Source organism: Lactuca serriola, chromosome 4, assembly GCF_051521515.1.
Source record: "Lactuca serriola cultivar US96UC23 chromosome 4, Lser_US96UC23_V15, whole genome shotgun sequence".
Classification (NCBI taxonomy): domain Eukaryota; kingdom Viridiplantae; phylum Streptophyta; class Magnoliopsida; order Asterales; family Asteraceae; genus Lactuca; species Lactuca serriola.
Window position 1 is genome coordinate 392,279,021 of NC_136411.1, and position 72,089 is coordinate 392,351,109.

The window sequence follows — 72,089 nt, forward strand, 5'->3', positions numbered from 1 at the left end:
TCTTCAGGCTTCAGGACTTGCTTCGGGTCTCGGGGTTGATACTGGTGTTTCAGGATATTTTTCTTGAACGTAAATCGAGGTAAAACGGGAGAGAGAGAGAGAGAAGAGAAAATAGCAACCCTAAACGGTTGGCCCTTCAAATCTATAGGGCAAAATTGGCCCTTGCCACGTCGTGGCACCTTTTTCCACGTTGTGGGCTTGATCGTCACTGCATGTGTCATCGCAAGTTGCGTCTGGGGGACTCCCGGAGGTGTTAGAAGACTGGCCACGTCGTGGCACTGCTTGCCACGTTGTGGTATCTGACAGTTTTGGGGTTTCGCGCCCCGAACTTCAGAAATTCATAACTTTCGCATACGAACTCCGTTTTCGACGTTCTTTATATCGACGCGAAGGTGAGATTATGCTCTACAACTCTCATTTAGACTCCATTGGCTAATTTTGACTTTAGTTTTAATATATTATAATTATATTACTTATATTATTTTTAGTAGGCCGGGACAAGAAAACTCCATTATAAACTCATAACTCCTTCGTCTGACGTCCGTTTTCGTCCGTCTTTCCATCGTTGTACTACTATCAATGAGATCTTCAATTCTCATTTAGATTGTTTTGGATAAATATCGCTCTAACGTAAATTCACTATTTACGTCGCGTTGTGTCGTGCCGGTTCTGTCGCGAAACTTCGACAGGTCATAACTTCTTCGTTATAACTCGGATTTCAACGTTCTTTATGTTGGATTAGTGTCTAAGTCCATAACTATTTTGGTATGTACTTGACCCGATGGTGCATGGTCCTTTTGGGTTGCCTTCACCAAAGCAACTTGATAGGATGAATTATAGAGAGAAAGGATTAATTATGATTTATTAATATATTATGAGAATAATATATTAAAGGAGAAATCATATTGTTTGATTAATATTAGTCAATAATTAATTAGGAATTAATTTTGTGGCTAAAAGACATTAATTAAACTTAAGGGACTAGAACTGTCAATTGTATGATAGTTGAATATTGAGCTAATGGACTCCATATTAGAGGGGTGGACGAATTGGGAAAACCCATTAGAAATCGTCCTAGGCCTTTAAGGAAGGAGTCCATGGGTTGCTTAGGGCTTAAGCATCCAAATTAGGGTTTCCTTTTTAGATAACCCTAATAGCCTCACTATTTAAAGGGCCCTTGAGACTCAAAAACGTGGTGAACTTGTTCTTTAGGGTTTCCACACTTGGGCAGCCTCCCCTCTCCTTATTCTTCATCCTCTTGCTCTTGGTGTTTGTGAACCATTAGAGGAGTGACACTTGTGACTCTAAGCTTTCTAAAATCATTACAAGGAGGATTTGAGATTGTTATTACTACATAACAATCAAGGTAAGATCTAAAAACCCTTTTACAAGTTAATATGATTAATTGTATGCTAGATCTAGGGTTTAAAGTCTTGGATGAATTGCATTAACAATAGAGAAACCTAGATCCAAGCATTAGGGTTTGCATGAGCACATAGGATGTTCTTATGGCTAAAACCCATCACTTTATATATTCGGAAACCTCGTAACATAAACTACATCTTAGTTAAGATTACTCCTTCTAAATAATCTTTCCTAAAAAAGTCATGTTTGACGCTTATCGTCTCTAAATTGACTAGCCCAGATCTACGGGCATTACACAACTCGACATAAGCACTGCCTACCACCCGCAAACGGATGGTCAAAGCGAGTGAACCATTCAAATGCTTGAAGATATGCTTCGTGCATGTGTGATAGACTTTGGAAGGTTGTGGGATACCCACTTTCCCTTAATCGAATTCTCGTACAACAACAGTTATCACTCGAACATCAAAGTTGCTCCCTTCGAGGCGTTGTATGGGCGTAAATGTAGATCGTCGTTATGTTAGGCTGAAGTAGGTGACACCCAGGTAGCAAGAGGACAGACACCAGACAATGCATTAACGGGACCATAAACCATACGCGAAACGAACGAGAAGATAATTTAGATCAGAGCCCGACTGCAAGCATCGGGAGACTTACAGAAGAGTTACGCTGGTGATTCATTTTGGAAAACAGGGAAAACTGAACCCACAATACATTGGACCTTTCGAGATTCATGCCCGAATCGGTCCAGTGGCTTATAGACTGCAACTACCCGCTGAGCTCAGCAGTGTACACCCCGTGTTCCATGTTTCCAATTTGAAAAAGTGTTTATCCGACGAAACCCTCGTCATTCCACTTGAAGAAGTCGAAATCAACGAAAATCTCCTGTTCGTCGAAGAACCAGTCGAAATCATGGACAAGGAGGTGAAGCGTACTAAGTAAAGTCGCATTCCAATTGTGAAAATTCGATGGAACGCGAAACGTGGACCAGAATTCACATGGGAACGCAAAGACCAGATGAAGCAGAAGTACCCTCACCTATTCTTGCTTTCTTGAATCTAGCTTCAAAAAGAATTTCGGGACGAAATTCCATCTAAAGGGGGGATGATGTCACAACTATGAATTTTGATACATTGTAAGCACTTAACAAAGAACGACAATGTAACTAAAACTTGAAAACAGGTATGGTGTTTGTTCAATGACAACAAAAATTCTATCAAATACTCAATACAAACATTCAAATAGTCAACAAAGGTTGGAAACCCTAAAGTAAATCCAGATTTAAGTCCATATGGACTAGGATTTCCTTATTGGGCCTAATGGACCAATATGCTTCCAATTTGACTATTTTGGGGCTTAGAACTCTTATATGGGCTCTAATTGGATCCACTTTCATGAAACTTAACCTTTTAGGGCCTTATAAGCCTAAAATGGACTAGTTTATCTTTAATGGGCCTTATTGGGCCATAACCAATCTAATTAACCTAAATGGGCCATAAAAACCATTCTTTTTGACAAATTGGGCCGTAAGCCATCAAAGGAGCCCAATATGCCGAAATAATAATTATTGGGCCTCATAAATTTCGAACCAAGATAAGAAGTGGGGCATGTTAATCTATTCCTTTCTACTTAGCCCAAGATTTCGGCCCAAGTTAAAAAAAAAAAAATGAGATTAATGGGTGATTAAGGGGGAGTGACACCTCAACATTGTATGTGGCATATCCATGCATATTTCTCACCTCCCAATACAACTATCACCTCACACTCTCTTTTCTCCCCTCTCTTTTTCTTCTTCGCCGGAGAACACAAGAGGAAACACACACACACACACCTCACAAATTCTCTCCAAACACTCTCAAAGAACACTCATGTTCCTCCATAAAAAATTTCGAGATCTAGGGCTTTTCAAGGAGGTTTTTCCACAAAAATCATCATTCTAGGTAAGTTAATGCTTAGATCCATGGTTTAGCTGTAGCGACCCGTCTCCGGTATGATGATTCCATAGTATTTAATTAGAAGTTTGCAAGAGGGACTCGGCGAGTTCATAGCCTGACTCACCGAGTAAGGATGGGATTTCGAGCACGTGTTAGTCGGCGACTCGGCGAGTCCATATTCGGGACTTGGCGAGTCTGCCTGCCTGGAAGAAACCCTAAATCCCCGGGTTGCTCACTATTTAATCCACCTTATAGCCCCCAATCTCGCCTCCTTCACCCTCAGAAAGCTGTGAGAAAACCCTAATCCATCCTTGAGTGATCCAAGTGTTCTTGTGTTAAATTTTGAAGGCTTGAAGAAGGAGAAGAAGAAAGGAGCAAGGAGAAGAGGTGTAGAGCAAAGATCCAAGGGCAAATCAGAGTTCTTTGAGGTATTCTTCGGATTCCCTCCTGTTTTATGCTTTTAACCTCCATTAGAACTCTTCTAGATATAGTTTTATGCTTTTCTCAAGCCTTATGGTTATATGGAAACCCTAATAGGTCGAGATATCCTTAGATCTGTTCATTTAGGAGTTGTAGAGCCCAGATCTATTGCCTTTTTGAAGTTACCTTGCATGAAAACCCTAGATCTAGCCTTTATTATGCTTTTTGAGCCATTTTAGCTTCATGGATGCATATGGGCACGTAAAGATAGAATCTTTACGTGCTAATCGAGTTAAGGGAGTTCAGATCTATAAGTTTTGTACACTGGATTCAAGCAGAATCGAGTTTTGAGTTGCTGCATGCAAGCGACTCGGCGAGTCGAGTCGCGAGTCCCCGTTTTCCCTTTTTGAGTGATGCCGAGTGGGACCAGTGAGTAGTAGAGTGGACTCAGCGATTTTGAGGTCAGACTCAGTAATGGAGGGAGTCGGCGAGTTGTTCATACAACTCGGCGAGTCCAAGGCAATCTTCTTAGCTCGTAGAACAACTCGTCGAGTTGTTCATACGACTCGGCGAGTCGGATGCAGATTGCCTGAAGTTTTAGATTCGAAAGGGAACTCGTCGAGTTGATGCCATACTCGACGAGTAGCAGCGAGTAGGGTTGAGAAGTGAGAATAGGGACTCGGCGAGTTGGCGGCCCAACTCGGCGAGTCAGGTCAACTATGGGTTGAATTTGACCGAGAGAGTTGACTTTGACCAAGGGTAAAAGAGTCATTTTACCCAGTGCAGTGTTTAGCAATTGATTAAGTGTGTTTATGGACTTGTAGCCGGGGAGATACCGGAGCAGTAGCAGTTAGCTTCCAGAGCCTTTCACGCAGCAGCCAGTTCACGAGGTGAGTTTCCTTTTAGTAGGAACGGGTCTACGGCCATAATGCCGACCCGTTTAATTAGCAGTAGTCCCGGACTTTGGTCCGATGCAGTAGTTAGAGTGCTTGATGTCTTTGTGATTCGAGCATGTTTGTGTTATGTGTTCCGGACTCTGTTCCGATGCAGTATGCAGTATATGTGATTATAATAGTTGATATGTGTTATGCTATGCCATGATCAGCCAGTTCTGGACTTCGGTCCGATGCAGGGGACAAGGTCCCAGTCAGTTCCGGACTTCGGTTCGACGCAGCTAGTTCCGGACTTCGGTCCGATGCAGTCAGTTCCGGACTTCGGTCCGATGCAGTTAGTTTCGGACTCTGGTCCGATGCAGGGGACAAGGTCCCAGTCAGTTCCGGACTTCGGTCCGATGCAGCTAGTTCCAGACTTCGGTCTGATGCAGTGGGAAAGGCCCAGTATGTGCTTTATATGTATTGTATGGTATGTGGTAGTTTGGGGAGCTCACTAAGCTTCGTGTTTACAGTTTCAGTTTTGGTTTCAGGTACTTCCGCAAGCAAAGGGAAGAGCTAGGGATGATGGCATCGCACACACCACAGCTTCAGTTTTTATCCTGGGAGTTGACTCAGTTTTCTTAGATATGTTTTGATACAGTTGTGACACAGTTTTCTTGTTACAGTATTTTAGTATGGTTTTGAGATACAACGCATGGTCTTATTATGATATACTCAGTTTTATGATTTTTGGTTATATTAAAAATGAAATTGTCGGGTCGTATTTTTGGGTTGTTTCATTAGCTTCTTGAAATTGTTATAAAACTCCTTCTAACTCATGAAAGTTCATGATCATGCTTCTTAGAACCTATCTAAGCCAAAGTCTTCTCAAGAAGCTTTCTAGGGTCGAAAATAGCATCTAACTTCTTCCATTTATTCTTCAAATCGAAAACAACAAGCAAAGGTGAGTTCATACCCGTCTATTTTTGGTTTTCATATGTTTTATGGGGGAGAATACAAGTAAAATGTGTAGATCTATGTGTATTTGTATGCTATGTGTGATTTCTTGTGTTATGGGGTAAATATGTGCCAAAAATAAATGATATTTCGAGATCTATAGTTCAAGGAGGAAAAACATGTGATCTAAGATGTATTACGCTTAACAAGTTAAGAAAAACTATCATCTAAGGTCATGTTAAACATATTTAACACAAAACTCATTTTTAGGCTATAATTGTCAATTAAACAAAAGTGGGGTTGAAGGTTTTCATTCACGGTTTTCTTTAGGACCGAAAAGAGTCAAAACAATTAATATATATGTTTTTATGAATACTATGCTCTTCAAAGGACTAGAAATGTAATTTGTAGCCTAATGGGCCAATATTTGGGCTTTTCGGCCCATAGGCCCAAAAATTGCAAAAAAGATGGTTTTCAAAGGATTGAAATGGTAAAATTTCTCAAAACAGGGGGTAAAAGGGTAAACAAAACTAATTCAGGGGTTAAAATGATTTTTTTTCCAAACAAGGATAAAAAAAATGTAAAGTTTTTGGATTTTGGGCCAAAATTGTAAAAGTTGCAAAAAGTTTGGACTTTAACTGAAATACTCTTTACTGGAGGGGCTGAAACTGCCAAAGAGTAAATTTTGAGCTAAAAACATCACTTAAACAAGTCTATGGGTCAAAAATGTCAAGAAAATGGTTTAAGGGCCTAAAATGTCTTTTTTTAAATAAAGGACTAAAATTGTCATTTATTAAAGAAGGGCTGAAAGGGTCAAACCAATATTTTTGAGTCAATTATTTTATTATTAAGATATTGGGTCAAAAATACCAAATTACAACTTACAAAAATAGAAAGATGCATATACATATAATTCCAAAGATCGTTATAAACAACCGACCGGCCTCGTACCGTTACAAATCTAACAATCATTAAATCAATCTTTCCGACAATGATACAATACCTAAAACAAGTAAATATTCAAATCTTTGGGCTTGAAAGTTTTAAACATACTTATTGGGCCTTCGTGACCCATTAACATGACTTTAGGGCCCAACGATAATAATAAATGTTATTAGGCCTCCTGTGACCCAATTACATGCTTAAGGGACCCTCAATGGCTTTCACATGCTATTGGGCCTCAGTGACTCATTAGCATTGCTAGTTAGGTCCAAATAAATCATATGCGAAATAGGCCAACGCGCCCTTCGTATACTCGACAGCCTTAGATAACATATGCGATTAGTAGGACCTCGTGGTCCTCTTCTCCTCGTCTGTTAGGCTTACATTCTATTCAAGTAAACAAAAATCAATTCGTTAATCAAGAGTAATCAAATTCATTTGGATTAAGTGAGTAATAACGGGCAACACCATTGAGTGTCAGTCGTAGTCTGTAGTTATAATCAAAGTCTCCTGGAGGGAGAGCGAGAGTTTGTGTATAGATCTATACGGGTGTGACTCCCCCACACCTTAGCTGTTCGCTACAGTTAGACTCGGCCAGTCTAGGGTGACAAAATCTTAAGATCAATTCCGGCATTCGCCAGAGTGCCAAGACAGACGAACTAGTCATTATCATGCATGGTTATAACGACTCACATAAATAAATCCAATACTATTCGAGTAATCAAAGCAAATCAAAATCATTCGTTGTGATGGTATAACAATTCGAAACAATTATATTATATTATGTTATCGGAAAACATCGGGTTTTCCGGGGGAGATCAACATTATTCACTTGTACTTTCAATACAAAGTTTCTCATTTATACACGTTTTGAAATCATCATGCATATATTCATGGATCTTCACACTTTTATATAAACAATTTCCGTTTCAGAAAATATCGGATTTTCTGGGTTTTACAAACTACACAAAACATTTTCCTATCAAACTTGCTTATGAACTCACCAACATTCTATATGTTGACGTTTTCAAATAACTTGTATTCTCAAGTAACAGATAAGCTGAAGAATAATACCAAGTGTGTTAGGACATTTTGTTTTGAAAGCTTTCAGAAAATTTATGTTATGGATATGTAATGTTTAAACAATGTACTTGATGTGAACAATGTCAGTTGTAATGTATTGATGCATGGTGAAGTTTATGTTATGTTTCATGTATATTCTTTGTGATGATATTCAATTTGAGTCACGCGAGCTCTCGGACGTTTCCGCTGTCTGGTTCGGGGGCGTGACGAAATTTGTTTTTGGTCGAAGGGACTTAATGGAATAATCCCTTAAAAAGAAGGAAAACATTCAACCATCGTACGTCGGGTATACATGGACGTACACCGTGCATACGCGATGGAAGCCCCGATTCTGGATCTTGAGTACGCCAAGCGTATAAGCTGAGTAAGCTGAGTACGATGGCCCTACTCAGCTGAGTAACTCGGTAGACTTTTTGACTTTTGACCTTGACCAGATTTTAATCAAGTTTGAACCTAGGGGTATTTTGGGTATTTTGAGTTATGTTTGAGTTTGGTTACTATCCGATGTATAGGCGACTTATAGAGATGATATTCGGAGCGGTGTCATATTCAACTATTTGTTGAGATTGAGAGGTGAGTTTTCCTCACTGTACTTGTTGGGTCGAAGACACCAATATCGGTCCACTGGATTATGTATTATGGTATATAGGGTGTTGCTATGTTGTAGAGATTTGTATATCTGCTTGTTTTTATGTTTACTGGATATATGTTATTTGTCCTATATATATATATTGACATTATATGGTTGGGTTGAGCCAATTTTGCTTCGTGCGAAAGCCAACAAACCGTTGAATAAGCCAGACATAAGATGTGGGCACATGAGGCAATCTAGACTTATGTTGTGGTCTTGGGAGTAAGCCATACCTGAGTTGTGGGCCGGAAGGCAAGCGAAACTCATGCTGTGGACTCAGGGGTAATCCGGTCTATTAGTTATGGACCCAATATACATGTTGTTATATGTTGTGTGGTGGTACTTTGGGGGAACTCACTAAGCCTTGACTTACAGTTTTAGTTTTATGTTTCAGGTACTTCAGATGACTGTGGGAAAACAAATGCATGATCGTGTACATCCTTTTGGTGTTGATGATACTGATTTGGGACACTCTGATATATGATTTCTACTTTTGAGAACAATGTTTTGTAAACGTTTGGTTTTGATTTGGGGTTTGTCTGAAAATAATGATTTCTCTTGATTTAAAATTGAAATTGTTATTTTGATTTTTGGGAAGTTACACTTCTGAAGGAAGAAGACGACAAGATTTTCAACTTTGGCCGATTCGGTCCCTGCAGTTGGGTCTAATAACAGATTCTATCCCAAAGTTGAAATATCTCTTCGAAATAGACTTCAAGAAATTGCACAATACCCCATGAACTTATAAAACTATTTATCTTAAATAAATCTATTTATTTCTAATTATTATTATTTATATATATATATATATATATATATATATATATATATATATATATATATATATATATTAAGGAAATGAAAGTTAGGAACAGTAAAGTTCCTAACCTTTTGACAGAAATGGTCATTTGATTATGTGATGTTGCAATTGTATCTATTTTTTTTTTTACATTTCAATTTTGCCACAATACTTTATGGCTTTGGCAAATTTCGTCCCTCTAAGAATAGTAAAGTTTTGTCCTTCAAACTTTGGCCACAATTGTTTGTGATGTTAACACTTTTGGTCCCTTATTCTTTTATGTTACACCATTTGGCTACAATACTTTCTAGGACTTGGCAATTTTGGTCCATTATTTAATATTAATTATAGTAAGCCATAATATTTTCTACAGCTTGATAGTTTTGGTCCCTTCTCTAATATTAATCTTCATTTTTCAACATATAACCACCATAATTTATATATTTTGTCAACTTTTGTCCCTTATGTATATTCTAAAAATTTGTCCATAAATAAACACGTACTATAAAATCTGAAACAAACAAGAAAACAATAAAATAATTCCCGACCCGTAGCAACGCAAGGGCACACCCTCTAGTTATTATTATTATTATTATTATTATTATTATTATTATTATTATTATTATTATTATTATTATTATCACAATGACTAAATCGATTATGATGTCAATATGTAATGACTTTATTGTAGTTTTTCCTTTATTTTTTTACTGATTTTTAATATATGTACGTTTAAAAATATGCCAAACTTACATAATTATATTTATATTAACTCATTTAAAATATAAAATTTAGTTGAAAATTTAATAAAATATAAATTAATGACCTTTACTTTATATAATAAGTAATTTTTTTTGGAAACGACCACTATATAAAGTACAAGAAACAATAACAAAAACGAACTACAGACAGTCAAAAGGAGAACTATACCATATATCCCAAATACAATTCCCCAAATTACCCCTATGCTTCAACCAAAGGAAAACAGTCGAAATGATTTCATCAGTGACCAGAGAAGCTGATTTGAGATGTTTATTGAAAATCCTGTCATTTCTAGTCTTCCAAATGATCCAAAATAGACCATAACAGATAGTCGTAAGATGTTAGGTGCATTTCATGCATCCATTTTGTAGTTTTAATTCATAAAAGTGCATTGCATTTAAGTTTAAACTCATGCATTTTGCATACTTTTCGGGATTTTTCATGATGCAATTCCATTCACACACTTTAGTGATATTTCACAGACTTTTGAAGGAATAATATTTGTTGAGATGATGAATAAAAGAGGTGGATGAAGTTTCGGGACCACTGGAGCATCGAGGAGGAAGTTAAGAAGAAAATGAAGATTTTGACTTTACAAAGATTTACACGGCCGCGTAAATGAAAGCTTTGAGTTTACACGGGCTGTGTAAACGTATACTCATGAGCAATTTACTTCTTGTATTTACACGGCCGTGTAAATGGTCAGTTATAATTTACACGGGCCGTGTATACGTGTCGCCAGTTTTAAAACAGTTGAATCATTTGTAAAAAGGGACAGCCAGTTGTAGAAGAAGTTAGGTCGTATTTTGGGAGAGAAGAAGGCGATTTTGGGAGATTTTGGAAGTGGATTAACATTTGGAAACACTTTAATTTGCACTTTGTAAGTTAAATTAAGGATTAAACTTGTTGAATTGTAGTTTAACTTAGACATGTATGGCTGATTTCTATTTCATTTCTGATTCTGAATTCTTAAGTATGTGTTTTTAGGTTGTAATTTACATTTGACTTATGTTTAATATCTAGTAATCTTTGATTTGATCTTAATTATGTGTTTGATGGATTCTCTTTTTCACTTGATCAATGAACTAGGGTTCCATTCAATCTAGTTAATCCAATTATGAAATTCGTATATGTTTTATGATTTGATGTTAGTAACATACACTTGATTGGTTGAATTTAAATCAAAATAAGTGTAATCAAAGGTTAAATGTTCATAATCCCAAGCTTAAGAGGAATGTTGAACATTGTTGGTAATTCTTGCAAGAACTTAATGTCCTTCAATGATTTGATGCAAGAACTTATTTGAATTGAATCAATTAAATGAATTTTTATTTAAAGAGCATGTTTTGAATAAAATACTTTTGTCAACTTAGATATTAGAGTTTATTAATATCTAAATTACCAACCTAGATAAAACATGAGTCATAATTATATTACATCTTTTAACATAATACATATGTAGGAATTGGAATCATAAATGTATTTCTTTTACTGAATTTAGTTTTCAATCTTACTTCTTTATGAATTTTAATTCTAGTTCAAACATAATCCCCCATTTTAATATTGTTTGTATGATGTGTGAGAATATGGCTAAATAAGAAGTCTCGTATTCCCGTGGATCGACCCTGCTTACTCTATACTATCTTTAGTGTATGAAGTAGCAGTGATTTGAGTTTTATTGTTATATTTTATCCCATTATTTGTTGGTTTGACAGCCAAACATAAGATTAACATGTTTTTTTGGACATCTACCCCACAATCCCACGAACTTCAATAGACCACCAATATCCGTAATCGTATTCTGCTTAATCCCGCACCACCTCCATATACAGTCACGAACAGCCTTCGCAAAAGGACAACCAACCAAGATGTAATCAACATTTTCAACCCCAAAATCACAGTAACCGCAACTAGTAGATATGTTAGGAACCCCGCGATAAGCAAGAGCCTCAGTAGAGGGTATTCTGCCCAAGGAGGCACACCAAATAAAACAAAGAACCTTGAGAGGCACCGCCTTATACCAAACCATCAAGGAGCAAGAATCAGACAAGGGAAAATGATCAAATCTAATCCAGACTCCTCAACTATATACCTCCCATCCTTGGACAGCAAACAACACCATTTCCCCCTCCCATCATTAGAACAAGATAACCTGAAAATGCTATGAAAATCAAGATTTATCAAATTTATTATCAAAATAAAGAACAATAAATATCTTGTTATCTTTGCAAGAGACAAATACATTTAAAAGGACCTTGAAAGGGCCGATATGCGTGCTCTAATTCATTAAACATGAGTATAGATTACTCCAATGTTTGAGTATAAGAAAATATTAAATTGTTTATCCCGTTTAATTTCGAACTATCTTTTTAAATTCGACATGCTAAGTTTTTGTTAATGGAAATGACGTTTAATGTATGTTTGTGCTTTTACAGTAAAAGGAAAAAAAGCATCAAATATATTATTATATCTTTAATTTAATGTATAAGAACTATGTTTCGAAATGTTATACGTTATTGGAAAATATTTTTTAGTACGAATGAAACCAAAAAAATATGTAAAATTGGCGTAATAATGTGCTCGTATGCATTGTGGTTTGGTCGTGGTCCTCGACATTTATCAAGTAATTTGTTTCTCCTTGAGTATTGTACTCTAACATGAAAATTTAGGACATTATCAAATGGTGTATGATACTGGAAGATAAAAAAAAGATTCTCGAAATTTATTAAAAAAAACATGAAAACAATTGATTAAGATAACATCAAAAACAGTTAAACAATTAACATGGAAAACATACACTTTGTTATGTTAAGTATGATTTTAATATTGATGTGAATTAAAAGTCGGATAATAGGTTAATAATCTCAACGTCATAATGTGAAATTTCTTGTTGCTTTAGATTTCATGTGGATTTAGAAAATTTTGACATAATCACCCAATTTCACTAAACTTTACATGCATATAACTAATCACTAGGTTTCCGACGAAGATTTTTTTTTTGGATTTGCCACTAAGTAAATGACTTTGAGAATCGTACGATTTATTAGGAGATGAATCTCGACAAAATAATGGAGGACATATATGTAATAGATGAAAATAGTGAAGATAGTGATAAAAAGGGCCAATAATGAGGATAGTGACTTCATTGTTGATGAGGATAATGCAATATATGATGTTTAAGTAGCCATGATAGACTTTGGTTTAAATGTTGGCTTAGACTATCTCTGTGTGTGTGTCAGTGTGTGTATGTGGGTGGGGGGGGGGGGGGGGGGTTGTACATCATGATGTTCTAATTGAGAATTTAGAGTATTTTGAGGTTGTTTGATTACCTTTAAATGGAACTATTCATATGTAATATTTGAATAGCCCAACATTCAAGATGTTTGATTCAACTTCTAAACGGATCAAAATCTTTTGAATGACTTATGAATGTTAAGGAACACTATCTTCTCCTAACCATCAAGAGATTGGAATCATTCAACATTAAATGGTTCAGTTTTATCAAACATTCCCTTATTGGAGGGATTTTGGTAACACAAGTTCATAAGATCGTGGTATTGAAAGGAAAATGAACTAGAGTACTAGGAACTAAAGAATCGAAATAATGGGTTATTTGATGGTTTAGGACCAAATCAAACCTGATCGAGTCAAGATCTGATTGAGTCAACATGGGTTATGTTTAGAACTGAATCAAAGGCTTCTAATTGTTAGATGCACCCTCACAATCCACCTTTACTTGTACTTTATTATATTTCCACTATATACTAATTCATCTTAGTTCTATATGAAAGTGACAGCAAGAACTTGGGATGTTATATATAGATGGATGGATGTTGATCTCCCCCAAAGGAAGGTGCTAGCATGAACAACAACCCCTTTTGCTTAAACATTATTCTAGAAAATCAAAAGACATAAAAAGACTATGTTATAAATCATGATATTAGAACTAGGATGGATTTTTTCTGAACAACTGGAATATTTTACGCAAGAAACTAAAAGTCTTGCACATTACATAATAAATTTGGGTTTGAATCCAAAACACCCAACCAATTTCTAATTTTCTATCTTTCTAAAAAAACACATTACATAATAAATTTGGGCTTGAATCCAAAACACCCAATTAATTTCTAATTTTCTATCTTTCAAAAAAAAAAAAAAAAACTATCTTTCTTTCCCAGTTTGAGCCCAATTTATTTTGCCAACGAGGCCCAAGGCTCTCATCCAAAACGTGCCACGTCACTGACAGAAAGAGTCGTTCAGTTAAATCAGAAATGCGCGGGGGAGGGTTCAGAAGTTCATGGCTTCCCAACGAACTCCTTACTTTGTCTGATCGATCAACCTGTTCAGAAAGAAATGTTTATCAGAAACCCTATACGAATTTCTGAAGAGAGAAAGCGAAATTAATTTGTGAGAAACTAAAAAATGGGTGGTTTATTGTCGCTGACCAAAGGGCCTCCACCGCCTATGGTGTTGGTTCCGCCGCTCTTCGATTTCCCTCCGCTCGCTGCTCGTACCAGGTCTTCTCTATGTTTTCTCCCTTCAATTGGTTCAATTACAGTATAGATTCATGATTTTTTGGTGTGTTGATTTGATTTTAAAATTTCGAAAATTTAAAGCATGTTTCGTTGTAATCAGGGTTAGTGATTTGAATAATGCATTATGTTATGTAACTTATACTCGTGGTTTAAAGAATTTGGAACCGGCGTGGGAGGTTGGCACGTCAGATACTTCGTAACAAACCCTAGAGAATCACATTTTCTGAGGAAAAATGACATATTTTATCAATACCTTATATGATTCTTAATCAAGCACACTACTATTTTTTGGAATCTTCTGCCAAACATCAAAGTCTAAATATCCTAATCATGTATAAAATATTGAAATTCGTGCTTTAAAATAATATGTGATTGGAGGAACACCAGGGTTTCATGTTATCCACATTAGGGAAATTTGAAATTAGGGCATCAAACGATGGATTTTGATTTTTGAGCCAATGGAGGGCCAAAGGCTTTCTTGTACCCATAGCTCCATGTGATGAAATGTTATGGCCTTTTGAAGTGGCATGCTTTTCTCATTCCCACTGTTTCATCTATGAATTGACCTACTGATTTATGTATTCTGTATCAACTATCAAGAAGTTCATCTTTGGAAGATGGAAGTATTGATCTTCATAGTTAGTTGCTTTATTTACACATCTGCTTTTGTAGGATATCAACTATATATTTGGTTTTGATTATAATCACTTCATTTTGAAGTGATGCAGGATGTTGGAGCCATCATATAATCTGCTATTTGGAAAGCTCGCCTTAAAAAGTCTCTTTGAAGATTACTTTGATGCAGCAAATCATTTTAGTACTATTTTTATGTTGAAGCCAGTTGATGATCGTCATGTCGATTTAGTAGCAACTGTATCCATCAAAACTGTTAATTACTTACAATCTTTCCAAAGATTCTTCTAATCCATTTATTTATGTATATTGTCTTTTATCTTTCATTTGGAGTTTGAGTCAACTTTTATGCCAAATGTGAATGAAAAGTTCCTTAGCCCTCATTCAGGTTTCAGGTCCTCTTGATAACAAGCCTGATGATCCAATTGTTGGTAATGCACTATTTCGTTGGCAAAGGTATTGTAAAGAGTTATTTACCCTCATTTTTTCAACATTTTCTTTTTTTGGCTTTCTTTTTAAAGGAAATTCTTTATGTTCTTACAGTGATGTTGATGATCCTCACACATTCACAGATCTATATGTATCAAGTTCTGATCCGTAAGTATCTAGAGTGAGCTTTTATTTTTATTACTAATTTACTATCCTATCCTCCTCTTATGTTCTTACATGTCTGCTGTATCTTTCAGGATTTTACTCATGAGAGCATGTGCATACTACCCGAAATATGGTTTTGGAGCATTTGGCATTTTTCCAGTGCTTAAAAAACAGAGGTTTATTCATCTTGTTTTTTTTATTTTAATTCCATTATGATTTCTTATTTATGGTTTTCTAATTTCTACTCACTTTGCATACAGAGTATCTCCAGAAGACTATGGAACAATGGGTTTGAGATATGGCTCATCAAGGTTATCATTTGGAGCCACACTTTTGCCATATTCATGTATGTTACATGCATTGACAAAAAATAAAAAATAAATACTTTATTTTTTTTCTGAGTTAAAAAAAAAAAATACTATTTCTTGAATGTAGTGGGGGATGATGTCCCGAAATCTGCATGGCTGGTGAGCAAGATAGGGAGATTAACTGCTGGGGTGCAATATGATCCTCAATGTAAGATTCTTTCTTAACCTTAAATATATATTTTTTATAATACTATTTATTGTATTCTTTTTATGCAAAATTATAAATTGAGATGTTGTCATGGTTATTGTGTTTGAATAGTTGAAAAGAAGGATGGTGCAAAGTATAAAAATTTGAAGAATTGGAATTTTGCAATTGGATATGGACTTGGATCAGGCAGCCCATTGAGTCCTTCATTCAATTTTGGTCTTGAATATGCTCAAAATTCCCAGGTTTATCTGTGTTTATGATTCTTGCATTTTTTTTTTCCTTTATACTATTTCTATTTTCATTTTTCAGATTCAATTTTATTTCTGTTTCTTTATATGTCAAAATTTATTTTTAGTGTTCTACTTGAATGCCTCTCTGATAACACATGTTTCTGGTCTGTGATTGGATACTTCTCTATTCATATGAAAATTATTATTATTGTGTTAATTGCAAAACTGTGCAATATACTTTCACCATTTTATTAATATATGCAACATATATACATTTTTCTGACCATTTAATATAACAAACTTACCATTTTTACAATTTTACGAGTTTATGTAACTTTTTTTTTTTTACCTTTTTATTCGACGTTATACAGAAAATACTGAAAACATTGTTAAGTTTAGTACATCGAATGGGTAATTAAAAACTATAATTGCATTTTTTTTTTTGTAGTTAACCCTTTATTATTTGGCTGTGATAATTACTCCATCAAAACTTAAAGTACTTATGTTTATTTATAAACACTTTAATTGCAGTTCATAGCCTCTTTCTATCAGCATGTGGTGGTCCAACGAAGGGTATGCTCTTCTCTCTCTCTCTCTCTCTCTCTCTCTCTATATATATATATATATATATATATATATATATATATATATATATATATATATATGTGTGTGTGTGTGCACGTGAATCTTCTGTTTTACATTAATAGAGAAGGAATTACATAGAATAATTTGGTACATAAGCATTCCTACATACCTAGTGTTTGTAATTTGTAAAAGTGTCCCATTTAGTTAAAAACAGTTTTGATTTTTTGAGTCATTTCATCAACATCTTAATTTAATTTAATACTGCTACACCATTTGCAAAGTATATTAGTTATAAAGGGCAAATGTCAGAAATATACAACCTACTATAAGCCAATAACCTGAAAAACCCCAGTTTGATAGAATCAAGAAGTCTGAAATTTGAATTAATTTTTTTTTTAATTATGTAGGTGAAGAATCCACTTGAAGAGAATGAAATAATCGGAATCACTAATTACATAGACTTTGGATTCGAGTTGCAAACAAGGTAAATTTAGATGTGAAATCTATCCACATAAACAATATACTCTCTGTGACTTAAAGAAGTCCTTATATTTGTTAACAAACACAGGGTGGATGATCAAAAGTCATCAAACAATTCCACCTTTAATATTGCTGCATCTTGGCAAGCCAATAAAAACATTTTGCTCAAGGTACCTTTTTATTTAATTTTATATCCTAGTTATTGTTTAATTTATACCTATTAATTCACCAATATATCTTCCAGGGAAAAGTGGGCCCTCTTTGTTCATCTCTGTCTTTAGCTTTTAAGTCATGGTGGAAACCTGCATTCAGTTTCAATGTCACAGGTAACTTTACTAGCTATAAATTATATATAGACTTTTGAAGAATGATTGAGTTTTAAATAACATGATTTCCGTTATTAAGAAAAACTTCCAATTGATGTTTTATATTTTTGATCCCAAATACCCCAATCAAAGATCGAATATTTCACATATTTGAAGATTAATTAATCAAAGATGTAAGAATTTATGATTTATATTTATAGTTTATAATTGTTAATCATTTAAAAAGTTACTATTTTATTGTCGTAATAATCACTAAAGGAGGATCATATAAGAAATATATAATAATATTCAAAATTTTAATCTTGTGACGTTAAAAAAATCCTTGGATCAAATTCGTCAGACGACCGTGATTTATAGGGGCCCACCGATGAATTTGATCCGAGGGCTGTGATCGAGTTCTCATTTGAACTTGACTCGAGTATGTTTTAATAAATCCAAAAGGTTATATATGTAAAAATATAAGTAAAACATGTGATTTAATTAATATGATGACATGGCAGCTACACGAGATCGTGCAATAGGAAAGACATGTTTTGGAGTTGGTCTTCGTGTGGATAATGTAAGAGAAGCAAGTTACCAAAGAGCGGATCCGAATTATGTAATGCTGACACCCAATAAAGAACATTTAGCGGATGGAATCCAGTGGAAATCCGGGATGAGACCCATGTTGCAATCCGATGTCAGTTCTGGCAACTTTGATAGCCTCCCCAGGGAACTCAGACCCTATGGTAGAATGTTTTGATCTTCTTTTTTCTTCAACCCTCTATACTCTATACTTATTTCCTTCACTTTTTTTTTCTTTAAATAATTCAACTTTTCTCTCAAGTAGCTCATCAAAGTGTTTTGTTTGCTATTATTATGTTTTTTGTTAACATTTTTCTTGTTTCATTCTTAATTGGTTAGTTGGGCATGTTAAATCTCTTTTAAGTCGATATAATTTTTAGATTATGATTTTTTTTATGTATTATAAGCACGGCACCATATCTGAAATGATTTTTGGAGAAAAAGAAACCCAAGCATGGTATTAATATTCCCCTAAGTTGAGAATTAACGCACTCTGGAGGATATCTAATTAATTAGACCCCAAATATGAATAGCTAAGTGGACAAGAAAATAAGATTTATTCCTGGGTCTTGATACAAGTATTGTAAGACGTGCATAAATCCTAATCCACTTCAATATCTTGTTTGCCCAAAGTATCTTTAGTGGATATTTTGTTCATACCAACACATTCCACTTGATAGGAGTCAATTTGTTCAATCGAGTTGAAGTGTCTCCCTCCTGTAACTAAAGAAGTTTTATCAATAATCTTAGTCTTGTCAAACAAACCATGTAGCCATTCATACTATCAAGCCCACACACAATTCTCAAAATACAATAATTTTTAAAATATGAATTATAGAGTATTAAATTAAAAAATGATAAATCAGAGAGTATTTTGTCGTGATCTTTGAATTGTATGGTATTCGTCTGCTTGTCGTGTTATTTTTATGGTAGGTAATCTGCTATTAAGAAGTTAAAAACTTCAACACACAAAATTGAGAGTAAAATCATTTCATAAAATTTTCGCTTTACTTTATTTCATAGAATCAACGATCTTTACACTTACTCTCATTTATAATCAAAACCAATTCAACTATTTATTAAAAAAGTAACATCTCTTTTCCACCTATACAACTCAACTTTTACACCCATTAGCAACCCAATCCAAACTAAATATTTTTTTTTTTACTTATTTATGATTAATTTTTATTATATTATACAAACTTTTATTCGATTTATAACCATTTTCTTTTATTTTTTAGATTCTATAGACAATATAAAATATTCTCGTAAAAAAATCATAAAATATATAAATATTGGTCTTTGTTCATAGATAAAACTATTTTACGTGTTTTAGTATATTTTGTTTATTTTTTTAAATAAAAGTAAAATGAAAATAATTAAAAAATAATGTTTAACTAAAAAAGAATTGTAAACAAATAAATAAAAGAAAAGGGCAATGTATGTTATATTATCTATGCCAACTATTGTTAGTGAATTACCTATGATAGACATATATCTAATTTTACATTATTACATATAGGACATGTATTTGATGTTATTATGCATTATTGAGTACATTTCATGCACACTACACAATTACTATTATATGTTTGACACAACATACACACTATTACATATAAAAATGATATATTACAATCATTATATTTTTGACAAAATATAATAATTATATCGTGTTTGAAACACCATCCATACTGTTCAGTTCTCCACGCACACACCCACCAACAACTGCCTTGCCAAACAAACAATGTAAACGGTAAGATGCTCATCTATGGAGAATTTGCTTAACCACAAGAGAATTTGTTTTATTTTTAAAGTAATTTGTGTGTGATACAGAAAGAGAAAGAAAGCCATTCAATTTGTATCTCAATTGAGTTGCTATTCGAGGTATGTTTGGCAAGCCGTAAGTTGTAGCTAAAATATATAACTTTTATATAACCAAAATGTAAATTAAAAAACTCCTAACAATTAAGTAACCATATCTTCTTTATAACCATTTATAACCATTAAAAGATTGAAATCATTAAATAAATATATCAAAGATTTTTTTCTTTGATAAAGGAGGGGTTAGATGATAACTTTTCATTAATGTTATTTTATTTTATTATTATTATTTTATTTTATTTTTAGCTGTTAAATGACTAGTAGTTGAATAAATCTGAAACAATAAGAAAAGATCCAAATTAAACTAATATTGATTGAAATTGCCCAATATGCATAAAAACAAGTCATCACTCTATGCTTACGCAGTAGGAATCGCAGAAACAGGAATGGCTGCATATTCATTCCTCTCCACATACTTCTCTTCTCCGACTCTCCCTCCTCGACTTCCTTCTCCTAATCGTCTCCCAAACTCCACGCTTCCTCTTTCTAGAGACTTCTCTCATCGCAGTCTCCGTAGCACTTGCATCGTTGCCTCTCTTGGCCAAACTTATCACAGTAACCACTCGCCGGCGCCGGAGTCCACCAATTGTTGTATCCTCAACAAATTCCTAGATTCATTAGTCGTATTGATCACTTCTGCAGCACTTTCTGTCTCTATTTTTGTCACCGATGTCGATTCGGCTGCTGCTTTTGTTGTTACTCCCTCTAGGAAGTTGCAAACCGATGAGCTAGCTACCGTTCGTCTTTTCCAGGATAATACTCCTTCCGTTGTCTACATCACTAATTTAGCTGCCAGGTACTTCTATTACTACAATTTAAGTAAACATGTTTTTGTGGCTGTCATTGTGTTTGTTGAATCTGGAACGGAATTATGTGGTCAAACTAAAGGCAAAATTCTGATGATCTAGTTGATTTTGATTGAAATTTCTCAGCTGATGTTTTTTTTATCACGGATCATCGGATAAACATTTAGAAATGATTGATAAGGGATATGATGCTAACGTCAGGCATTTTTGATCTCATGAGCTCAATGGAGATACTGGACTTTTGTTAATTCATTCGTTTTCTGAGTGAAGTTATGTTGTCTAGGCAGGATGCATTTACTTTGGATGTATTGGAGGTGCCTCAGGGGTCTGGATCAGGCTTTGTTTGGGATAAAAAAGGTCACATTGTCACAAATTATCATGTTATTCGAGGTGCGTCCGATCTCAGGTTGGTCAAGTTTTGCCTCTTCTCTCATGTCATGGAATACGCAGAGTGAATATTGCTTTTTCATTTAAGACTTGCGACGAATATTGAGTTGAATGATTGGTTGTAAGTTTGATTTGACTAGTAGGCTTAATTAGAAGAGATGATAAGTTTCAGAAATGAAAACGAATAAAAGAACAACAGATAAGTGATTGATGCCTTCCCATAGTGACATATTATGATGCTTTTGGTTGTTGATTACAAGTCCTTTAAGCGATGTACTATAAGCCAAATCCGATATAATAAGAATACTGATATAACCCATGGTATAAAGACACTCAAAATCATGGAAGTACCAATTTCAACCCGTGGTAATAATAGGAGATATAGTTTGCTGATCTATCATATCTGAGAGGATCTCTCGACCTTCTAAAAATCACATGGTTTAAGTTTAACCTAATAGAGTAGGTATATATTTCCAATATCTTCAATGATCTTAGTATTTGTATTCCTTGAACACCTTGTAAAATGCATAATTCAATGAGTTGATTTATGTATAAACAGGGTAACTCTTGCTGATCAGACCACATATGATGCAAAAGTAGTTGGCTTTGACCAAGATAAGGATGTTGCTGTACTGCGTATCGATGCACCAAAAGATAAATTGAGACCAATTCCAGTTGGTGTCTCTGCTGACTTGCTTGTTGGACAAAAAGTGTTTGCTATAGGAAACCCTGTGAGTGTGCATACACACGTAAAAATACAAGCATATTTATATACATCATACATACATCTGCATATATATATGTTTTGCAAAATTGCTGCTTCAAATCAATATTTCGTGCAGTAGCTCTCCTTGTTAATCCTTGTTATTTTCATTTAAATTTCTAGCATCACAGGGCTCTGATGACTAATGTTAAAGTTCATATTTTTTTTTTTTTTTTGCAGTTTGGGCTTGATCACACACTAACAACTGGTGTCATCAGGTATGAAAACTTTTGGTTGAAGTGCAAGGGTGACATTCTATTTCTTAATCATACTCACAAACACAAATTGAAAGACAACTTTTATATTCTACACAATATTGTTTTGCATTGTATAGAATACAAGGACTATTTGTAGTTCATACTTTTCCTAATATGAGTTTGTGGACTACAAATATACATATTATGCATAGTAAAATACATGTAAAACATTTGCTAATGTATTGGTTTCCTTATTTGAAGTGGGCTAAGGAGAGAAATAAGCTCAGCTGCAACTGGGCGTCCAATCCAAGATGTTATCCAGACAGATGCTGCTATTAACCCTGGTAATAGTGGGGGCCCACTTCTTGATAGCTCAGGAAACCTTATTGGGATAAATACAGCTATATACTCTCCATCTGGTGCATCATCTGGTGTTGGATTTTCCATTCCAGTTGACACTGTAAGTTATATTACTTTACCCTCTATTTGATCTCAATTCTCATCTAGCATTGTGGGGCCTCTTAAATAATTTTCTTTTTATTTATTGAATTGTATGTTCAGGTTGGTGGAATTGTTGACCAGTTGGTGCAATTTGGGAAAGTTACAAGACCTATTTTAGGAATTAAGTTTGCACCTGATCAGTCTGTGGAACAACTTGGAGTCAGTGGAGTACTTGTCTTAGATGCCCCTCCAAATGGTCCAGCTGGAAAAGCAGTAATTCCACTTTCTATACAACTTTACCTTTTATCTCTATCATGTTTAATGGATTATTGCCACATCATCATCACACTTTCTATATCACTTTACCTTTAAACTTTAATACAGTTCAACGGACTGCCATGTCAGCATTGTAATTTTTATCATTTATTTATTTTACATACACCAATTAACCTGGACCTACAGGGTCTTCTATCAACGAAACGTGACACGTATGGAAGGCTCATATTGGGTGACATTATCACATCTGTAAATGGAAAAAAAGTCTCTAATGGAAGTGATTTATACAGAATTCTTGACCAATGTAAAGTTGGTGAAACAGTAAGTTCTTGTTTAACTATTCAAGTTATTATTTCGGAAAATTCATCTTCTTTCGATATTGAAGTTGTTTTGTGATGATTAGGTGTCTGTTGAGGTGCTTCGGGGTGACCATGTAGAGAAGATCCCTGTGATACTTGAGCCCAAAGCCGATGAGTCATGATTCCTCAAAATGTGAGGTCAGGTTGTGAATTTGTATTTACTATTTATTATGAGAAATATCTCACACTGTATTATTTGACGTATTGTTTCCTAATAGTGGCTCATGTAAATAGTCTACAACCACAATCATGTATTAACTTGAAACTATATATAGTTGTAATCCTTTCAGAATGTCATTATAGTTACTTTACTCTTGTCATGTTCATGAATATGTAGCTACCAAATATTTCTATATCTATCTTTATTTATTTAGAATTATGAATGAAGCTACATGGTTCCAATTTATTCATAGAAAATGGACTTCTACCTTCCAGTGAGGAAATTCAGACCTACATCAGCCAGATTGCATCGGGTATAATTTCCATCTATAGGTTGTTTGACCTATACGAGTTTGGTGTTTTATATTTTGATTTCCTCTGATGTTTTATGTAATGTTAATTGCAACAAACTCCAACTATAGTGACATTTATGGAATAGTAGGAACATGACAAACTGCTATGAACTCTGACTTTTCAAAATAGAATCAAAACAAGAAACGATACCCAAAAGCTTCACTAAATTGATAACACCCAAAATGAACAATAGAAAACCCTGAAGATTTTGCTAGAGATTCGAGAGGCTAGCCTCTCCCAAAGTACAAGACCTGATTTCACCAAAAAGATGATATTCTCCTCTCCCACTACTAGCTAAATACTGCTCTAACAGAAATAAAACCTAAATTGCCTGAATTACCCTTCTACTATCAAATATGCCATAATCATTTTATTGAATTTCCATAACTGCCTTTACTAGAATATCTGATGTGTAGCACAAACGTGAGGAAAAACATGCAAACTTATATTTGTAACTTTTAAACAAGCAGTTTCAGAGCCCAAGATATCAAAGCCCAAATTCCATTGTACAAGGCTCAAATTTTGATTCTCCCCAAATTCAGTGTTTTTAATAATTTCTCTTATTTAAGGGTTAATATCAATAAAAAGATCTTATATTTTTGGGGGTTTTCCAGATTAAACCTAAATTTTATTTTATTTTTCTAAAAAAGACCTTGCTTTTTTTTTTTTTTTCTGATTTGACCATTTTAGTAGGTTTACTTATAATCATCCGATTTTAGACAAAATATATTTCCGAAAAAACCCTCCATTTTTTTTTCCAAAAACTCCCTTAGATTTTTTTTTTTCAAAAAAACCCCTCATGTTTGACAATTTTGGAAAAACAAATTGATGGATTTTTTCGGAGAAAAAGTAAAAATCTGAGGGGGTTTTCGAATTTTTTTTGATGGGTTTTCTGGAAAAAATGTATAAAACCATTAGATTACCGGTAAACCTACTAAAAGGGTCAAATTGGAAAAAATGAAGAAAATGCAAGGTCTATTTTAAGAAAAAGTTAAAGTTGAGGTTTAATCCGGAAAAACCCAAAATATAAGGCGTTTTATGATATTTAACCATTTATTTAATTTGTAATGTAAATAGCATGAAATGAGATATTTCCATATGCTATCTTAGGTAGGAGATTTTAGTCATAATTTCTAAATTTTGGTTAAACTCGCCTACATTAGCAGTGTCTTATTATGCATAGAAAAATCATTCCGAAATATAATACTATACGAAATGATAGATTAAGCATATGCATACATATCAAAGACTTTATTTATTATATCAGAAGAGGTGCAAAGACCAGAATTATTACAAGTAGAGATGGTAGGTGAAATTCAAGTGGAACAAAAGAGTGAAGGGTAAAGATGGAATTATATATAAAATACAAGTGTGAATCAATCAAGCAGAAGTGGTAGGAGAAAGTCCAAAATCAAGTCCCCACAGCTCAAATGTCCCATTAACAAAGTCATAGTGTCCACCCTTAAGTGCCAGTGTTTTCTTCACTAGTCCATCTCTTACAAACGGGTAAGTCAACAGGTTTGCAAGAGACAAATTGACTGCCTCCTGAAAAGTCAACACATGATTATTAGCTCTTAACACACACACACACACACAAAAAAAAAAAAAAAAAACTATTAACCTCGTTGAAGATTAATTGTTATTTACCTTTTCACAGGTTACACATTGATCATCAAGAGATGAACTGGTATGCTCTGCTTTCACCTTTGACTTTGCAGGGAGAGCAACTTTGACCCAGTCCTCGATGAAATCACTGTCATATCAACGTGAAGGAATTGAAGATAAAAACAAGGGCAAAACGGTAATTTCAACCAGGTCCTAACTTTTTGCATATTGAAAGGGCAATAAAACTTACGTAACGTGAGGTCCTTCATCTGGAAAGGTCATTAGACCCTTGATCCCACCACAACGGCTATGTCCAATTACAACTATTTGCTCCACCTACATATCATTCAATTCCATAACTTGATTAATTTAAAAATTAAAACGAATGATTGACCTTTTTAGGAAGTCAAACAATGCTATTTTTAGATTTAATATATACTAACATGGTTACCAAAATTTGACTACGTTTATCAAAAATATTTATCTATAGTTTGCAAAATGTGTAAACTCGTATATTCTTACGACTAGTCAAAATATGTCCGGTTGACCTGTCGACACTTTTTTTATCTAGTTAATATATTAATAAGATTACAAAAACTCTTAGTAAAATAATGATCTAATCTTTTTTGAATAAGCAACTTAGGAGGTGATAAATCTTTTAGTGTTACCATTTGACCCATTATTAATAACTACAGTCCGACCCGACCCGACCCATTTTGGAATTACCTTGAGATGAAGAACTGCATACTCAACAGCAGCTCCTACTCCAGCATATTTAACCTGTTTTTGCAAGTAATCAAGAAAACCAATAATTAAGTTGTGATTCTTTAGATAATGATTATTATTATTATTCTTATTATGATTTATGATGATGATGATGATGATGATGATGATGATGATGATGATAAAGAATTAAATTTGTGATTGAACCTTGTCAAATGGAGGAACCATGTTGGCTACATTACGGACAACAAATGCCTCGCCAGGCTGGAAATCCAACACGTGTGATGGGCAAACCCGGGAGTCTGAGCATGCAAACACCATAAACTGCACACACACACACACACACACACACATATATATATATATATATATATATATATATATATATATATATATATATATCATTGGTACATGTTAAATGTTAATAGCATCCTACTTTCATTTCTTCACGTCATAGCATTCTACTTTTAAAAAATTACAAAATGATTGGATGGGATTTTAAAGCGTAAAATGATCTCCTAATAAGAAAAAAAAAAGAGCAAAAGTAGATTTTCTAAAGTAAAATGTCTTCATAAGAAAAAGAGTAAATTACATTTTTGGTCCCTGAGCATAGCTGAATTTTTCAATTTTGGTCCCAAAAAGTTTTCTCTTGCAATTTGGGTCCTTATTTGAGGTTTTGTAACGTTTTTTGAGACCAAAATTGCAAAAATCAACTCTATACTCAATGACCAAAAGTAGTCATTTTAGTTGGAACATGGATCAAAGACGTTACAAGAGCCTCAAATAAGGACCAAAATTGCAAAAGGAAACTTTTGGGGCCAATTGCAAAAATTAGCTATACTCGCAGGCTATGTTTGGCAGACTAGCTGAAAAGCTAACTGCTAGCAGATAAAAAATGACGTTTGATAAAACTAGTCGATAAGTTACTTGAATATGTAAAATGATATAAAAGGGCATGTAGAAGATTGAGTTTTTTTTTTTTTTTTTTTTTTTTTTTTTTTTTTTTTTTTTTAAATTTAATAAAGGTATATTTGAGATAATTTTAAAAAAATTCAATAAGCTCATTGAAAAGCTAGTCTGAGTAATTTTTTAAAAAGCTAGCTTATAAGCTACGTTTTGGTTTGCTAAACATGACAACCTTAAAAAACACGAAAAATAAGGTAGCTATTATGACGTGTCAAACATAGTTTTACTTTAAGAAAAAATTTGAAAGTACAGTGCCATTTCACTAATTTTTCTTTGAAATGAGTAGTATACCTTTGGGCTCTGGCCTTTTGAAAGTTCATCATACAAAGCTGGATTAGTTCTGCATATAAGTCCACCACATGAGCATTTAGTAAACCCCAAATCTATATAAAAAAAAATTATCGTAAAAAACTTACATATATTTTTCGGTCTTGAATTTGGCAAATCCAGTTTTGATCCTCTCAACAGGGTCAAATGCTGGTTTGGAGTTTGGTGTTTGAAGCTCAGCTGTGATTGCATCAATTTTTGCTGCAGCCACAGGTGCCAACTCTCCCTTCTCACTGCAAAACCATCATTAAATTAATTAATAATATTCAGAATTTATTTAATCAAATAATAAAAAGGTTGTGGGACGTTGGAAAACTAGTGTTACCTTTTAAGTGAAATTGGGAATTATTTAGATTTAATAGAACATGTGGTTTTGACAAGGGTAGAGTGTACGTAAAACGACTTTCAAAACAATTTATAATTTAGATTATATACGAACTTTAAAAAACTCAATATTTATTGGTTTTTTATGTAAATCTATATCAAAATAAAGGACCCGTTACGACATAAAGTAAAATCTATTAATATATCTTTACCTTAGAAGTTTTTTAAGTGCAGCAATGGCCTCCTCATACGATTCGTTTCCCATGTCTCCTCTCTGCAAATATATCACATTTCAGAATTCCATTCTATATATAAATATCATCTTTCAAAATTCACAAAAATAATCGTCATTTATTTATTAACAAGATTTCATCAGTTTCGACATTGTCTTTATGGCTCGTTTTAATGCTATACGTCTCTTGTGTGCTTTTTCGTGTCTCATTAAAATTAAAATTGATTGGCTAAAGCTAACTCCCATAAATGTAGCAAAACAGAAAAATGTTAAATTAAAAGAAAAAAAATTCATAAACTTAAAAGTAGTTAATTAGTCCCTATAAAATATATATACCCAAGTGGGGGTGATGATCGGAGTTGGGGCAGCAAAAACGGGCTGGTTACGGATGAGGCTTGGAGTAGAAGGAGGAGGTGCGGAGGATGATGAGGTGTTGCTCAGCCTTGCAATACAAGTGGAAACGGTGGTGGAAGGTTTCTTGAGAGATGGAGTGTTGAAATTGGGTGTAAATGCGGCGGCTGTTGCAGACATTGATCACCACAACGGCGGAAGAGGTTGATGTGATCAGTTGTCGGAGTTTTCATTGGGGTTTTATACTAATTCCATCTCTCCGGTTTTTGCATGGATAATATGAGGGATCAGGTTTGGACGTACCACAAAACTCCACGTGTCACCCCTCCATGCATATTTTTTTTATTATGTATATATATACACAACCACATCGTTTGTTCGTTATATAATATTGAGTGGGTGTTTAATTAATATACATTTTCAGAATAATTATCTCAAAGATAAAGAGTAAAATAAGGGTAATCATTAGAATGATTAAAAAAAGGACATATGTCATTAAATGATCAATTTTTAATACTTATTTAACAAAATAATTCATTTCACTAAGTGGACATTGAGAAATGTCTGAAATGACATTATACTTTTAAAAAATGATATCATCATCTCACAAACAAAAGTCGCCTTTTTTTTTTACTTGTAGGAAAAGACTTTGTGGTGGATGTTTATAAAGCAAAATTTTGTGAAGCAAAAACAGTTTGCAAAATGAATGATATTTTTGTGATAAATATTTGAAATATGGTTATTTTCTAACATGACACATCCATTTTCGGTATTTTTGTGATTAATCCATAAAATAAGGAAGCTGATTCATGCTCAGTATGAAAAAAAAAATGTCATTGACAAAAAAATTATTATGTACGAATAAGTTTTCATAAAATAATTTATTAAAGATAATTATAGTACTTTTTCAGTTTTCATAATTCTGTTTTGTTGAAACATGTTACTTGTACTTTGATATTAATAAAATCATACTGGATTTGTAAACAATAATGATTATTTTACTTTTAAGACAGGGTATTTAGATTCGTAAACAACATGTACATTCTTAAATAATTTTAAAGCATTAGATTTAATGTCTCTAAATTATTTTGAAAATATTATCTATGCTCCTGTGTCCCGCGATTTCTAAATGAAAACCCAAATAAGGTTTAATTAAATTCGTTTAACTTGTTTAAAGAAGCTAATTAGGATTATACACAAAATAATAATAGTAATAATAATAATAATAATAATAATAATAAACAATCAGTTTTATATCATGGGGTCCACGACAATCGATGCAGTCATATTATGACAAATCAAGATTCTAGTACGATTATAAGCATAATACGTAAAAATTCAACAACGTTTTAGTTAATTTGTCATGATGTATCGATCAATACGTATCATAGTTTGTATATAATATTATAAATGTTCATTAAAATATAGTTGGGAATGGAATGAGTGATAACAAAGGGGGATAAGGTGTTATCTATAGCATATGGTGGAAGGCGATGGTGATGGTGGTGTGGTTCTATCTAATTGGATTTTCCTGTGTTTCTATTCCAAAATCTATGGATCACCTTCATTTCTAGCATTATCTTTTTAGGATAATTTGAAATAAATATATAACTAATTAAATATACATTGAACTATATGATTTTTCAATTGAACTAAAGAACTAAGATCGATTTTTTTTTTTAATTACAATTTCAACAATTGAAGTTGGAATTTTAGCAACTGAAGTTGGAATTTTAATTGCATAACAACTTACATAAACTAGTGTAGTTGGTATGTCGAAGCATGTGTTGCGAAGTCTGATATTCATCATTGATTGTTTCGTTCTTTTCAGCTACCGCAGTCACACCTGTCACTGCCATTTTCTTTATAACAATTAACACCGTCTCCATGACTGTCTAATTTTCCAATGACAGTACAATTGGAGATAGTAGCATTGGAGGCGGTGGTGATCGTTATAGAGATAATGGTGGTGGTTGGTAAATCGCATGATAGCAACATTGACAAGAATACGTATGAATTCCCACATCATTACACATTGAGTTCGTGTTGGTGCTTCATGATTTGCCTCTCGTATGATGACTCCTTGAAACAAATGCAAAAAATATCAACTACAATACATAAATTTAAAGAGCTATGATCCTTGTGACAAAACGAAGTGTATCAAAGTGTACTTTTGTACTTTTGTACGATAAAATATATTTCTAATGTAAAATGGAAACTTTCAACAGTAAAAAAAACATTTCAAAGAAAAAAGTGGTACAATCGATAACAAATTTTGAAAAAAATGTAGTTATTGTATCAAAAATCTTACATCAAAGTTGTACCCAAAGTGCATCTACATATTTTGGTATAGATCGGATGCAAGTTCATGTGGGTAATGTGTTAACATGCATTGAAAAAGCCCTTATAACGTGTGTTGTGTGCCGTTTGAAATTGTAACATGTCGACATTCTTTTGTCATGCTTACAAAATTTCTTCTGTTCGTTTCATTATTTTATTATTTTATTTAATCATTATATACTAATAGAGACAATATTGATGCTTCTATTTTAAATTAAATAATTTGAGCATATGCTAGTGGGATATAAATATGATGACACTGGGCCATAAGGTATAAATTTTGATGCATGAATATGGAGGTTTGCAAAAATCCCGAAACTCTTGATTACATCCCTCGCTAGGGTAGTTTGTAAAAATACACTTAAGAAACATCTCAGAAACTAAGTTTAGTTATTTTTTTTTAAGTTGTGGAAAGTTTACGGTGTCAAAGTCAACAAAACATCTCAAAAAGTTGTAAAAGAGTGTGGTAATATTTATCATAACAATGATCAAGTGATATAATCAGTCTTCTAAAATGTATCCGCTACTTCTTGTAAGTCTCTAACACCATTAATCCGAGTACACATCAAATTCAAGTAGGCATTAAATTGTCTAGTGAGCATATCCCATGTTAATTTATTAAGAGTAAGAAGACAATAATTTATTTTATTCGAATCAAACCTCTAAAAAATTATTTAAACAAGTCAAAACATGTTGGACTTTTAATAACCCAAATCAGAATAGGGTATTATATGACCCAAGTATCAAACGTTCTCATAGGCTAAACATTAGTTTGCAAAATATCTAAACTAGCTCAACATAACAAAAAGGTAAGCAATGAATAATTCATTAAAATGGTATGTAATGCATGTTTGTATTCCCAACCCTTTTGTCAATCTCAACATCCAACTCACAAGGTAAATGGCGTATGACTCATGGGTAGTGTCCTATTGGAACTGACCCTAAGTAGTCTTCTTCTTAATATTAGGCACTCATAAGCCACCCTAAGTCACACAAGGGGTAGCTAGCCCACATGTGTACCCGTTGTGGAGAATATTTCAAACCCGATTGCTTAGGAATACCTCATACCCGATTATGTGGAATTCCTCATGTGAGTTGGCTACTTGCAATCTCTTAGTCACCACCATCCTAGCATGAATGCATCGATGCAAAAAGTAGGGTGTTTAAATTATTTTTTTCAAAATAAAGCATTTAGCTTTATGTTAAAAAAACCATTTCATAAAATATAATTTCATGAAAGCACACATAATCCACATTGCAAGTAAGTTTACATATAATATATATGAAGAAAACCAAGGAAATAAAATAATGTAAGGATGGGTACTCATGGTAAACTCACCTCAAGACCTTAGCAATGAAACAACACCATCTTCAAGTGAAAGCCCTTCAAACACCACCTATAGTTAACAACTAAATGTTACTAAATGACCAAATACCCTTACAAGGGTTCCTAACTTCTATGCTTTAATATGATGAAAATATATCTTTAATATATTTCGAGAAGGTTCAAAACATTCAATTGAAAAACGATGATTTTTGAAAAAAGTTTTACTGTAATGGCAGATGACATTACCGTATTAGTGGAGGGTTTACTATAACCTTATCGTTCCATTATGATGGAACTTGTTGTATCATGTTGGCAGAGTTCCAACTATTTTTTCTATCCATTCTTTACATCTTACGTGTCTCATAAATCAATTTGTCCCAACTTTTGTCAACTTTTAACATGAATATATTAAATTTTGAACCTTATAAACCTCTTCACTTAACTTATTAAGTTCATTAAATTCATTCCAAAGTCCTTAAGTGTAACGCCAAATTTCGGGTATGTTCCTTTTTAAGTAAATTTAATAAATTGAAGTTAAATTTATGGTGGCCACGGTATGGCTAAAGCAAGAGTTTTCGTGGCCCTTAAGTTGGCGCCACGGTGTGGCATATATCGCCATGACGTGGCCGCTATTTAATGACAAACCATAATATGGGGTTTGAGCCCCTATTTAAGGAATGGGATAGCTAGGGTTGCCCACCCTCAGCCTCAGTCATTCTCCCTCAACCTTAAAAAGGAAACCCTAGCCTCCATTACTAATCTTTGAGTTCTTGTGTGTCTTGGTGGTATTTTGAAGAAGAAGAAGGCATCTTTGAGCTTGGTTCCAACAAGCAAATCGTCTCACCAACCTTGAGCATGTTTCTGGACCATTATAAGTCCCTAAGATCCAACATTTATGTTATTTACCTTTAGATCTAGCCCTTTTTCCCTAAATCTTCTTGGTGTGAGAATTTGGATGGTTGAATGTCATAGAGTTAGAAACTTTATGGATCTATGTGATCATTCTAGTGTTAGATGTTCCAGATCTGAGGATCTATGTAGTTTTTGGTCCCATGCTTAAGTTTAAGCCTTTATTGTCATGTTTTTTTTTACCTAAAATGGAAGGGACATGCATTGGACATGCATGTCCATAAATCTACGAATTTTAGAGCTCATTTAGAGTATGGAATCATTCTGGAAACTTTGGATGTACAACTCTAGAGATTTGGTGCTTAATGGTTGTCTTTATGCTTTTGGTTACTCTTAAGGAATTAGGGTTTGGGATCTTGACTTGTTGAGGAGTCTTAATGGATAAAGTTGTAAAATTTATCCATCAAGACCATAAGGAGGACCATATATGAGTTTTGGAGCTCTTGAAGTTGTGGGAAAAATGACTTAATGGTTAAGCTGTCCAAACCAGTCCCCACGGTGTGACCTTAGGTTGCCACGCCGTGGCGACTTGGTAAGGACCCATCTGCTTTGTCATTTAGCAACCACTACGTAGCAACCTATTGGAGTAACTTTTGACATTTGACTTTGACCGTTAACCATTGACTTTAACCAAGTTTGACTTTAGGTCATTTGGGATATTTTGAGTAGTAGATTGAGGCTTGGTCCTTGGGTGTTGTATAGGTGACTCGTAGAGCCGGTAATTGGAGAAACATTCAGTTTTGCTATCTTTCTGACATTGAGGTGAGTTTTATTCACTATACTTATGGGTCGAAGGCAACCAATGTCGGCCCACTGGATTATGTATCCTGGTATATTTAATGATGTTATGCGGGTTATATGATAGACTGGTAGATCTGTATAATCACCTGTGTTTTACTGGTTATGTGTTAGACTGGTAGATTTGTATGATTACTTATACATGTTGGTTACTGATTGTTATTGTATAATTCAACATGTTATGGTTTGTTGGGTTGAGGCGATTCTGCTTCGCGCTGGAGACCAAGATATCTGGCACGGTTCGGATATAAGTTGTAGGCCCTGCGAAGTGGTCTACTCATGTTGAAGGCTCATATATGCATGTTATCTTTTTAGTTGTGTGTGGTACTTTGGGGGAAGTCACTAAGCTTTGACTTATAGTTTGAACTTGTGGTTTCAGGTACTTCATAGGACAAGGGCAAGGCGAATGCATGATTGTGCACATCATTCTGAATTTTATGAGATTATCATTTTGGGATACTCCGATTCATGTTTATAACTTTTGGAAACTATGTTTTGTAAACACTTATGGTTTTAAATTGGTTTCAAAAATGAAAAAATTTATCTTGATTTTTGGGATGTTACATTAAGCCACACACAACTCCATCTAGGAGGTTATGAATACTTTTTTTGCAAACTTGTCCATTTTGTGACCCAAATAATTAACTACATTTCATCGAATGATCAAATAGAATATTTAAAATACGTATTTCACATTCGTAATCCATTCCAAGTAAGTGTAGGTTTTACATTGCATTTATGGAATTACTAATTCTCATTCCATACAACAACAACTGGCCTCAAGAATCTCATTAGCATGTGATAGGGGGAGGTTGATGTCGACAGTCGTGCCTCCAAATAGGTAAATCGAACGTGTCACATTAATGATGTTCGACATGTGAAACCGAAAACAATTTATTTTTACTGAAAAAGTGGCAAAAACTTCATGCTCAAATTGACGGTGTTACACAATAACGTTTTATTGTTGTATTCTAAGCATGTCATTATCTAATAGGCTTATAATTATGATGTTATATGGATTTTATAGGCCATTGTAGTCAAAATTGGGATATAATCTATGGACATATTGACCATTATGGGTATAATACACATGAATGAACTGCAGATGAAATGGATATCGATTACATTCTAGATATTACCTTTCAACTGATCGTAAAGGTAAATAAGAGGTGATAGGTAGTAAAAACACTTATAAGAACAAGGATCAATCCATTAATAAGTGATATGTTTACTTGCACATAAATAAAGAAATGAATGTCTAATTTTATGTTTAATTTGCATGCATATAGGTTGAAAATACACATATTGGAAATGAGCATGCAAGCACATGGGATGAAGAAAGACTTTGATAAACATGGCCACACTTTTGATGTTTTGAGAAATATGGACAAGCTTTTGATGTTTTACGGATAAATGTTGATAATCATGGTCTAGGTTTTGATGTTTGTGGATAAAAGTGTTATTTTGTATTTATTGAATGATTATAAGCATGTTATATATGTAATACATTATAATTTTCAAAGTGTTGGATGTTTTGTGAATTGTCTTACTTTTGTTAAGATATGTTATTATCTTTTCGTATCAAACTTATGAAAATAATGGTGTTTAAATGATATTTAGCACTTTATGTAAGTTAGTAACATGTTTCAAAATCTGGTACTTTTTGTAGCATTATACTACGTGTAGCATTGTTTATAGCGTTCTACTTCATATAGGAATTAATAGTTCGTGATTGTCTCTTTGATGCCGTAATCTAATGGACTATTATAGTTTTAGAATTTTGATTAATTTGATTGGGTTTTCCTTTTTAAATATATTTCTTAATTTATGCCTTGTAGAAAAAAAAAAAGAATACAAAATTGTAAATCGGTGGGGAAAACATGGTCAAATTGATAGACTCGACTTTGAAATGCGAAGAAAGGGGGCTTTAAGGACCCCTTGTTGACAACAAAAGAGAAGGTTAATTGTTTCGTTAACCTCTGAGTGTCATCAGGGTTGACACTAAGGGTGTGCAACCATACATGGCCTCGAAAAATTTAGGACACAAAATCTGCACTGATTTATTTATTAATCTTCAAATACATGCAAGCTGTAGACTTGAACGTTTATTTAATCCACCCAGGTTCGATTCACGTTCCTTCTTTTTTTTTCGTTTTTCTTTTCTACTAAAAGTTGTATTTACGGGTTCATTTTTATTTTCCGCATATGACTTTTAAAATCAACTAAACGTCCCTGATTATCTTTTTATGTTAGAGAAAAACTATCAAGTCAGATAGAAGTGGGTTATAACGGATAAAAATGACCAAATATGAAAAAACTAGTTTATAGACTCTTGGAGAGGAAAATGAGAATGTAAAAATAGTTTCTCTTTTTATCTCAACTTTTTCCCTTACTATAAAGACAAATTTATCATTGCAAACAACAAATTGAAAATATTTAAATTTAGGTGTGGATTTTATTCTTTGATTTGAAACGTAATTAGATCTTATGAAAAGATTTCATAAATAATGATATTTTTGTGATTTTACATAATTTATAGGGAAATCTTCAAGAAAATCTTTATATTTTTACATCATAATCAATTTAGTCTTTATATTTATTTTTTTTATTCAATTAAGTCCCAAAAACTAATAATTATTTACATTTAAACCCTTTTTACCTTGTAAATCAGTCCCAATATGTGATCAAAATATAAGGGTTTTTAATATATATATATATATATATATATATATATATATATATATATATATATATATATATATATATATATATATTATCTCAGTATAATCTTAATGAAATCATTTATGTATAACACAATGTACTATCTTATTGTATTTATGTTATTATCATATAATATTCTCCTTAAATTAAACACAAGAATCTAAAAGTTACAAATAAAATTATCATTTAAAAAGAAAAACATTTTTTAAACAAATGATATCAAAGTTGTTAAAACCACGATCATGATCCTATAATCGTATTATCATGTGGGTAAAATGATCCCTATTCAAGATGTATCTTTTTTGTTTTAAAATATTTATGGTTAACTGAATAGTGAATTGATAGAATAAAATATATTTTTATGTTCTAAAATGTTTTTGGTAGGATCTTACGTTCTTGACAACCTATATAAAATCTTATATTCTTGATAACCTATATAGGATCTTACGTTCATTATTTTGCAAAGCGGTAAACAATCTTATATAAAAGAGAAAAATATCATAAGATTAGTGTAAAATAATACAATCTGTTAGACATAAATATTATACAAACGGTTAACTTTTTGAAGAAAAAAACTATTTTTATAATAGATATTCTCTATTAGACATAAATATCATAAGTACCGATTAATATAAGATAATACAATTCGTTAGACAGAGAAAAAAAAACTATGCTACTAAAATAATATTAAAAAAAATAAAAATACTATATTTTCAAGAAAAATCATTATGTTTTGATTATATCTTCGAAAAAGTTCTCATATTAACTGCTTTACCGAGTAAAATGGTTAAAATGCAAACTATTACCAATTTTATCTCTTATTAAATAAAAAAAATACAATGGCGAAATCAATCATAAGGTCAAAATATAAAGACTTCCTTCGAGAATTCTCTAATTTATATTTTAATTCTTCGGACAAATATCAAACCAAATACAAAATAAAATGTCAGCTTTTTTTTTTTTTTTTAATTTCATGCCAACCAAACATAACATATTATAATTCCTTGATATTCAAATTCATTTAGAATTCCTTCCATAAATTTCTCTCATTGTAAAAATATGTTGGGAACCAAAAGTGCCCTTGGTGTTTTAATTACATTTAAAATATAATAGTAGGCAATACTCCATTACTTTTATTGTTGAAAGCCGAAAAAACAAACTTAATTCAGACTCATTTTAAATAATAAAAAAGACATATTTTTTTTTGAACCGACAATATTATTAATAAAGAAGTTTTTCCTACTAGCAAGCAGCTAGTTAGGATGTTTGCATACAGTAATTCAAATACAAAGAAGAAGAGATAAGACCCATGAATTCTAGTCTATACTACCTCTATCTCCTCTATGTTTCACCCAAACATACATTAATGACTTGGCAGCAGCCACAATCTTCTCCGAATTCACTTCAACTTTTTTAAACACTCGATCATTCCGAGCTTCCCACAAGGACCATAAGGCTCCGAATAATATCACAGTTAGAATATCCTTCTTTTTGGGACAGTTACCCAATTGGAAGCATAATCGATGATATTCAATACTCACTGGAATTCATTCTCCGGGAGACCACACCAATGAAGAATAGATTGTAATACTGACCTCGCCATTGTGCATGAAACAAGGATATGATCACCAGTTTCGTCAGATGCTTTGCATACGTCAAAAATCGTTGACGCTAAATCAATTCCTCTATTTTTGAGTGTCACTGCTAAAGGAATTCGATTTAGCTTTGCTCTCCATACAAAACCCATAACTTTTTTTTGGGATCAAACGAAGCCATGAGAAGTTCCCGTCACAGACCGGGTAGGAAGCCCAAAAAAGACATGTTTGAAGGTCTCTAAATACCCTAAAACCAAATTAATATGGTTCAATAAAAATTGAACCTAACAAATCATACTCACCTTTACGCAAATATAACTATTCATTAAAATGACTCTTTTTACAATTATGCAAACATAGTTGCCAAATTAGTAAATCACACTCACCCTTACAGAAATATAACTATTCATTAAAATGATTATTTTTTTCAATTATGAAACATAATTGCCAAATTAGTTTCTATGTGTGTAAGGTCTTGTGATATTTTCATCGTAATCGTAAGAAAGAGTTCAACCCATTGCTAACGTATTTTTTGTGATTCAAGCTAACTATGACTTGTGAGGTCTTGAATTAAAAAAACACATACTTTGGCTTATAAGATGTTTTGGCTTACTATTTCATGTTGATCCCAAGAAATCTTCACAAATCACAAGTCAACCAACTAGCTATTGTAGAGGTGTAATCAATGTTATCCTGTACTGAAAATTTTGGTAAGCTTAAGAGATCTTGTACACAACATCAACAATAATTAATGCAATTGTTAGAAATTATATTGTCAATTAATGTAACCCAAATCCGAATGATAAAATCCAAAATCACCGAAAAAACATAAATTAAACGATACGACCCGAATCAAAGCCGTATGTTGAGAACATGATAACCGAGGCACATCCAAAACAGGTTTTCCTTATGAATGTGATAGATGTGGCGAAAGAAGGCATAGCAAGATTTAACTTTATATATATATATATATATATATATATATATATATATATATATATATATATATATATATATATATATATATATATATATATATATATATTAGGTTATAACCCATGGAAACCACGGTTGGTGATTTGTAAGATGTTGTAATAAAAATTTTAAAAAAGTAATTTCTATTTGTGTTATCCGGAAAAAGAAAAATAAAATTAAAGTACGATGTTATAGTAAACAATTAAAAGGAAGTATGTTGCTATTTTTTTGTTATAGCATTTTGCTTTTTTTTTTAATGATTACTATACGTCTTACAATGTCAAATCAAAAGTATGATACTACTTCTTGCAATTAGGATATTATAGCAAATAATGCCTAAATAAGAAAGCCCCTAAAAGTACAATGTTTAAATATGAAAAACAAAAAAACAAAATTAGGATGGTGCAACGTATAAATAAATGATAGACCGTTGCTATATATCTCTTGCTTTTTCTATTACAACATTCCACTTTTATTTCATCATATTACAACATTGTATTTTAAAATTTTACCCAATATAGAAACACCATCCAAAATACAGTAATTTTTATTGCGATAATGGGGTAGCTCTGTCAAATTACAAAAATTCTTTGAAGTAAAATAACACTAAAGTACAATGCTATAATTAACCATGCACAAGATCCATAGAGTTACCATTTCACACCATAAAGATTAACCTAATAAATACTCAACATGCTTACTTTGTAAGTTGTAATACTGGGTTAACCAAGACAACTCAAATTTGATAATTGTTTTACCAATGAGAGATTGAATACCCATTAAACTTGATCACATAGTCTTAATGCTGAAACAATACGATGTTTTGTTAGTAATTTATGTTTTTTTTTCAAAGAGAATGACATTGTAAGAAAAATTCCTAATGAGACCTACCCTAACAAACACTTTCCCAAGATGCTTGCCAACCATTTTGCTCCCAATCATTTTGCTCCCAAGATGCTAGTACTCACGCTTTGTTTTCCTAGCAACTATCATGTCAACACGCTTTTTAATATTAGCTTGAGATTTATTTACGTATATGATTTTCTACAATTTATAATAATTTTGTATATATGCATAAAAATTATAACCAATGCACTTTTCTCAAAATTGCACCATGTGCCCATATCGTAAATACTTATGGTACTATTTTTTTTTGTTTTGTTTTGGTCCAAAGGAAAATGGTTGTTTAAAAAAAATGAATAGTTGAGCATTTAGCTTAAACAACCCAATGACCAAAATTCTGAAGATAATTCAATATAATGCCCAAAATCGTATTGTGGGACTAAAACTGAATACATATTAACTTCGTGACTAAAACTATTATTCTCTTTTACCTTGATATTCCTCCCAAATACATCTAGCTCATAAGATCTAAATTTATGATTTTCTTTAAGAACTGCCATGATTTTATTAGGTCGATGACTAATATTAGTTAAAGAAATCAATGGCTACCCTTAAAATTTTGAAGGGAGACATGGTCCTATACAATAAAAAAAATTATGAAAATCGATACAATATCTTCCATCCATATATCAAATAATGATTGGTTGTAAAGAAAGACATTTTACATTGTAAAAATAGTAATAAAACACCCAAATACCTTTTTGTGTTGTTGAGCAAATAAAACCGGCGTCTGCTTCTTGGCAACTATCAGTGGTGAATATTACACGTCAGATTTTATTTTCTTACATCCTTGGCCATGAAGGTTGTTGCACTTTTAGTTGTGCAAGCCATAATAGTAAGCAATGATTGGCATATATATAACCAAAGTATAAACAAACATAACACGAAGAAGATAAATTTTACCATAAAAATACATTAATGTAATGGAGATAATTGGCTTGCATGTGACAAAAGAAAAAAAATGATTAAAAATATCGGTTGCAACTTACAATTATTTAGAATAGCTCTCCACCATTGACATATTCCAAAACTGTAAATCTTGCTTTATGAGCTAAAATAGGCATCAGAGAAAATAAATCAATGTGATAAGTTGTATGATGAATGGAGGTTCATATTTTCACATAGGCATAATGCTTGATCTCCATGTGTAATAAAACCACTTGCAAATAGAACTCCTAAGAAACTATTGTGGGTATCTTTTCTTTTCCGTATAATGAATTGTAGGTAATTAATTATTTAAATTGGGTGATTCATCAATAGGGTTCTCATGTGACTGAGAATCCATAATATTTTAGAAATTAAGTCTTAATAAGAGATACATGATAATTAGCTTTTACATGTGGAATTTCGATTATGTAAGTCGTGGAATACGTTCTTTTCTTGCTTTGTGATGCTATATTGTGTATGTTCCTAACAATAAATCAATTATTAATTTCTATTTATAATAAAACTAATAAATGACTCAATTTATGATACATCTCAGTAAAGTCTTTCTCAAGCATACTCCATTCCTTTCCAAACCAATAACCTGTGGTGACAATTTTTTTTGATTTATATGAAAATTACACAACCAATAGCTTCTTGTGATTAATCCAAAAACCAAAATCCAATTTTTTTTATTTATATGAAAAGTACACAACCAATAATTTATTGTGATTAATCCAAAAACCAAAACCCATCATCGACTATTGTCATTACAGAAAAAAAAAAATCTCCAAAATTAAAACCTAGGCATCCAGTTTTGTTCCACAAAAAATAACGAAATTAGAACTACATACACATAAAAAAATCAAAACAAAACATAAATACCTTGCATGAGGAACCATTATGGGGAGCCTACTGGAATCATGGTCTTCGTAACCAATTTTACCTTAAAAACATTTATGAAAAAACCACAACCTAGAAGAAGATGGAATAACTCAATTTTGCATATCAAGAATGACGAATTCATATCAAACTGAAATAGAAAACAATAACTAATTAATCAATGAGAAACAATAAACTTTACATTATGTAGAATAGTTATGCGGTCATTGCAGGCGAGACTTCAAATATCTTCCCCGTCTAATATGTAGTTGAAGAGGAAGATAAATGATAACGATATTAGTGGCGAAGAATAAGAGCAGCAGCGTCGTAGGAGTGGTGGTGACGAGGGAGATATTGATTTTGAATTTCAAAATCACGGATTATATTAGCAACTAGGTGTAAGACCCGTGTAATACACGGGTTTATTAAAAATAAAAATTTAATATCAATATTTAAACATTAAATTTAATATCAATATCAATTTTAGAGCTCTCATTAATTATGACATTTATTACATTATAAATATATCAATTCTTTTTCAAGGAAGCATTTATTTCTCTCAATATTATAACCGAAATAAATTATGATATGTGAACAAATCAGAAAATTACATGTGGAAATAAATAAATTCTAAAAATCTATTAAAATGCCATGTGTCCAAATCAATGAGGACATGACATGTGGCAGAAAATGGGTTTTATTTATTAGTATAGATTTGGTTTTCAAAAGAGATGGACAAAATTTTGGGAGATATTGTCGTGATTAGGGATAACCGATGAATCAAATTAAAAGAGATAATCAAGGAATCTTTTAAAATGTAACTAAATTATCTGAAATCTTTTAATTTCAATTTCAATTATAAATTATAAATTATAAATATATTAATACGGAAATTAATTATTAATTAATTGCCAAATATATCTTTAAAATTGTTTTGGGCGGGAAAATAAAAAGAAGTTGGACTAAGAAAGTGCCATGTGGCATAACCTGAATGTAAAAAATGGACATGTGGCATGTGAGGGATTCTTTTATTATAAGAGGGGATATATATATATATATATATATATATATATATATATATATATATATATATATATATATATATATAAGATAAGATGTGAGACACGTTTATTACACAGGTTGATTTAAAAAAAGATTAAATATTAAATTAAAATGTAAATATAAAATATTTTTAATGTACAATTTTAAAATAAGAAAGGAAGAAACATATTTATTGCAATTTAATATCATATTATATGATATTTAATACTTTACATATATAAATAGATGACTTTAATTTTAAAAATTGAAACAAATAAAAATTAACAAGTAGATAATATTTATTTCAAAAATACCACAAAATGACAAGTGTTAAAACTCATGAGAGATTGACATGTGGCAAAAAAAACTTTTATTTATTAAGGAATATATATATATATATATATATATATATATATATATATATATATATATATATATATATCTTCCTATCTAATAATAGAATAGTTTTATTCTCCTTTTGACATGTGTCATCTTATTAGGTCTCTTAATTAATGTATATTTTATTCTTCTCTTGCCATGTGTCACCATATTATATCTCATAATTAATGCATGCCATTTTGTAACCTATTGATTTTCAATTTCAAATTTTAAATTTTAAATTTCTCACTTTAATTACATTAAATTAATAACATTAGAATAAATATTAAAATAAACTTAATACAAATTATAAAGTGATATAATTTCATATATTTATTTAATAATTTTTAATTTTTATTTTAAAAGTTTAATTAATTATATAATCGTGGTTTCCACGGGTTATAAACTAATATATATATATATATATATATATATATATATATATATATATATATATATATATATATATATAAAAGGAAAATTGGTCAAATTGATTAAAAGCTAGAGAAAGTGTATTTGTAATAGATGCAACTCTTAAGCTACTGATAAAAAAAGTTTTAGATATTATTATAATGTTATAATATTTTATTAAACTCACTACATGATAAAAGAAGTTGAAAAAAGTTCCTCCCGCTCCACACAACCCGACTTCACCTATACAAAAAATTATCAATGATTAATTACCCGACCCGTTTGCTGTTGGGTTAATCGGATTCAAGTCTAGTTTTAGGAAAGTTGCCTTTTATTAATTCTCAGTTTTAGATTTGGAGTCAAAGTGTTTTATTTTATTATTTTAGAAGTTTGAGTAGTTTTCAATTTCTTTAGTATAAATATAGGACGTGTCTTTTCTTAATTGTATTCAGAAATTAGTTTAGCTTATTAATAAAGCTTTCACAGCAAGTAACTTCCGTTGTTTGATTACCTTTAGTCTTACACTTGGTATCAGAGCGCGGTTTCGTTGAAGGGGGTGTGATTCGAGGTTGATTAGAAGCAACCCGGTTTCTTTTAATCGGGCTTGTGAGAGACTAACCGGAGACGCGGAGTAAACGAACGGGAAGACGTCAAAGCGGGTAGCTTTGATTCGGTTCGTTTTGCGGGTGACGGAAGACGGTAAAGGTGGTTGTGACCTTGTCTTGTTGTCCGGTGGAAGAGTGCTCTCGGAACAAGCTTGATTAAAGAAGTCGGGGTTAAGGAGAAAAGGATGTCGTTGGTTAAAGAAGGAGGTTCATTGACATATAAAGTTCCGGTTTTGACTCCAACGAATTATCCGGTGTGGGCGGTTAAAGTCAAGTCAATTATGGATGCACATGGCATATGGGAGACGGTCGAACCGAAGACGCCAGATAAAGCACCAGATCAAAAGAAGTCAAAACAAGCTCTTGCTTTTTTGTTTCAAGCGATACCCGAAGACATGGTGTTGCAAATGGCGAGTTACACCGACCCAAAACAAGTGTGGGATGGGCTAAAAACACGGTATTTGGGAGTGGATCGGGTAAGAACGGCTCGACTTGCAACCTTAAAATGGGAGCTTGAAAGTTTAAGCATGAAAGAGGATGAAACGGTTGATGATTTTGTGACAAAATTATCCGGTTTAGCGTCAAAAGTAAGGAGTCTTGGATATGAACTTGAAGAATGTGATTTGGTAAAAAGGTTACTAGATTCGATGCCTAAGTCGTTTCTTCAAATCGTGGCTTCAATTGAGCAATGTTTCGAGTTGGATTCAATGTTATTCGATGAAGCGGTTGGTAGATTAAAGGCGTACAAGGAGCGTATAAGAGGAACTGAGAAAGTGGAGGACACTCAAGGTGGGTTGTTGTTGGCTAGTGACGAAAAGTCACATGTTTGTAAGCATTGTGGCAATGGACGTTCAAATCGGGATGACTTTGGACATGGTCGGGGAAGAGGTCGGGGGTCCGGGAGAAGTCGAGATGGTAATGAACGTGTCCGGGATAAAAGTCACGTTAGATGTTACAAATATGGTGAGCTTGGTCACTATAAAAACGAGTGTCCTAAATGGGAAAAGGAAGAAGCGGGTCTAATCGAAGAGGAACCGACATTGTTTTGAACGAGTGGCTCGTATGTCAAATCCGATTAAGGGGGTGATTGTTGGGTTAATCGGATTCAAGTCTAGTTTTAGGAAAGTTGTCTTTTATTAATTCTCAGTTTTAGATTAGGAGTCAAAGTGTTTTATTTTATTATTTTAGAAGTTTGAGTAGTTTTCAATTTCTTTAGTATAAATATATATAGGACGTGTCTTTTCTTAATTGTATTCAGAAATTAGTTTAGCTTATTAATAAAGTTTTGACAGCAAGTAACTTCCGTTGTTTGATTACCTTTAGTCTTACATTTGCTATATCTATATCACCATGTTTACTATATAAATAATAAACTAAAAAAAAAAAAGTTTACTAACGTCAGCTACCAAGTCAATAATATATAGCTAGGGTAAATGGACCCTTCAAAAGATGGTGCGCCATACCCCTTTTAGTGGAAGAACAAATAAAAAATTTCCACACACGTGTTTCTCAAAACTATATCATTTATAAAAAATTTCATATACTCTTTTTTTTCCTGCTAGCTTCTTGCTAGTTTGTTAATACACTTTTTGTGCAAAAAAATATATATGTGATGTATGACACTACTATGATTGTGTTGACCGGACTAGTCATCACTTTTATATAAATCTTAGTTATAGGTAATAAAGGACTAGATATGGATGTCAAGAACCATTTTCTGAACAATATTGTTTTTTAACCAAAAAAATCGGGTTTTTAAGACAATTTCTTATTGAAAACTAAGCTAGTTATAACCGAAACCATTTTACTTAAAACTTACCCTTTTAAAACCGGTATTTGTACATTTCTAATAGGCAACGGCGGACTTCAAAGTAACAGGGTCTATTATATAAAAATGAATAAAAAGTGAATTTTAATTTTTTGGGTTTTTTTTTTTCCATGTGAGTGCTAAAGTACATAGGTAGGTACAACATATATATATATATATATATATATATATATATATATATATATATATATATATATATATATATATATATATATATTCTAATAAAAAATAGTTTTATTCTCCTTTTGATATGTGTCACTATATTAGGTCTTCATAATTAATGTATGTATATTTTATTTTTCTTTTGTTATGTGTCACCTATTATGTCTTCTAATTAATGCATGTCATTTGTCAACCTATTGATTATTCATTTCAAATTTCAAAATTTAAATTTTCAACTCTAATTACATTAAATTAGTAACATTAGAATAAAAATTAAAATTAAATTAATACAAATTATAAAGTTATAATTTTACATATTTATTTAAATCAATGATTATAATTTTATATAACTAAAAAATCTCTTAATAAATAATTTATTTAAAATAAATGATTAATAATTTTGAGTTTTTTTACTATTAAAGTTTTATTAATTTTGTAATCGTGGTTTCCACGGGTTATAAACTAGTATATATATATATATATATATATATATATACACACACACACACACACACAAGAGAGAGAGAGAGAGAATCATTCTCAGTCACACATTTATTTTGTTGCAAAACACTTATGCGTATAGGCGAAAATGAGTAATGGATACACATGTGTTTTCCAACCAAACATGTTTCCTTAAACTATTGTAACAACGTAAATTTTCAAAACAATTTTTCATTTTTAAAACATACATTTACTCATAAAATATTGTCAAAACATATTGTATCAATTGTTATCATCACAAAACATCTCCCCAGAATCTCAAACATAAACTCCATAAGTGTGTACGAATCATGCCGACGCCTTCCCACGCTCATCACTAGTACCTGAAACACATAACACAACAACTGTAAGCATAAATGCTTAGTGAGTTCCCCAAAATACCGCATACAACATATACGCCACTCGAGGCTATAATACGACCTTCCGGTCGATATGTCTCAGCGGGACCCTCCAGTCCCGTAGCTCGTTGGACCCTCTGGTCCGGTCATAGCTCGTTGGACCCTCCGGTTCGGTCTATAACATCATACACATACATATATCATATAGCACATAAACTCATACGTAACACATAAGACCCTCTGGTCAACGCATAATACCACTCTAGGCAACGTATAGTGAGAAGACTCACCTCGATGTCTCGGTAAGTATCTGACTCGGTAGAAATGTGATCTAGCCTTCGCCTAATCACATAAAGTAAATACTCTCATAAATACAACTGTACTCAACCCTAAAAGTCAACAAGGTCAACGGTTAAACTTTGACCCGACTCGTCGAGTGTACTAACACGACTCGGCGAGTCTACACGTGTCCACTGACTCTCTTAGTCCCTCTCTTGGCACGTCGAGTACTTCCCCGGACTCGACGAGTTCCACTTGACGTGAATCGCGGGGCCACCCCGACTCAACTTGCCGAGACTCAAGAACAACTCGGCGAGTTCCAACTTGAACTCAGACTCCCCTGACTCTCCCTGACTCACCAAGTTATTCCCTAACTCGGCAAGTCCACTCACTGAGTGATTAACGGGCAACCTTCATACTACTCGCCGAGTCTGTTCTTCGGACTCAGCGAGTTCATGCCATGCACAAACTCTATACAACTCCTGAGGTCAGATCTGCTCCATACAATCATAGATCTGGCCTCCCCAAGCATGATAATCACGTAAAGTTCGGACCTTGGCACTCATATAACATCTAAACGGTCCAAAATGGTGATTTAGCCCAAAAAATGGCATCCCTAGCTCATGGCTCCCAAAAGGACTCATAAAGCTCCAAGGGTTAAGGCCTCTGGACCTCTTTGGGTCCAAATCTAGAACACAGACTCGAGAAGGGACCAAATGCTCCACTTAATCAACCTCTAAAGGGGTTAGAAAACCCTAACACTAAGAATCAACACCAAAAACTAAAGAAGGTCCGAGAATAATACCTCAATACAATCTCTATGAGCTCAAAATCACCAAAATCGCACCTCCTTCAGCCTCCTCTTTCCTTGAACACTTCCTTCTTGCAGAAACACCCACAAAAGGTTCAAGAATGGCCTCTCCTTCCTCACAAACGCTCTAGATCTCTTAGGGTTGGTGGCCGCAAATGACGACCCTGAGACCCTTTAAATATGTCTCAAACCCTGGAAATTAGGGTTTCATTAAACAGTGTGGAATCGCCGAGTCCACTCATGAACTCGTCGATGCCAGCTGTGAACTTGCAAACGAATCCGCGAACATACTCGGCGAGTCTAGACGCCAATTCGCCGAGTCTCCCCTCAACACCCAAAAATAAAAGAACAAAATATAATACCTGGGAAACCAGAAGTTATAACTATGCTAATCATTACCTTAATATACACAAAAATATTTTTTTATTATATTTTTTATTTTTAGAAAGCTATTTTTATCGAAAAATTATTTTAAATATCAAAATTTATAATTCTTATTCTCTATAAATAGACATCCATATTCATATAGTTTTAAGATAAAATAATAAAAAAAAAATTATTCTTTTTAGAGTTTCAACTCTCACTATTCACAAGTAAATAAAAATGCATCAGATTTTTATTACAGTACATTCATTATTCATTTATGAATAAAACGTATGCTTAACTTTTTTATAGTTTAAGTATCGTTCATATATGAATATAACACATAATAAAGTTTTCTTACCTAAAATATGTTTTTCTACATCATCTTTTGTCACATGTTATATTTATATATGGATAAAACGTGTATTAGTTGTCGTCATATGTTATATTCATATATGAATAAAACATTTATCATATCTTTGTTACAGTTAATTTGTTATTCATATATGAATAAGCAGTATGTTAATAGATGAAGAAGTGTTTTGAAAATTTGAACTACTTATTCATATATGAATAACAAATGAACTATAACAAAATTATGATAAATATGTTCTTCGTATATGAATATAACTTGTGAAGAAAGCTAATACACGTTTTATTTATATGCGAATATAACATGTGACGAGAATTGATGTAAACTGTAAAAAGTTTATTATATGTTATATTCATATATGAATCATACTTAAACTGTAAAAAAAGTTAATCATATTTTTTATTCATAAGTGAATATCAAATATACTGTAGTAAAAATCTGATGCATTTCTATTCACTTATTAATAACGATAGCTGAAACTAATATATATATATATATATATATATATATATATATATATATATATATATATATATATATTATCTTAAACTATATCAACATGGACGTCTATTTATAGAGAATAAAAAATTATGAATTTTAATATATTTAAAAATATTTTTGATAAAAATAGCTTCTAAATTTAAAAAAAAAAACGACAAAATAACTATGTTTTTGTAAATATTAATGTAATGAATAACATAGTTTAAGTAAACATGTTTGTTGGAAAACATACGTGTATTTATCTCCCATTTATGGACGCTTTTGTGACAAAAATAAATAAGTGACTAAGAATGATTACCCTTTGTTTTCTCAATTGAACTTACCTCTTTCTGTATATATATATATATATATATATATATATATATATATATATATATATATATATATATATATATATATAGCAAGGTGAATGCTCGCGCGTTGCGCAGAAACGCCTATATAGTTGAAATCTTTACAAATATATGTTTTTTTTTAATATAACAGTAGCGTTGTTGTTAAATTTAATATAATAATTCATATACTAAATTGATATAATATATTGATTATTTTGAATTATATGATAATATATACATCTATTATAACTGCATAATCTCAACTGTTTGAGTGACTTCTACTCATGAGTTATTCATGAATAAAATTAAATATTATATATGCTTGTTGTTATTGTTAATTAATTTTTTAAAATTTATTTGTTTAGCGTTTTTATTTCTATCATTATAATTATTTAAAACATGAAAAATTGTTTTTTGATTTTAAAGGTAACAATATAATCATTTATATAGAGTTATTTTAACTATTGTTATGGTAAGTTATTTTAAACTACTTATTTGGAAACTTTTAACGATTATAAAAATATATTTAGGAAATATTTTAGTTAAATTGAAATTATAATTTAGTTTTTGTATTTAGCACTTTTAACTATACATATAATATTCATTGGGTTTTGAAGTGGAACTGAAATTTATATTTAAGTTGACACTTTAATGTTATATTTAAATTAACAATTTAAGTATTTTTTCCAAATTGCTCAAAAGTTGTTGCTTTAAATTGATAATGGTTTACTTACAACAACATATTAAATTTAATAAATTAAGTATAATATGTTAAAAGTTAAAGACATAACTTTGTAACTAGAAGTAAATATATTATTTTAATATTGAAATTTATTTTATTTATGGTTACACTTTAGGTTTGATATTTATTTTACCTTATTAACCAACTTATCATTATTGGAAAGACACTACAATTTATCACTTTTATATATTTACAAAATATTCTTTGGGTTGTTTAAGTTAAATTAAAATTTATATTTAAGTTGATCCTGTAATGTTATATTTAAATTTATAATTTAAGTATTTTATAAAAATTGTTCAAAAGTTGTAGCTTTAAAATGATAATGGTTCGCATCCAATAATATATTAAAACTAATAAATTAAGTATAATATGTTAAAAGTTAAAAAACATAAGTTTATAAGTAGAAGTAATATATTATTTTATATGACATCCCTATTTTCACGGGCAGAAAAGACCGATTTTTGTTTATGCTTTATAAAAATCAGAGTATCTCTTTCAATAAAAACGTGGTGGAATTTGTTCCCAGAAAAACATGATAATTTCATTATCAAATCATTTCCGAAGAAATGTATTTTTATTCATTTTAAAACATTTGAGATGTCATCGTTAATACAGAAACAAGCATAAACAGAACTTACATTCATTTACACTAGTGATCTATATCTACTTAATATTTCAGTGTAATGTAACTTCACATCGTCACCTGTGATACAAGTAAACTAAGTGAGTCAGGTTGGGAAACCTGGTGAGTACATAGGGTTTTCAACCCACAATAATATAATTATTATGTTTAATCATCAAATAGTTAACCCAATTACCCATCCCCATTATCTTCTTTAATCTTAAGGATCTACCCTAAGAATCAACTATTTCTCGTTCATTCATTCCTAAGGATTTTCCTAAGGAATAGGTACGAAGTCCATCGTTGTCAATGACACAGCTGTCAATCACAGCTGCTAGTTCTATCACTTAGGCGCACCTTCCATAGTTGTGACATTCTATATGAGGCGCTTCTGTCGGTATTGTCCTTTAGACGCTACTGTCAAGGTTGTAATGTTCTTTATTAGGCGTAGCTGCTGATATTATCCTTAGAGCGCAACTGCTAGGATGTTTATCGTAGATCAACAACATCTACAGGTTGTGGCGCAGCTGCTAGTGCTCATCTATAGGGTACTAGGTCCATTGCTGTCAATGTTCACCTATAGGGCACTAGGTCCATACCACTAATATTCCTCTATTTCAGCTTTCACCCCTCGTCCTTCATCTATCCATGTTTTACCCAACATATTTTGTAGATATAAAAATACGTATACAGTTTAAAACATTTAAAACATGTATAAAAATCTCTCACTCAACATAGACAACAAGTATTCAGACAATATGCACACATAGCACGTAATTTATATTAAATACTTCATATCTATGAGTAAGATGAAAGTAACTATGCACTCACTTGAGAAGGTGGTGACTCGGCACTTGGACAACACTTCGTTACTTTTAACACAATTTTCCTCGGACAAAACAACGGGTTTTCTCAAAAACCGGGCTTCGTTGGAGCAACGTTCCCGAGCCGAAAGGCTCTTTTCTCGGGGCTTTGGGAGCCTCATGGCTTCCTTTGGGTGCTAGGGGGTTTACCTAGACTTTAGGGGAGGGGGGGTGGGGCTTTAGAAAGAGAAACTAAAGAGAGAGAAGGGTTTGAAGGTGTGAGGAAGTGAGGGAACCCGACACCTCTATTTATAAGGGTGCTGACTGATGGACTCGCCGAGTAGAAGGACCTACTCGCCGAGTTTGGGCATGTGGCAGCCTTCAGGTGGTGCCACGTGTCCAATTCTGGTGGTGCCACGTCACCCCCTATCGTGTATCAGCCTTCAAATTAGAAAAGTCATAACTCTCGCATACGAGCTCCGTTTTTTACGTTCTTTTTTCAAAGCGTAGGTAAAATCAAGATCTACAACTTTTATTTAGACTCCGTTGGCTAATTCTCGAACGATCTCAAGTTTAACAGTAGGAGGCGTTTAGACTGTTAAATGACCGCGAAGAATTCGTAACTCCTTCATACGAACTCCGTTTTTATCTATCATTTTACCGTTGAGTTCCTATTAATGAGATCTTCAACTCTCATTTAGGTCGCGTAAGCCAAAAACCGCTCGAACTAAAAATCGAGTTTCGGGCCGTGTACTGCTAAGCCAAATCTTAGAAAATTCATAACTTCCTCATACGAAGTCAGATTTGGGCGTTCTCGGTTTAACATATAATACAACTTTTGTTTAGATTTCTAAGGCTAAAAGTCGCTCCATCGTTAATTTACTATTTACGCTTCCCAGTGTCGTGTCGGTTTTGCCGTAAAACTTCGACGGGCCATAACTTCTTCGTTATAACTCGGATTTCGGCGTTCTTTATATGTACGGAAACCTTGAGACATATTCTACAACTTGGTTAAGACTATTTATTATAAATAATTTTTTGACGAAAAGTCATTTTCGACACTTATTGTCTCTAAATTGACTAGCTCGGATCTGCGGGCGTTACTTTTTAATATTGAAATCTAGTTTATATATGATTACACTTTAGGTTTGATATTTATTTAATCTTATTAACCAAATTATTATTATTATTATTATTATAAAGAAATTGAAAAGTCATGGGAGTTTCAAATGAATGTGGTGAAAGGAAAAATATTTCCTTTATAAGTATAGTAGGCGAATGTCCGCGCGTTGCGCAGAAACACCTATATAATTGAAATCTATATATATATATATATATATATATATATATATATATATATATATATATATATATATATATTAATATAACAATAACATTGTTGTTAAATTTGATATAATAATTCGTATACCAAATTGATATAATATATTGATTATTTTGAATTATATGATAATATATACATCTATTATAATTGTATAATCTTAATCGTTTGAATGAATTCTAACTGTGAGTTACTCATGAATAAAATTAAATATAATATATGGCTTAATGTTATTTATAGTTATTTTTATTGTTAATTAATTTTTTAAAATTTATTTTTATAACGTTTTACTTTTTATCATTATAATTATTTAAAACATCAGACAATGTTTTTTTTTTATTTTAAACGTAACAATATAATCATTTATATAGAGTTATTTTTCACTATTGTTATTGTCTGTTATTTTAAGCTACATATTTGAAAACTTTTAACGATTATACAAATTTATTTAGGAAATATTTTAGTTAAATTGATATTATAATTTCGTTTTTGCATTTAACACTACAATTTATCACTTTTAATTATTCACAAAATACTTATTGAGTTTTTTAAATGGAACTGAAATTTATATTTAAGTTTACACTGTAATGTTATATTTAAATTAATATCTTAAGTATTTTAAAACTGTTCCAAAGTTGTAGCTTTAAATTGATAACTATTTACATACAACAACATATTAAATCTAATAAGTTAAGTATAGACAAAACTGCAAAAATGGTCCCTGTGGTATGCATTTTTTTGGGGGTTTTAGTCCAAACCAAGACTTTTTGGATTGGTGGTCCTTTTGGCCATGTTTATACATAGATTTGGTCACTCGTAAAATTGAAATGACTATAATGCCCTTCTAATATATATATATATTTTTATGTTTTTCTATTTAATTTAAATGAAAAAGAAAATAATTAATTAATTTGGGCCCACCTCTCTCTCTCTCTCTCTCCACATACCATCTTCCCCATCCTTTCTCGTTTTTCCCCTAAGTCCCAATGTAGAACATGATACCAACTCAAACTACTTCACTTCAACACCTTTTTCACCTAATCAGAAACCAAAACATCCTAAAACAAGAACTATCAAATCGGTGTCTGAAACCAAAACATCCTTTCTCGCCAAGTCCCTTCACATCCTCCAAAAAATAAAAGAATAAAATAATATACCTGGGAGTCCGGATGTTACAGGATTAGGGTTTTCTCATTCCATCACCAACTCGTCGAGTACATCTTCCGACTCTGCGAGTTGGCCACTTAACCCACGTTCAAATCCCGCTCCGACTCGATGAGTAGCATACCTACTCGTCGAGTAGCTTCCTTAATTTACACTTAATTAGCACCCTTCAACTTCTTTCTTCCGAACTTGGGATGTTACAATCCGCAACAATGGTGGAAATTTACGAGAGGATTGTGTGGTTTGACCACCTCGAGAAAATTTCATGTGTGGAAAGAGAGTCATTTTCATGGAGACTGTACAAGATGAGGACTAGGGGTATGCTTTCCTTGAGTTCAATTAGAGTGTGTCCTAGCAGGTTGTTCCAGGTGATCAGGAGAAGTGAATCGCGAACGACAACTTTCGTTGTCTATGTTATATCTTGACTATGAGGATGATGCCCATGTTTTTATGATTGTGTCTCGCGATGGCGTGAAGGCCAAAAATTCAAATGCAAAGTGTGTGGTAGTCCAATTGTTCTTCGATGGAGAATCGGTGCTATGAATGGGCTATCATATTTATTGCTTGTGAATTTGCATGGGATTCTTGATAATAGAGGAGGTTATGACTGGGAAGCTTCCAAGGTCTCCATCTGAGATTCGGAATGTCTTTGAGTTGTGGGGTATTTATCTAGGAGATTATCTTGCGTTGTGTTATACATTCCAAGAGTCAAGGATTGTTGTATCTAGCTGAGTTGGTTTGAAGTGTGGTTTGTCTGCAACATCATTTGATGAAAGTTCGAACCCAAGTGGGGGAGAACTGGGCATACTACTTTAACGATCATCGATCAATTGAGTTCACGGTTTCCAAAGAACAACTTATATGGATTTACGGTTCGGATATGTGAGGCTTTGGTTCAAGATGTGGTCAAGACGAGGTGCAAAGCATGTTAACATTTGTCATATGTGCTTTGGAATGCATGTGTTGTCTTCGCGGAAGGAAGTTGTTGGTAAGGGAGCTCGTTGTAGCCAGTGGTCTGTTTCGAGGATGACGATGAACTGGTCAATAGGTGGTTAAGTTGGTCAGGTCGAGTGTCGGTTGTTAAATAATTCGTCAGCTCAGGGTATAGATTGTTGCTATCATTGGTATGTCAATCAACTTCAAATTTTGGTATGTGTAGTTCCGCATGGGTTAGTTCAGTAGAAGATTGGATTGTTGGGTAGTTACCCGTACATCATCGATCGTTGAATGTTCCCTTTACCGTCAATGGATGGGAATGCTTCGAAGGTTTTGAGTTGTATAATTGGAGGTCTATGATCGTGACAACCTATTGTCATGTTCTATTTATTCTATATCGTGGCTTCTGGGTACGTTGCCCTGAATTGCTGGATTGTGAAATTATGGTCTATAGCATACTTGGGTTTGTTTCCGTAGTAGGTAGAACATTGAAGTGATTATTTGTCTGTTCTAATTGCGGGTCGTTTGTGTTCCATGTCATTAGCTGGGATTGTAGAAGGATGTAGAATTGTATCAAGGGAAGGTACTTTGGATACAACAATCTTTGTCGAGATTAGTAAAGTGCTTCATCTGGTTTGGGGTGTGAGCACCCAATAATGTTTAGTCATGAAATCTTAGTTCAGCAAGCTCAGTATGGTAGTAGTTGGATAGGGAAAGTGTGGAATGGTGTAACATCCGGATTCCCAGGCACATTATTTATTCTTTATTATGGAGATTTTGCAGGGACTCGGCGAGTTGATGCTTAGACTCGCCGAGTAGAGTCGCCAATTCCATCCGGGTTAATGACCGGACTCGGCGAGTCGAGTAGTGGAATTGGCGATTCTGCGCTGTTTAATGAAGCCCTAATTCCTAGGTATTGAGACCTATTTAAAGGGGCCTATAGCCACCAATTGCGACTACCAGACCCCTGAGTGAAACCCTAAGCGATCTAGAGTGTTTGTGAGGAAGAAGAGGCCATTTTTGATCCTTGTGTGGGTATTTTTGCAAGAAGAAGGTGACCAAGGCAAGAGTGAGCTGAAGAGGGTGCTATTCTGTGGATTTCAGAGCCTAAGGACTTCATATTGAGGTATATTTTCGATCCTTCTTCAGTTTTGGGTGTTAATCCTTGAGAGTTAGGGTTTCTAGCCCATTTAGAGTGTGAATAATGGTGCAATTGGTCCCTTCTTGTGTTGAGGCTTCGGATCTGGATCCAAAGAGGTCCAGAGACCTTAACTCCCTGATCTTTATGGGGTAACATGGGTAGTATGAGCTTAGGGTGACATATTGAGGCCATTTCTTCAAATAGAGCCATTGGGTCTTTGCATGCGCATCAAGATCCAGACTTTACATGTTTATATTGCTTACGGAGGCCAGATCTATGGGTTAGAGGAACGGATCTGACCTCAGGAGTTCATTTGAGCTTGAGCATGGCATGAACTCGTCGAGTCCCAAGAACAGACTCGACGAGTAGGGCTAGGGTTTCCCATAGTTCACTCAGTGAGTAACTTGACGAGTTGGGGGAATGACTCGGTGACTCAGAGGGGAATAGAGGACTGGAGTTCAAGGCAGAACTCGCTAAGTTCATAATGGGACTTGGCGTGTGGAGTCGGGGTGGCCCCGCGATTCATGCCAGGTATAACCCGTCGAGCAGGGGAAAAACTCGACGTGTCATGCGAGACTAGAGGGATAGTGGACACGTGTAGACTCGTCGAGTCGCCCAAATGTACTCGGCGAGTCGGGTCAAAGTTTGACCGTTGACTTTTGTTGACTTTGAGGGTTTGGTCAACATTGGGGTCTTTGTGTCAATAGAGGGGTAAAATGGTCTTTTACCCTTCTGAGGGTGCCAAGAGAGGGTTGAGTCTAGTCTCGAGAGTTATATTTATGAGAGTATTTACTTTATGTGATTAGGTGGAGGCTAGGCCATATTCCTACCGAGTCAGAGATTTACCGAGACATCCGAGGTGAGTCTTCTCACTATACTTGCCTAGAGTGGTAACAGAGTTATGTGCTAGTGTACTGTTGAGTTATGTGCCAGTGTATTTGTATGCTATTTATGTGTTATTGTGATATGTGATATGCATGATTCAGAGTTTCCATAGATAGGACCAGTGGGTCCATAGAGTTAGGGCTAGAGGGCCCACAGAGAGTTGGGACCGGAGGGTCCCACTAAGACACACTGACCAGAGGGTCAGCAGAGTTATAGCCTTGAGTGGCTAATATGTGTTAAAGTTTTATTTTGGGGAACTCACTAAGCTTTTATGCTTGCAGTGTTATGTGTTATGTGTTTTAGGTAGCAGTGATGATCGCAGGAAGGCGTCGACATGATCTTTATACACACCCGCGGAGTTTATTATGATTTGATCTTGGGATTTGTACTGAGATAATGTTGATACATTGTTTTCTTAAAAGTAAGTATTTATGAATTATTATTGTTTTAAAAAGTGAAAAATTGTTTTAAATTTTACGGTGTTACAAATGGCTTGGTAATCCATTGATCACGAGTTTATCAAGAATGTAGATGAATCCGATTGAGGGATGGTCACTTGGGACCGTCGGGGATAGTTCCAAGTGCGAGCTATTTTAGAATTTTTATCCATGTTAGTCATTTGGATCGATATATCTTGAGGGAGCACCAGGGTTCCTTGAGGTAGGGAAGAATCCAAGATAGGTCAGTGTAACATCCCGATCCTCGCGTATGAAATTTTAAGGATTTTGTATATTTCACAAGACCTACTCGACGAGTTGGAGACCCCAAGTCGTCGTGTAGAAGCTAAGTATGCCGCATGGATTTTGGAACCTACTCGACGAGTTAGAGGACCCCAACTCGATGAGTTGGAGCAGAATGGGAAAATCCTAATTTTTAGGGTTTGCACCCTATTTAAAGTACTTAACCCGTATTCTTTGTCCTCCCTTATCACCTCATTGCCCAGAGATGGAAACCCTAGCCATGCTTTACTACTTCCTTGTGTGTGTAAGCTTAGAAGGTCATTTTTGTGCTCTTTTGAAAGGGTTTTGAAGGTTGAAGAGGTTGGAGTAAAGGGAGAAGTAGTAGATCCGAAATCTACTTTACCTTGACCTCTTATTGCTTAGATCTTTCTTTATGCAAGAATATGGCCATTTCTAGTGCAAAATGGAGTCACTCTTAGGTTTGAGCTTGTCATGAGGAGATGGTCTCAGATCTGGACTCCTCTAGGCCCCCATGGACATAAAGTTGTCGACTTTATTTGGTCTTGGCTCTTTTACATGCTCTAAACCTCTTCCTAAGCTTAGGTTTGGGTGTTTTAGCCTCTTGAGGCCTTACATGCACATAAAGTTGGTAACTTTACGTGGTAACTACACACTAGGGGGCTAGATCTACAGTCTGGAGCTTTGGTTTTTCTTAAAAGCCTCTGAATGGAAAAGGGCTAAAAGAACTCGACGAGTTGCTTAGCCAACTCGACGAGTTGGATAAGGGTTTTCCCGCTTTCTGAGTGAACTCGGCGAGTTGGTGAGATAACTCGACGAGTTTATTAATGTTTTCCCGATCTTCTGGACACTACATGGACTCGACGAGTTGTTTGGCAACTCGGCGAGTTGACTCGAGTTTTCACGGTTTCTGAGTGCTGATGGAACTCGACGAGTTGGGTCAACATGGACTGTTGACCTCGAACGTTGACTTTGACTTTGAATTTGACCAAGGGCTGACCAAGTTTGACTTCTGAGGGTATTTTCGTAATTTGGGATTTTGATGGAATTGGTTCAATGGTGGTTGTAGGTGTTTGAGTTTGGAGTCGTATTTCGGAAGTTTGATATTTTCAGTTCAGTTCGACATTGTGAGTTGAGTTTTCCTCACTATACTTAGGGGTCGAAGGCACCAAGGTCGGCCCATTGGATCTGATATCCTAGTAGTTGTTGATATGCTGAGTATGAGTTAGTTATGCATGCTAGTTTGCTATACTAGTCTCATAGATCTGTAGGACTACCTGTGATACTGTCTGACTATTTGTATGTGTTTTTAGCTGTTACATGTCGACATGTTGTATGGGTAGGGTTGAGGTTGTACTTCTCCTTACGGTAACTAACAAACCTTGGGGTATGCCAGATATGAGCTGAGGGCTAGGGAGGGCATGCCAGAGTCATATTGAGGACTCCTAAGCATTCCAGATGTGAGTTGAGGGCCAGGGGAGAATTCCAGACTCACACTGAGGGTTGATCAATTATATTCCAGTCTTACGAATGAAGGGGCAAGCCAATCATAAGTTGTGGGCTCGAGAGAAAGCCATACTTATGTTGTGGGCTCGGGAGCAAGCCAGATGTGAGTCGTGGGCCTGAAAGACAAGCCAGACTCATACTATGGGCTCGGGGGTAATCCAGTCTATGAGGTTGTGGCCGCATTACATGTTGTTATTATGTGTGCTATTCGTTATGTATTGGTATTTTGGTGGAACTCACTAAGCTTCGGGCTTACAGTTTTGGATTTTGTTTCAGGTACTTCGGATGATTGCGGGAAAGCGAAGGCTTGATTGTACACCTCCTCACATTTTATGATTTTGATTTATGGGATACTCTGATATGAAACTATTTTGAACACATTTTTGTAATCAGTAATGGTTTTGGATGCTTGAAAAAGTTTTAAATTTTTATGAATTTTATGGATATTACAGTCAGGATCGTAAGTGCAGAGTAGACTACCATTTGGCCAACGGGACCTTAAACGGATAATCGGATGGTGCAGATAAGATATTGTTTGATCAAGGATTAACTGGGAAGGCCAGTCAGGATGGTATCATCCTAAGTCAACAAGGGAGCCAGTTTTGGTTGCGAGAGGGTTCAGGGTTAAGCAAGGAATAGTGTAATTTGGTTAGTGATGAGCATCAAAGCAAATGATATGGATTCATGGCTATGTTCAGTTCGAGGGTTGTGTTAGGACCTCTCTACCTATTCTGTCTCATGAAGGCTTTGGGGTCTAAAGCCCGACCCGAACACCTGATAGAGTCTGGTAGGCAGGGTTTTGACTCATAGTGTTTTTGGTTAGGGTGTAGTTATTGGAGTAATGTAAGAATGCAGAGTAGTTGTTGTATTCACCAAGTTAGTGTGCGGTTGTGGGAGTGAAGTAAGACTGCGGAGCAACTGTAGCATTCACCAAGTTAGTGTGTGATTGTGGAAGTGATGTAAGGCTGCTGAGCGGCCATAACATTCACCAGGTTAGTGTGTGGTTGTGGAAGTGATGTAAGATTGCGGAGCAGCCATAGCATTCAATAGGTTAGTATGGGGTTATGGAAGTGATGTAAGACTACGGAGCAGCCATATCTTTCACTAGGTTAGTGTGCGGTTGTAGGAGTGATATAAGACTACGGAGCAATCGTAGCATTCACTAGGTTGGTGTGCGGTTGTGGGAGTGAAGTAAGGTTGCAGAGAAGCCGTAACATTCACCAGGTTAGTGTGTGGTTGTGGAAGTGATGTAAGACTGCGGAGAAGCCGTAACATTCACTAGGTTAGTGTGTAGTTGTAGGAGTGATGTAGGACTGCATAGCAGCTGTAGCATTCACTATGATAGGATGCGGTTGTGGAATTGTTATCAAACTGTGAAGCAGCCGTAGCATTCACTAGGTTGGTAGGCGGTGGTAACAGGGATGGAAGTCTATGACTTGGCTCGTAGCATTCTCTAGGATGATTTAGATCATCACAGGATTGGGTGAAGGGTTGTGAGTAGGCATCAACATCTATAATAATTGGGAAATCTTAGGCTGGGTAGGGGCTAAATGTGATGGGAGAACTCGATTCGGTTTGTAGCCATCATTGGGGTTAAGTGTACTTGGTGATCGTTCTAGCATTGGTTGGTTGAGTTGTCCTGCATTGGGAGTGATTGACTGATGGAGTCATGTTGGCGGATAGACCAGAACCACCTGTACCTATTTAGTTTTTGAGTCTAGAGTTGATTTTGTTTTCAATAAGGCTTTTTCGGTATCGGTAAGTGGTCGAGGCGTATATGTTTCGAGTATCTGTGAATTGATCAAGACGGATAGATTTGTGCGTTTCTAGTTGTGAAGTCAAGTCTTTGTGGGAACCATTTGGAATGGTTCTGTCTGTCTGGGAGTCAGGCATTGATCAGGGTTTTTTAGTTTCAAGTGTTTAGACACTCATTGGGGATTGTGATTTCTACTATTTTGGGTTCGACAACAGTAAGGGTGGGCAGTCGTCCGTGTGGGATGACTTCTTCAGTCATATTTGGGATTCAGGGAGTTCGTTCAGGATCGTTTGGTTTAGCATAGGAGATATTAAGAAATGATTTCGAGGACGAAATCTAATTTAAGTGGGGGAGAGGTGTAACACCCTGTTTCGAGTCATTTCACAATTCGGGGCCATGACCTGAAGATCAAGTAACATAAGGCTTCAAGGCTTTGGGGGAAGAGAGGTTTAGACCCATTTGGAAGTGGGTAATGTAGATATGTGATCCAATAGTTTGGTTTGTGCTTTGGAGTCCTAAGGTAAAATGGGAAAAGTGATGTTTTAGACTTCCTTTATGAATTATGGGTTTTAGTTCGATGTGTTTTAAGTCAAAAGTAACTAGATAGGGTTGTATAGTTCCTCAATACCTTTTCATAGATATAAAGATTGTCGAAGTCGAAGTTGAAACGAAAAAGTTATGATCGTTTGAAATTTGAATGGTTTTGGGTTAATCCGTGTATGCTGGGCATACGGGGGAAGTACATTGACGTACTAGGGCATCCCGGAGTACGCTAGGAATACCAGGAGTACGTTGGGCGTACACGATCAGTTCCTATACCCTATTTTCGTGGTTTGAGCCCTATTTAAGCTCCTTAACTTTCCCAAACTCATTCCATTTTCAACCTCCACCTCTCCAACACCCTCCCATGAAAACCCTAACCCTAGTTTGAGTCTTTTGAGCAAAAGAAGGTGTTTTTGAGTGCTTTGAAGTGTTCTTGGTGCATCTTGCAGAAGAATGAGCTTATTGGTGAAGTATTGTTTGCATTGGAGCTTGTAGATCCAGACTTTTTTCACCTTGATCTCTCTTCTAGAGGTATAAAGTTTGAATCTTGATGATGCATTTGTTAGATCCATATAGTTTTGGACATTATGAGCTTTTGGTCATTTTAGTAGATAAATTTTAGATCTTGAAAGTTTGTGACCTTGTTATGGATAAATTTGGAAATGTTATCCATCTAAACATCATTGTGATTCAGATCTAAAGGTTGGAGACTTGGACTTAATGAATTAAGTTGAAAAAGATGCACTTTTGGTCACTTTGATACTTAAAAAGCTAGATCTTGGTGGTTTGTACCATTCTAATGGATAAAGTTTTAAAATTTATCCATTATGGAGCTTTTAGGATCCATTAAAATGTGATCTTGGTCCTTCTATCCCATCCATGGAAGAGTTATGATGTCTTAATGGATTAATAAGTTAGGGTTTTGGATTTTGGACTTTTTCTAGACATGGAAAGTCATAAAGGTGGGAACTTTATGACTTAGAATGATGTTATGGGTCTAGATCTGAGTGTTGGATTAAAGGACTTAAGAGATTAAGCACTTAATGGAAAAGTGCCATCTGGCCGAGTACACTGGGCGTTACTTTGAGTATCCTCCGCATACTTGTATAGGGTCCCCTTTCTGAATGGTGAGTACGCAGTGCGTATGAGATGAGTACGTTGGGCGTACTCAGCTTAAAGTTTGACTTCTGTTAAATGTTGACTTTTTGACCGAGTCTAACATTAGGTCAAACTTGAGGGTTTTGGGCGATTAATTAAGATTTTATCTAGTTATGGTGTTAGTGGATTCGTGGGTGCAAGGAGTGCAGAAAAAGGATCGTGTCGTAGTGTTTCAAAGTTCTTCGATTCAGGTGAGTCTCCTCCCTATGCTTGTGAGTCAAAAGCACCAATGCCGGCTCACTAAATGGTGTATGTGGAATGCTACCTGTCTTCACTACTAGAAAAACAACCTTTTACGACGCGCAATGCGTGTCGTAAAATGCTCAGACGACGCGCAAATTCGTGTCAAGGAAGGCACTGTCATAACGAGAGACGACGCGCTTTTGCGTGTCGTCTATTTACGATGCGCATTTACGCCACTCATTTACGACATGCAATGCGTATCAAGGAAGGCCCTGTCATACAGGAAGACGACACGCATTTGCGTGTCGTAATCTTACGACGCGCGTTTAGGACATGCATTATGTATCATTAAAGCCCCTGTCATAAATGAAGATGACACGCATTTGCGTGTCATAATTCAGTAACCATTTTCGATATGCATTTACAACGCATCTTTACGATACTCATTTATGCATAATACAAAAATATGTAAAAAAATATATACCCAAAACAATCAATTTCATCCAATAACATCATGTCAAAAAATTGTAATACATTGATATTAAGGGAATCTAATTGTACATTGTTATTAAGAGGTTTTCCCTAACTATATAACCTAATACTACATTGCTATTAAGGGACATCTTCTGCAATGTAAAGCTATACAAACTAAAAAGATATACACAAAGATGATAAACATCAAATTCCAGCTAAGTAGAGTTGCATCTTGCCTTTCATAATTCTTTAAGACTAATGAATCTCTGCTCCGATAATTCTTGTGACCTGATCAAATAAAAGTTAAAAAATTATTATGCTAATATAATTATTAGAAGAATCAAACATGGAATGTTAGTTTTAAAAGACAAAATTACTCTTTTCTCCATCCAACGAATGTGGGATTTGGAATAAATACAATACAATATGAATTACCTGATATCAACGATGAAAATCACAATGACAAGAATATCTTCTTTGTACAATAAACTAGTACTTTAAAAGCTTATTTCTTTAATTTGATATTTTCTTACCTCCATTAAGCCCAATCACATGGCATTCATATACCATGCTAGCATAAGACTGATCCAACATAACATTCATATACCATGCTAGCATTAAAAACATAAATAATCACCTTATTTTAAGAAGCCTAGCTGATCCATGGATGGCCTAATCGTAAATAATGTTCAATAAGAAGCCTATATAATACTTATAGGAAAATTTTATAACAACCAAGACTTACAAAGAACACCATGAGTTGTTATTCGTCTTTTGGGGTCTTTAATAAGCATTTTCCTAACCAAATCTTTAGCACTTTCAGAGATACTAGGCCATGGATCTGAGGAAAAGTCGAGTTTACACCTCAAAATCTCTTCAAAGATCTCATTTTCAGATTCTATCATGAAAAAAAAAAGAACATAAATTCAGTCACTAAAAAGAAAGTTTAGAGCATTTGGTAAGTTATTAACTTATTAACTTATTAACTTGTTATTCTTTTATTCCTTTAGACTTACCTCCCCAAAAAGGTGGGACCCCACAAAGAAGAATGTAAAGAATCACACCAGCACTCCATATATCTGCTTTAGGACCATAATTTTTAAGCAAAATTTCAAGGGCAACATAGTAAGGGCTTCCAACCACATCTGCAAAAGTTTCACCTATGCAATAATTCAAAATACATTAACATAAACATTCAAGAAACATACAGTATTCAAGAAAAGGATATGATTTAAAAGGTACCTCGTTTAAAGAAAACTGATAATCCAAAATCTATGGTTTTAAGAGGAAAATCTTCATGTTCATCAACAAAAAGAAAGTTTTCAGGTTTAAGATCACGATGCATAACACCTAAAGAATGACAAGCTTCAATCACAGATACAATAGTTCTAGCAAGATCAGCTGCTTTTCTTTCTGAATAATGTCTTTTTTTGGTAATTCTATCAAACAATTCACCTCCTGCACAAAGTTCCATAACCAAATGAACTGCAACTGAATCTTCATAAGACCCTTGAATTAAAACCACAATAGGGTTTCCAGATAAATGATGCATGATTTCAATCGGTGTGTAGACATTTAAACAAACAGTTGGTGTACAACTACAAATCGCCAGAATCAGAGAAAGCTCTTGTACAAATCAAACCGAAGTACCCATATAAACTTTCAAAGACGTGTAATTTTTCACTAAAAATCAAAATTGGGAGGTGGGAATTTGAAAGAAATGATGAAAGAGTAGTGGGTATGAATATGATCGAAATCTGCAACTTACAATGGGTTTACTATGTCTCTTTAGATATAATAAACAATTTTAACCTGTTAAAAGGGCAAGAAAGACAGAGCAAGTCAGATATAATAAACAATTTTGACCTAGCTGCTAAAACATAATGAAGGGATTGTCACCCTTCCTCTCCCTCTTGCAATTACCACTAAATCACTAATAGTTCTAATACAGTTACCAAGAAAGGCTTGTTATGATCATTGTTGGTATTACAACTATCATGGCTGAAGATGCCATATACTATTTGTTATGTAGAGTATTGAAGTTAGGAAAAAGGGGGGTTTGAGATGTTTGACATAAAGAAAAAAAAGATACATATGGAAGGAAGTGGCATACTTCGAAAGAGGTGGTTTTCAAGGATTCCTCAAAACATGAACTTATAAACAAGCAATTTGTGGTCATCTTCACAGCAATACCCAAACAATTTCACCAAATTGGGATGTATGAGCTGACCAAGGAAATTAACTTCAGTCTACAACACAATTGTCAGAAACTCTGCAACCAGTTTAAATGCCATGTTTGACTATTTTTTTTGGAAACAGTGAGAAGTGAAATCACCATTTTTGACTCTTACTTCATTCACATTTTCATTTCTCTCACTATTAACATTAGCTTCAATAGCAACTCCTGCGTATCGTTTCAACTGAGCAACAAGAACCCACATATTCGCCAGATCATTCTCCAACTCCCCTTCTTTCTTCTTCAACTCCTCAACTTTTTTCCTGTATTCATCTTCTATGATTTCCTTTTCAGCCATTGCAGCTTCTGACTTGGCATTAGCACCTGGAATTACCTGCATCTAACCTTTCTTTCTTAGCTCGTTGATGTATTCTTCAGATACATTCTCTCCAGATGATGACTTGGATTCTCACTATTGGTTGTAGCCAGTTGTTGTTCTAGCAGTGTGATTCTCTCTTGCATTTCTTTATTTTCTATACATTATAAAAAAATAAAGATTTAAGATAAACATCTTATTGAAAGAAAGAGCACAAGTGGATATTTTAAGATAGATAAGCCCCAGACTCTACTGGTCTATAGCAGAAGGGCAAAAAAGGGCGATTGAGTAATTCCTTCTTGTTATGTTGTTGATATTTGGACAAGAGGTATTTTAGTCTTTTACTTAAATTTGTCAATTAGTGAGTCTAGCCAATCATGGTGGACACTTTTGTTATGGGAGACAACAATAGTGGTACTATGATTTGTTGTCTTCCTTTGTGGTCCACTGTCCAGTCCTAGAGAGTATAAGTAGAATGTTCTTCCATTAGTTTTGGCATATAATTAATCCTGGTTGATTTTATACCTATCTGAGTTAGGATCTTCAATATTTCTACATGAATGTTTATATTGGGCAAGCTTCTATCTAGAAGGGTTTCAAGCCAATTTTTCAAAAGAGTTAGAACTCCATGATCTAGAAACTCTAATTGAAGTTGTTTCCTGCATTAAGAATTTAAAAAGGTAAATGATATAAACAATACTATGTAACAGATGTTTGACTTTTGCAAAGAAAAGACTTTACTTAGATAATACTTCAGTTAGAAGTGGCAACTTTCTAAGTTATTAATAGATGGTTTTGATTGTCTGTTTTGCTCTGCATCTTCTTCCGCTACAACTTCATGTTCAGCCATCACATTTTCAACAAGTAATGCAATCTCTGCAGCACTTTTCTCGGTCTTCTTCTTCTTCTTACCCATCTTGAACATGTCAAATTCTTATCCACAAGAAGATTTGAAGACTTCAAATCACGGTGAATAATCGGTGGGTTGCAATGATGAAGATAATTCATGCCTCGTGCCTTGAGAGTCTCACAATTAAGACAAACAAATCAAAAGAAATATGGAAAAGATGATACTTATCATGCTTGATGCTACTTACGAAAATAATAGTTACCTATAAATTATAATCAAGTGTGAGTTAGAGAACATACTGATCCATACCACAATGCACGATGTACAGTCCCTCATGAACCTGCCAAAACATAAAATATCAAAATAATAGTAATTTGATAGTTTGCAAAATGACTACAATACCCTTCTCTTACCTTGTCCAATTTTTTCTCCCATTATCAAATCCTCCCACAAGATTTCACAATCAAGGCCATTAGTTTCCCTCTCCACTTTGATGATGGCATTGCTTTTGATGCTCATACTGCTGCTTGAGCTACTTGAGTTAATTAGTTGTAGTACTTCTACTAATATGTAATGAAGAAAAACATAACCCTGAAGCCTCAATTTTGTTATTGCTCTTGTTGATATTTTCCAATAGTTGAAAGTCTAGTTTTGAGGAAACAGAATAGCTTATTTTTGGGCAAAGCTCATCTTCTTGATTGATATCTAACCTTTACCAACCAAACCTACCAAATATAGGATCAAAAGACTCTACTCTTTCGTTTCCTTTCTGTGACCATGAATTTCTTTTTTTACCCATCCATGCGCCTGCTTTTGAAGAAAAAATCTTGTAGATTCCTGATTTGTTTTCACTCTCATATCCAGAATCTATTTTTAGTTTTCTAGTAAAATGCTCCACTGTGCTCTTGGAAAAAAGATCTACAAATGGGGATGTCCCCTTGGGGTGCTTGCTTCACTATCATCATAGGCAACATCAATTCCAATTAAATAAAGATTCATTAAACTTATAGCCAAATTTCAGATTACCTTTGATTTCCCTGCCCTTGCTGCAGCAACTAAAGATGGAACAATCAACTTATCACCAGGGCCAAAAATACTATCGAATACCTAATATCTGATGTCTATTTCCTTTAGTTTCGTAATCTTGTCAAACTCAGATCGAGGGTAAGTAGTTTGATGATTAAAAGAAGGAGACGAAGAAACAAAAGAGATGAAGAATGAGTAGTTAAGATACCTTTGACTTCGAATATGTTAAGGTGATGAGAGGCGATGAAAGAAGCAACGTTCTTGGAATCTCCATCACCATATAACAAATAAAGACAAACCGTGCAAAATTACATACATATAAAGAGTAAGCGATGGAAATTTAGGGATTTTGTTGGCCACCACTGGTCAACGAACACCGACTTATTTATGTGTAGGAGAAAAGACGTGTAGATGTAAGAATGGTCGTGACATTCGTCCGGTGGTTGCCAACATTAACAAAGATTGAAGATAGAAGGTGGAGTAGAAAGTAAGCGGTGGATACATCGAGGGTAAATAGCGGACCGGGACCAGGATTAAACTAACCCCAAGAAAGTATTGGAGGTCGATGGTGCATTCATGGTCACCTTTCACCTCCAAACGGGAAATTTGACCAGAATGAACGAGAGTTTTTAAGAAAAAAAAATTGTAGAATGGTTATATGAGTTGTCTAGGTAAATAGCGGATTGGGAAGTATCGTGATCAGGGTTTGCAGAGAGAAGGGAAGAAGAGAACGAATGGGAGATCTTGAAGCAGGGTATTTAAAAATTTTAGAATTTTAAGAGAATTTCGTTTCCCCCTTTAAGAAGCACGTTTTGAGTAAAAATTATAAAGCGACATTGAGAAAGGATGCACAAGTGGCCTCCGTGTTTTTAATTTTTTTTACAAGAGACACTAATTTAAGGGCACGCAATAATGTGTGAGCTAAATCCTTATTTTTTTTGAAGAGATGACACTTTCTTAATGTCACTCTTTTTTGCGTAACATAAATCAATGAGTGTCGTGGTTTTTGCGTCGTAAAAGGATCTTTTTCTTGTAGTGCTTCGTGACATTTGCATATTTGTATGAGCGTGTGTGGTAATATATATATATATATATATATATATATATGTGTGTGTGTGTGTGTGTATGTGTGTGTGTGCTGACCAGTTGAGTCTTGCTTGTTGTTACTGTGATACGTGATAGTGTGTACTGAGACTTTGGGTAGTCTCGAAGGTTGATGATAACCCACCAAAGGTTCTGTTCACCCACTAAGACTTCGGGTAGTCTCCATGGTTGGTGATAACCCAACGGGCATGCTGTTTGCCCACAGAGACTTCAGGTAGTCTGGAGGGTTGCTGATAACTCATAGTTGTTTATTTGTGTTATGTTGTGTGTGGTATTTTGGGGAACTCACTAAGCTTTGTGTTTATGATTTGTGGTTTACACATTTCAGGTTTTCTTATATTAAAGGAAGGGCACTGCTCGATTGCATCACATCAATGGGGGACTTGTGCACCTGATAAATTTAAATGATACTCTGATAAATGTTTTAAATTTTTGTAGTTGTGAATTGAATAAACACTTAACGTTTTAATTGAAAATTTTGGATTGAAATTTGAGGTGTTACAAGATCAATGTTAATTTGAATAATAGATATATTTATTAATTATATTATATGTTTTTTTGCGTTTGACTTTCATCTTTGCAAGTTTCTAACTCCCTTTTAGTTATTTACATAAATAGGATGCCTTCATGGTTCAAATTTGAATTGAAATTTATAAACCCTTTTTTTGTTATTAATTATTATTGTCTATTTTCCTTACTTTTTCGTTCTAAATCTTGCCTTTTTTCATCAGACATGATTTATTAGTTTAATCTCAAACAAAATATGTCAAAACTCATAAACAATTATGTCTACGGGTATGGACTTGTTATTTACGAAATTTGACATATTGTTTACGGTTTTATTTACAAAATTTGACATATTTTGTTGACAAACTGATTTATGAAACACCCCTAAAATACGGTCCAAAAAATTTATTATTAATTATTAAATAAACCATAGTTATTCAAATCATTTCATCCAAAAACATAAGTCATCGTATCAAATCATTATCATATCAAAACACATGTCAATACATCAAAGTAAAGCATCCGGGGCTAAAATAAATGGTGTGTGTGCACTACAGTCATCACGAGCTCTTCCCTTTGCTACCGGAAGTACCTGAAACCAAAACTGAAAAATTTTAAGCACGAAGCTTAGTGAGTCTCCCCAAACTAACACATATCATACACATAATCACAAAATAACATAACATTGGCCTTACTCGCTACATCGGGCCATCGGGCATTGGGCCCCGCCCGACATTGGACCGAAATCCGACATCGAGCCCCACCCGGGATCGAACCGAAATCTGGTATACATATAAACATATCAACAAATCCATATAAAATTATTCACATAAGATGAACATATAAACATTCATCGGGCCCCGCCCGGCATCGGACCGAAATCCGGAAGCATATAACATAAACATATAAGCATTCCTCAGGCTTACCCCGACATCGGACTGAAGTCCGGAACATATAAAACAAGTACATGCAAGAATCAAGAAGACATCAAGCATACAAAAATTCCTCGCGCTTTCCTCGGCATCGGACCGAAGTCCGAAAACAAATAAACCTACATCGGGCCTTACCAGACATCAGACCTTATCCCGACATATACTAACATACATAAATCGGCTGGCATTGGTGCCTTTAACCTTTTCCTACAGGAGGGAACTCACCTCGCAAAGTTGAATGATAAAACTCACTATAAGGAATCTCTAACGGCTGCTCCAATGGCGCCCCGACTATCATTATCACAATAACACTTGGTCAAAATCCAATAATCCTTCTTAGGATAAAATGACCATTTTACCCCTGGTCAAATTCAACATTATGGTCAAAGTCAACATTCTAGGTTGAATCAAATCACCGAGTTGACCCATCAACACGCCGAGTTCCATAAATAAAAAAACCATGAACTCGCAATTCGACTCGTTGAGTTTCTCCTATCAACAGAATCGGGACTTTCCAACGTCACGTGTCGAGTTCGCCCCGGAACTCGTTGAGTCTTACCTTCTATAGGGTCGGGGCATTTCGACCCAACTCATCGAGTTCCTTTATGAACTCGTCGAGTTCTTTAGTCTGTTAAGATATCTTAATATATTAAGCTCCTATCCTTCAAATCTAAACTCAATACTTCATGTACATGCTGAAAATGTCATTTTAAGGGTAAAGTTTCCAACTTTACCTGTTAATACCGTTCCTTAATGGGTTTATCTCAAACCCTACTCTTTAAGACCTAGATCTTGATCCATAAGCCATCAATACTTCAAGCTAAGGCATACAAACTAACATCTAGACCCTAGACACTACATGAACACGTAAAGTCTTTGACTTTCTCTCCATGCATGGCCTTTTGGAGCTTAAAAGGCCAAAATGATATCTTAAAGCTTGCATGGGGCTTTAATGGCCATAAAGTTTGCACCTTTATGCCATGAAAGCCCTTAAAGGTCCTAGATCTGGAAGTATACTCAATTGGGATGTCCAATTCCCAAGGATCAAGATATTTTGACCAAAACCCCAATAAAAGTGAAAATGAACAGATCTAAGAATTCATTAAGCAAGTTCGAGACTTGCTTACCAAAAAGTGACGAGGATGGGGTGAAGTTTCTGGATCTACTCACACCTTCTTGAGTCTTCAAGCTTCTTCTTCTTCCACAAGCTTCAAATACACAAGTATTCCTAAAAAATGACTCAAAAGCTCACACAAGGCATTAGGGTTTCAAGATTTAGGGTTTAGGACTTGGAGGTTGTAAATGAGGCAGCCTTTGGAGGTTAAGGTGTTTAAATAGGGTGCAAAACCCTGGAAATTAGGGTTTCACTTTGCCAGTCCTACTCGTCAAGTAGACTTTACACCCCACGTCCGAATTACATTCCTACTCGACGAGTTTGGGGCCTTGTTGTGACATGTTCACAGATGGCTTAGATACTGGATGGAGGATC

The 72,089-nt window shown here is 34.0% G+C and overlaps 4 protein-coding genes across 4 annotated transcripts; 2 read left to right on the plus strand and 2 right to left on the minus strand.

Annotated features, from left to right (window-relative positions):
- Positions 1-14,035: 14,035 nt before the first annotated feature.
- LOC145097875 (beta-galactosidase) lies at positions 14,036-18,585 on the plus strand. Its single transcript, XM_079035534.1, has 13 exons — positions 14,036-14,282; positions 15,029-15,173; positions 15,322-15,389; positions 15,477-15,530; positions 15,620-15,703; positions 15,788-15,873; positions 15,963-16,043; positions 16,155-16,285; positions 16,805-16,846; positions 17,266-17,342; positions 17,427-17,508; positions 17,583-17,664; positions 18,165-18,585. Exons 1-13 carry the CDS (start codon positions 14,188-14,190, stop codon positions 18,404-18,406), a joined length of 1,269 nt encoding a protein of 422 aa, XP_078891660.1. The 5' UTR covers positions 14,036-14,187; the 3' UTR covers positions 18,407-18,585.
- Positions 18,586-20,426: 1,841 nt separating this feature from the next.
- Positions 20,427-23,652, plus strand: LOC145097876 (protease Do-like 1, chloroplastic). Its single transcript, XM_079035535.1, has 8 exons — positions 20,427-20,908; positions 21,202-21,324; positions 21,865-22,036; positions 22,249-22,286; positions 22,527-22,725; positions 22,827-22,979; positions 23,169-23,303; positions 23,386-23,652. Exons 1-8 carry the CDS (start codon positions 20,442-20,444, stop codon positions 23,461-23,463), a joined length of 1,365 nt encoding a protein of 454 aa, XP_078891661.1. The 5' UTR covers positions 20,427-20,441; the 3' UTR covers positions 23,464-23,652.
- A 1,438-nt stretch (positions 23,653-25,090) lies between these two features.
- LOC145097877 (carbonic anhydrase 1-like) lies at positions 25,091-28,606 on the minus strand. The gene is made up of 9 exons (XM_079035536.1): positions 28,368-28,606; positions 28,012-28,073; positions 27,565-27,708; positions 27,440-27,488; positions 26,390-26,506; positions 26,186-26,239; positions 25,710-25,795; positions 25,502-25,607; positions 25,091-25,399 (listed from the first exon to the last, which is right to left on the minus strand). The coding sequence occupies exons 1-9, from the start codon at positions 28,560-28,562 to the stop codon at positions 25,235-25,237; spliced, it is 978 nt and encodes a 325-aa protein (XP_078891662.1). The 5' UTR covers positions 28,563-28,606; the 3' UTR covers positions 25,091-25,234.
- A 35,675-nt stretch (positions 28,607-64,281) lies between these two features.
- LOC145099868 (calcium-dependent protein kinase 1-like) lies at positions 64,282-66,205 on the minus strand. The gene is made up of 6 exons (XM_079037372.1): positions 65,981-66,205; positions 65,778-65,878; positions 64,872-65,227; positions 64,646-64,789; positions 64,375-64,527; positions 64,282-64,301 (listed from the first exon to the last, which is right to left on the minus strand). The coding sequence occupies exons 1-6, from the start codon at positions 66,203-66,205 to the stop codon at positions 64,282-64,284; spliced, it is 999 nt and encodes a 332-aa protein (XP_078893498.1).
- Between the last annotated feature and the right edge of the window lie 5,884 nt (positions 66,206-72,089).

Coding starts and splice junctions, on each gene's coding strand:
- LOC145097877 (XM_079035536.1), bottom strand. CDS start 28,562: ATGTCTGCAACAGCCGCCGCATTTACACCCAATTTCAACACTCCATCT. Junction 28,074..28,367: donor CGATCATCACCCCCACTTGG/GTATATATATTT, acceptor ATATATTTGCAG/AGAGGAGACATGGGAAACGA. Junction 26,507..27,439: donor CAAAAGGCCAGAGCCCAAAG/GTATACTACTCA, acceptor GTGTGTGTGCAG/TTTATGGTGTTTGCATGCTC.
- LOC145097876 (XM_079035535.1), top strand. CDS start 20,442: ATGCATAAAAACAAGTCATCACTCTATGCTTACGCAGTAGGAATCGCA. Junction 22,726..22,826: donor TTTCCATTCCAGTTGACACT/GTAAGTTATATT, acceptor TTGTATGTTCAG/GTTGGTGGAATTGTTGACCA. Junction 22,980..23,168: donor ATGGTCCAGCTGGAAAAGCA/GTAATTCCACTT, acceptor CTGGACCTACAG/GGTCTTCTATCAACGAAACG.
- LOC145099868 (XM_079037372.1), bottom strand. CDS start 66,205: ATGCAGGTAATTCCAGGTGCTAATGCCAAGTCAGAAGCTGCAATGGCT. Junction 65,879..65,980: donor GAAATGAAAATGTGAATGAA/GTAAGAGTCAAA, acceptor ATTGTGTTGTAG/ACTGAAGTTAATTTCCTTGG. Junction 64,790..64,871: donor ATCAGTTTTCTTTAAACGAG/GTACCTTTTAAA, acceptor ATTATTGCATAG/GTGAAACTTTTGCAGATGTG.
- LOC145097875 (XM_079035534.1), top strand. CDS start 14,188: ATGGGTGGTTTATTGTCGCTGACCAAAGGGCCTCCACCGCCTATGGTG. Junction 15,174..15,321: donor ATGTCGATTTAGTAGCAACT/GTATCCATCAAA, acceptor GCCCTCATTCAG/GTTTCAGGTCCTCTTGATAA. Junction 15,874..15,962: donor CACACTTTTGCCATATTCAT/GTATGTTACATG, acceptor TCTTGAATGTAG/TGGGGGATGATGTCCCGAAA.